This window comes from Lathyrus oleraceus, chromosome 2 (assembly GCF_024323335.1).
Source record: "Lathyrus oleraceus cultivar Zhongwan6 chromosome 2, CAAS_Psat_ZW6_1.0, whole genome shotgun sequence".
Taxonomy (NCBI): domain Eukaryota; kingdom Viridiplantae; phylum Streptophyta; class Magnoliopsida; order Fabales; family Fabaceae; genus Lathyrus; species Lathyrus oleraceus.
In genome coordinates, this window is record NC_066580.1 from 389,964,017 (window position 1) to 390,031,663 (window position 67,647).

General features: G+C 35.7%; 1 protein-coding gene across 1 annotated transcript; it reads left to right on the top strand.

Annotated features, from left to right (window-relative positions):
* The first annotated feature begins 39,340 nt into the window (after positions 1-39,340).
* LOC127119684 (cytochrome P450 78A5) lies at positions 39,341-41,413 on the top strand. The gene is made up of 2 exons (XM_051049981.1): positions 39,341-40,406; positions 40,514-41,413. Exons 1-2 carry the CDS (start codon positions 39,453-39,455, stop codon positions 41,114-41,116), a joined length of 1,557 nt encoding a protein of 518 aa, XP_050905938.1. The 5' UTR covers positions 39,341-39,452; the 3' UTR covers positions 41,117-41,413.
* Positions 41,414-67,647: the final 26,234 nt, after the last annotated feature.

Below are 67,647 nucleotides of genomic sequence, written 5' to 3' on the forward strand. Positions count from 1 at the left end.
AAACGTACACTTGTTCGGATTCAGCCTCAGCTTGAACTTTCTCAACCGGTCAAACAGCTTCTGCAAATTAACCAGGTGCTCCTCTTCTGTCTGCGACTTCGCAATCATATCATCTATGTACACTTCGATTTCTTTGTGCATCATGTCGTGAAAGAGAGTCGTCATTGCCCTCTGATAGGTAGCACCAGCATTCTTCAGCCCAAATGGCATCACCTTATAGCAAAACGTGCCCCAAGGTGTAATGAATGTCGTCTTTTCCATGTCCTCTGGCGCCATCTTGATCTGATTATACCCAGAAAAACCATCCATGAAAGAGAATACCGAGGATTGAGCCGTATTATCAACCAATACATCAATGTGAGGTAATGGGAAATCATCTTTCGGACTCGCTCTATTCAAATCCCGGTAATCGACACACATTCTAACTTTACCATCCTTCTTCGGCACAGGAACGATGTTGGCCACCCACGGTGGATAACTGGTAACAGCCAGAAAACCTGCATCCCACTGCTTCTGAACCTCTTCTTTGATCTTAGTTGCCATGTCAGGACTCGTTCTACGAAGCTTCTGCTTGACCGAAGGACATCCTTCCCTAAGAGGTAATCGATGCATCACAATGTCTGTATCTAAACCAGGCATATCTTGATACGACCAGGCGAACACTTCCACATATTCTCTCAGCATCTCAATCAGCCTCCTCTTGACAGAGTCCTCTAAAGCAGCCCCAATCTTGATTTCTCTTTTGGCGTCCTCAGTACCCAAATTAATAGTTTCCAACTCCTCCTGATGAGGTTGGATGACCCTTTCCTCCTGCTTCAGCAATCTGGCCAATTCTGCAGGGAGTTCACAGTCTTCCTCACTCTCCTCTTCAGCTTGGTAGATGGGATTATCGAAATCATACTGAGCCATAACAGAACTGTTCATAGTGAATGCCATGAGATCGCTTCTGCATGTTTAATGCTTTGTTTTTAGAAAAAGAGTTCAAGAAGTCACAAAAATAAAAAAACATTGCCATTTTTATTGTTTTGAAAAAAAGTGAAAACAGAAAACATAGAAAAACAGGGATCACAAAATTTGTTCAAAAAATGTCCTTCATTAATGATAATCATTAAAACATGATGAGGCCCTACAAAATGAATCACTACGCCTTGGGCAGAACGTAGGATTTTCATGCAAAATGACAAAACAAAAGAAAATTATTCTGTCAGAAGAGTAACTTGAACCACTTCTTCAGCCGTCCAGTTGTTGATAGACCCCCCTGGTGCACACGGGCGAACCCAGTTGTCCAAATCACAATTGCTGTCACAGTCTTCACTACTGGTTGCGGAGACGTCACCATGATTCATCAGCCCAGCGCTGGTAAAGGTACTCGGACCCGCTTGACCATTCTGCTCTGCTCGGAGAGGCTCATAACCAACGCCAAATTTGTCTTCTTTAATCGGCAAATCCACCATCTTGCCCCAGCCTTCAGTTTTGCCAGAATCAACGACCTCCTTAGCCTGCTTGTAAGAAGTAATTGAAACACCCGGCTTCCTCTGCTCAGCGTACGCCACTTTCTCAAGAGCCACAGTCTCAAACGCCTGGCATAAGGTTTCGTGGATCTCGCCATCCACCTCAACATATTTGAACGAGGATAGATGACTCACCAGAATCTCTTCTTCACCGCACACAGTCACAATCTGACCGTTCCAGACATACTTGAGCTTTTGATGGAGAGTCGACGAGACTGCCCCTGCTGCATGAATCCATGGACGCCCCAACAAACAACTATAGGCAGGCTGGATGTCCATAACATAGAAGATGATATCGAATACCTCAGGACCTATCTTCACAGGCAAGGTAACTTCTCCACACACAGAACGTTTGGAACCGTCGAAAGCACGAACGATCAGGTCACTGGGATTAAGCACAAACCCTTCCGCATCAATCTTCCTCAGAATCTGCTTAGGCAACACATTCAGCGACGACCCGGTGTCTACCAATACGTGAGACAACGCTGCCCCCTTGCACTCCATGGTGATGTGCAAGGCTTTGTTATGGTTTCGCCCTTCAAGCGGTAAGTCCAGGTTGGTGAAACCCACACCATGTCTGGTGCTCACATTGGCCATCACACCCTCCAGTTGATTGACAGAAATCTCCTGAGGCACGTAAGCCAGATTCAACATCTTCAGCAAGGCATTACGGTGTGCCTCAGAGCACATCAACAGTGAAAGTATAGAAATCTTGGACGGAGTTTGATTCAACTGATCTACAATCTTGTAGTCACTCTTCTTGATTATCTTCATAAACTCCTCCACGTCCTTCTCGAATGTCCCCTCGGGCGCTTCTTTCTGGACAAGCTCTTCCTCAACCACAGCTTGCTTACCCTTTGCTTTGGCGAGAGCTTCAGCATTATTGTCCCTCAAAGGCTGCGGTGCGAACAGACGACCGCTTCTGGTAAAACCTCCTGGACCCCCTACATTATCCACAGCCGGACCAACAGTTGCAGGAACTCTATTCGGTAAACCAATTGTCACTGGAGTTTGATTCACTGGTTTTGTCTGACTTTCAGCCCTTCTGTAACTGCGGTGAGCATTATCATACTTCCACGGCACGGCTTTACTATTCTCAACAGCCCTTCTTCCAGATGCAGCGGTAGTAGTTGGAACACTGATGGTTACAGGCACGGGAATGGTAACTGGGGTACCATTTGCTGCAGATGCACTGACGACCCTTTGTCCACGTTCTTCAGACGGTTTAAAGTAAATGGTGATAGTTGACGCTGTTCCACGATCTTTTACAGCCCTACTGAATTGCAAACAACCTTCATCCATCATACCCTGGATACCGGTCCTCAACTGGTCGCAACCATTCTCAGATTCTGCACAGCCCAAACAATCTTCATCACAGCCCGGGTAGACACCCCCATTCAGCAGACGACCCTTCACAACTAGCAGAGAAGTCTGAACATCATCAACATTAACAACCAGATCTTCAGCTTCTTTCCCCTCAATGTTGTTCACTCTATGCCCACCATGCTGAGGCATAGGGTTGTTTACGACGTTAGGCACTGGTGCGAAGTTGATTGCCTTGGCATCGATCAAATCTTGAACCTTGTGCTGGAGAGCTCGACACTTCTCAGTATGGTGGCCTGGTGCCCCAGAGTGAAAGTCACATCTAACATTAGCATCATAGCCAGGAGGCAGCACTGTTGGAGTAGCCATCGTACGCAGCTCTACAAACCCTAACCGGAGTAGTTCGGGTAGTAACTCTGCGTAGGACATGGGCAGAGGATCAAATCTTCTATCAGCCTGTAACTTCTGCCTAGGCTGGAAAGGACGCTGCTGTTGTTGTTGTTGTGGTTGTTGAACTCTTTGTTGTTGTTGCTGACGAGGTTGAGGTGCCGGAATGGTTACTGCAGCAGCTTGACGGTATTCAATTCTGTTCTGATCTCTGTGGTGTTGAACAGCATTAGTTTCACCCTCTCTTCGACGAGGTACCCCAGCAAACGGCTTCTTAGAAGAAGAGGAACCAGCATCTTGAATCTTCCCAGTTTTGATCAAACTCTCAGTCCTCTCTCCACAAATGACAACATCAGAAAAACTACCGAATGGGCAGCTCCCCATCCGGTCCATAAACACACCTTGAAGAGTACCGATGAACATATCTGTCAACTCCCTCTCCAGCATAGGGGGTTGAACTCTAGCAGCCAGTTCACGCCACCTCTGAGCATACTCCTTGAAGCTCTCTCCGGATTTCTGACATAGACTCTGCAGCTGAGTCCGGCTAGGCGCCATGTCCATGTTATGCTTATATTGCCTCAAGAAAGCTTCACCCAGATCTCTCCAGCAGCGGATCGAATCTCTCTTCAATTCCATGTACCAGTCCAAAGAAGCCCCAGATAGACTATCTTGGAAAAAATACATCCACATCTTTTCATCATCAGTATACGCAGAGATCTTTCGATAATAAGCCTGCACATGGGTGCGAGGGCAAGAAGTACCGTTGTATTTGTCGAAGGACGGTGCTTTGAACTTGTGAGGAATTCTCAAACCTTCAACCAATCCCATATTAGTAACATCAAAACCGAGAGAATTTTGACTTTCCATAGCACGGATTTTTTCAGCAAGAGCCTCAACTTTACGGTCCCTCTCATTAACCCTTCCCAGAACGTCTTCGTCTTCACTGAGCAGAGAGAACATATCCTCTTGTCTGTCAACAATCGGAACAGGATTACGGGCCGGAGCACGGACTACTCTGGCATTAGCGGCATCTGGAACAATAGGTTGACCGTTGATTCGAATACCCCCCAACTCATCACCTACAGCATAGTTGTTGACGGGTACAGCAGCAGCGACATTGTTATCATTGACCGGACCTCCCTCTGGCGGAGCATGGTTGACCGGTGGATTTGCAGCCTCTTGTCTCTGAACCATAGCTCGAAGTTCTTCTTGACCTTGCGCAACCCCTTGCATCATATTCATAAATTGGGCCATGCTTGCCTTCATCTCAGCCAACTCAGCTTGAAATTGATCCATACTTCTCTGTTGATTCAGTCTTGTTGAGTAGCGGTGCGGACGTTGATCAGCTATCCTGCCTGAACAGGAACCAAGAGTGAGAAGTCACGATCAAGAACACCTGTTATGCAAAATGATATGAGTATGATGCTAATGATGCGTATGATGCACATGATATGCTCATTTCTCAGGCATTCAAAGAGCCTGACCCATCCTGAAAAGATGGCAACCTGCAGCAACAAGAGAACAAACAGATACAAGGAAATGCTGACATCCTTATATATACATAAGGGTAAAAAGGCATACAACCAATGTCAACAGAATATCTGAATAAACAACGTACAAAGAAAAAGAATCCCATCCAACAAGCCTGGAGGTGATTCTTAACAAAAGATCCAAGAGATGGCTTACACGCAAATGAATCCCATCCAACAAGCCTGGAGGTGATTCTCAACAAAATACAAACAGAGATACAAACTAAGACAGACGGTCTTCAGGAATGAGGGTCTTCAGGTAATGACACTGGTCGATCAACAGTGAGCATTCTGCACAATCTGGTAGAGGGGTAATCTTCTCTTTCAACTGTCTTCTCAGCTCCAAGACTTCTCCTCCAAGGTGGTCCTCTGATTTCTGTCTCAACTCCATCTCTTTCTTCAACTGAGCATCTTTGTCTCTGAGTTGCCTCTCCAAGTCTCTGATCTTCTTCTGATAACTGGCCTCAGCCCTCTGCAGCCTCAAGCGCTCCCGGTGTTCTGCATCTAACATACTCTCCATCTCCTCGTAGGATCTCTTCTTGCTTCTCAGTCTGCTAGTATCTTCTCCTTGCACTTCCCTGAGTTGATGGGCCAAGTGCAACCTATCAGCTTTAGCTTTGTACAACTCCATATGGGTGTCTTGCTCCTTCTCCCTCAACCGACGACTCTCCATCAGAGCTTGCTTATAGTGCTCAGCAGGCACACTATCAGCAAGAATCAAGGGTGGTTGCTCTTGCAACGGTTCCATCCTATCGTAGGGTAGCAACAAAGTTTCTACTCTCTTCTTGACCCAATCAGTGTAATCGGGCATAGCAATGGCAAACTTCTTCCCCAAGACGGATCCATCTCTGACGCCAATGGACTTCCAAGCTCTCCCAATCTGCTCCAACCTAACAGGGTCATCCTTCTTCTCAAAGTACACACTCTCAGCTATCTCAGCTTCACGTGGTCTTCTACTCATAACAAAACCTAACTGGCGAAGAGAAAGAACTGGATTATAATTTATACAACCCTTGGTCCCCACGAGTGGCACATTCCGGAATTCTCCACAGCTCATAATAACATTCTTCACATTCATCCGGTAAGATTGCCACCTGATGTCATAAGATGTGAGCGACATGATCCTCTGAGTCCACTTCAGAGTGCTCTGGGTATCCACAAACGGTCCACTGGCTAGCAGAAGAGACATGAACCATTTGAATAGGAGAGGTAGACAGCACCTGATGGCTCCACCCCTACCATGCCTACTGTGGATGGCATAGTAAGTATCAGCTAGAAGAGTAGGGATTGGATTCCCTCTGATGAAAATGCTGATAGCAGTGAAGTCAATGAAATTTGGCATACTGGGAAATAGGATGATCCCATAGATCATGGCAGCTAACTGTGCGTGAAAAACTTCCCAATTCCCCTTTTCTGCTTCAACTCTGGCTACTCTCAACAGGAACTTCAATGGCAGACCTACAACTTCCCCACAGGGTTTCCAATTCTTACCGACCTCCTCAACACTCAACCGGAGAGCTCTGGCAATCAATCTGAAGTCGACCTCCTTTGGAACGTCCAAGAAGGGAGTCTGATGCTGAATAGGGATACTCAACAGGATAGAATACTCCTCGAGAGTAGGTGCTAACTGGTAATCTTGGAAAGTGAAGCATCTGAGCTCTGGGTCATAAAACTGAAGTAGTGTCTGCAGAGGCACCGGGTCAACTACTGTCTTCAACACTGTCAGGATATCCCCATACTGGTTCACGAACCCCCCTAGACGATCACTGGTCACAAGACTGCCCAACTCAATCAGAGGCGTTAAAGGCTCCCGGTGAAAAACGTAGATACAAGTCTTCCGCTTCAACTCTGGGACTGTTGCCATCTCTATCAGTGAACAAGCTCTGGAATGTACCTGAGAAATGATATGCATGCAGGGATTAGTTTTTTTCTTTTTTTTCTTTTTTTTTTCTTTTTTTTTTTTGCGTTTCTTTTTGAAAATAAATATGCTATGATGCACATGATGCAGACACAACTGGCTGGCGGTGCATCTCTGATCACAAAGTCGAAGCTTCGGTCTAAACTCAGAACCCAAATCCAACTTGAAAACCCAAGGTCAACTGAATATACTGTTGTCTGAACCCAAAGTCACCAACAGAACCATAAGTCACCAACAGTACCTGTAATGAATAACCCTTCCCCACTCACGGGTGTAGTCTAGGCCAAGGTAAGGTCAAGAGAAACGCAGGATAAACAACCCTTTCAAGAATATCATCCTGTGCACACCCGATGTATGCACCGATAATACCCCATCAGAGTCTGAACTGCTCGTGATATCAATGTTCCGCTAAGTGGCGTACACCACCCGCTTCCCATGAATCACTCTATTCCTAGGTTTCCTAGATTTCACTCATAGCCTGGGTATTGGGCCTTTTACCTCATAGAACTCCCACCCCAACAGAGAGAAACAGACAACCAGCCAGGTGAACAGATGAATATGAATGCAAACATAATTACAAACATAAATGCAAACAACAGACAATGAATGCAAACAGTAAAAAATGAATGCAATAAATAAACACAGCACAAAGCAACCAAACCCTAACCTAGAGAACGCTAGGAGAGACTCGCTCAGGGAAGATGGACCAGCATAGGTCAACTTCTCTACATCTCCCCAGCAGAGTCGCCAGCTGTCGCATCGCGCGAAAAACCGGCGGGAAAACAAGAACAACAGAGCCGCCACCGTGCGTTATTTATCCCAAAAGAGGGAAAGGAAACGCTCAGAGTAAACCTAGGAAAGAACATGGTCTCGCGACCAAAGAGAATGGGTTCGGGAGTCGGTTATGCGAAGGGAAGGTATTAGCACCCCTACGCATCCGTAGTACTCTACGGGATCCACGCACAAAAGGAAGGATAAATTGGTTGCTAAACACTGCTCAAGCACACGCACACTGGCTGAAAAGAGACAAAAGAAACTGACTGAAACTGACTCGGCAGGATGTCGTATCCTGGGCCTACTTAGTCTATCAGGCATAGACATCAGAGTCGAAGTAGTTCGGACTGGGGAAACGACACATGCTCGCTAGGATATCGCATCCTATGCATACGTATCTTCTCGGACGAGAGAAGAATCAGAGCATTCGTAGCTCGGCTGACGCGCACACAAACAAACACAAATAGGCAAACGTGGAGCCCGACTGCCAATCACTGGACTTATGTCAGCATCCGAACCTAAACACACACAAGAAGGCAAACATGGAGCCTGAATGCCAATTGCTGGACTTACATTGACATCCGAACCTAAACACACACAACAGACAAATAGGGAGTCTGGGACTCAGCCTATAACTGTCAGACAACACACACCAAAAAAAGAAAAGGGCGCCCGGAGAGATCAGCTCAATCTCCTGCCTACATACTTCATCTGGTATGAAGATCAGGGCGATGTAGTTCCCCTACGCAGGGACAAAGGATCTAGCCTAACCAGATAACAGAGGGAGACACAACACTAGGGAGACTACGACTCGAGCCTAGATGTTGTCATGCAAAGTCAACCCTAAGTTAAGGTTTCTAGCTAACTGGCACAAGGAGCCAACCTATCCTAACCAAGACTTGCACAGGAAGCAAGGGTCTCGATTGCAACTAGGGCAAGAGAAAGGGGAGGTCTCAATCGCAACGAGGGCGAGAGAAAAGAATTAGTGTTAGTTGTTAGTCAAACTCGGCAAGACATCGCGTCTCGTGCCTACGTATCTCACCTGAACATGAGAATCAGAGTTGCCGTAGTTCGGCCAAACAGCTCTAAACATGGCTCACACAGGGAGCAAGCCACACAGACTTGACTTTGCACAAGGGCAAGTCAAGCACAACCTAACTTGCACAGGAAGCAAGTCTAAACTAATCCTATCTTGCACAGGAAGCAAGTCAAACAATCCTATCTTGCACCGATAGCAAGTCAAACAATCCTATCTTGCACAGGAAGCAAGTCAAACAATCCTATCTTGCACAGGAAGCAAGTCAAACAATCCTACAAGCACCGATAGCACACGCTATACACAAACAAGTGGCTCAAACAAGGGTTAGGTTTTAGTCAAGGGGTCATATCAACCTCGACAAACAAACCTCTGGAATGGGGTGAGGATGCTCTTAACCTTGCCATTGAGAGACTAAGGTGAAGCAGATGAAAGGTGAGTGAAGATAAGACTTCACAGCTCTTATCCCTGACCTGGGAGAGCTCAAGACAAGAATGTGTGGGTTCAGAAAGTGGGAACCCTTCTACACATCAAAACTGACTCAACTGTGCAATTGCACAAGATCTTGGGTTTGTATCTGCAATGCATCAACACAGTGGTGTGAGCAAAGCAGATGACACACTGAATAGTGGGGGATAGATTGCATATCCCTACCTTCCACCAATTGCCTCTTCGCTTAGGAGGTCTTTGACTCTATGCAAGGACAAAGTTAAACATCCACAAACATTGCCTCTTAAGGAGGGCTTCAGACAGTTGCCTGGCCAAGTAACGGGCCAGGTCTTCCAGACTACATGAAGATAAAGAGACATACCTCAATGCAAATTGCTTATACAAGCAAAGCAAAGCAAAAAGTTCACAAGGAACTAAGCAACTAAAGCACCTGAAACAGTCAAGCAGATGTTAGTAGGCAACTTCAAACAACATAAACAGAAACAGACACCAACAGTCAATTAGAGGCACATGGATGTGCAAGGCACAAGGCTATGTGAGCCAAGCCACCTACAAAACAAGGAGGTTAGACAACAATATTCAAGCAAGCTCAGTCAAAAGAATTGGTCTCAATGGCCATTTGATGGTCAACCTGAAAACACAAACTCAAAGGTGAGTAACAGGACCACTAGGGCAAGCCTAGGGTCAAAAGTGAATAAGAATGTCCAAACAGCAAGGGGTAAGTATCCAAAATCATGTTCAAACCACTAGGAAACACAAACAATTGGATTCACACTCATATCAATCATCATCATCATTTCATGAACCATTTAGGTCAAAGCATGGCAAACAGAAGCTCACAGAAGTCAACAGCAAGACTTGCATCAAAAGCAATCTAAACATTTTCCAAAAATCATCAAATAAATCATGATCAAACCTAACACATAGCATGGTAAGCATGTCAAATTTCATCCCATTTGGACAAGTGGAAGGCAGTCAATGAAAATCGGAAAGTCAAAGCAAATTTGAACATGCTCAATGAAGTCAACCAATCATGCATCAACTTAGAAAAATCATAAGTCAAGAGTGGTGTATGATAAATGAATGGGATCAAAACCATGGCAAAGATGAGGATGTCTAGTTATCTCATGCAAAATTTCATGTCCATCTAATAAAGTATGAGAATTTCACAAATGAAATGGGAGCAAGTGTCACACAAGGTCAACATTTGACTAGGCAGGGAAGAAAAATCTCAAACAAATGGAAAATAGTTCAATTAAATCCAAGAAAATTCACAAGTCAACTAGACATACAAGAGTAGGCTCATGCAAAATTTCAATCCATTTGGAGGTCAAGAAGCATAGCAATGAAAATCATGAAGTTGGTCATCAATGGTGTGACACAAATTGTCACACCCTAATTCAAAAAATCATAACTATCAAACCACAAATGATAAATTCACAAACTTTATACCAAAATCACCATGAGTGTGTCTAGTTTAAGCACAAAAAATTTGGGAGCCATTGGATACATTCTCATCATTTCACAATTGGTTTGGCAAAGTGTACAAAATTTGGTCACATGTCACAAACCCTAAGGCCATTTAAAAACCACTCATCCAAAAATTCTGGAAAAATAATGATAAAAAAGTAGAGATCATGATGAACACAACACAAAAAATCCCATTCAATTTGGGTCAAAAATGAGCAAGTTATGAATTTTGGAAGATTGATGAAATAATTGAAGAAATAAATTGGAATAAAATTGAAAGAATGGCATTTTTGTAAATAACCCTGTCACTTATCAAAACGACCGTGTTTTGGTCCAGAAAATGAAATATTTTCATTGGCTCGTGGGGGGATGGTACAGTAACAGCATACAAAACACGTTCAAATGCAGAAAATCTGGGCTTCTAGGGTTTGTGAACAGTGCTTCATCCCTCCCAAAATCGAATTTCCCAATTTCCCCCAAAAATGTCAATTGATTACACCATTGTAAACATTAAACAACACACAACAACATCCTAACATTGGTTTTCATTAATTTGAACTACACAACAAGAAATCGATGGAAACATTTTCAAGTATCAAGCTTCATTTCATCACATCTTCATAATAACTCAACCATTTTCAAAAAGGAAAGCATCATGACACTCAGCATCGAAAGACCTTTCCAAAGTATATGTCAATTTGAGAAAATGGGAGGGTCGAATCCATACCTTTTTTGAAGGGCAGTTTGTGTTCTTGATGTTGTTTGATATTATTGAAGTGCAACAGTTGCTCCTTAGGGTCCTAGATGATGAATGATGAAAGTTGTTTGACTTGTGTAGATTGAAATGGTCTCAAACTTGGATTGCCATGGAAGTCACTTCTTTAAAACAATGCAAGAACCAATGCTTCCAAGTGTGAAAAATGTGATTGCAATGGTTCACAATGTTGCCTTGATGATGAACCAACAAAAACAAGGTCAAGGTGTTTGGAGTTTGTGGACTGACAAATGAAAAAAGTGTCAAGGTGTGGTTCTGAGAGCACAATGTTTTTAGGCTATGTTGGATGATGCTATCATGGTTCCAAAGTGTGAAATGGTGGTGAAAATGGCCAGGTCTAGGTTTTGGAAGCTTGACTGATTGTTTGAAGAGGCAAGCAAAGTGAGGTTTTGAGTGAATGATGGCCAAGACTTTTGTTATGGTGTGGCTAGGTCGTGTTATGTTGGTTACTAGCAGGTCTCAGGTTTGGTTCTATTGCAGTTGCTGCAGTTGGACAGAAAATGTGTTTGGTCATTGTCACCAACCAGGCCAGGTTCATAGAGACTTTTGGTCAGGAAATTGGGAAGTGCAAAAGCAAAGTGTAATCTTGGAATGAGTGAACCAATGCAATGTTGGTTGGATGATGTTAGTGTGTTTGTCTATGACAGGAAATGCATTTGATGCTTGTCACAAGCCAGGCCAAGTTATTGTGTTTGGACAGAAGAATGCAAAATGGCCAAGGTGAATCAAGATTTTCTGCTGCAGAGTTATGTTGGTCTTTTTGGGGTTATTGAGTTTTGACAGCTTTTTTCACATCTGCCAATAGCAAGGTCAATGAAAGATTGGTTGGCTTTAGTCCTGGGCATGGTTTTGTTCTTATGAGTTGTGACAGAATTTTTGAAATGCCAAAGCCAGAATCAAAATTGAGTGAAGGTAGTTTTCTTTGCTGGTTTGGATGTTGGCTGCCAGGCTTGCTTTGATGAATAGATGGTCAAAGCAATGCAAGGCTAGGTTTAGTTCATTGTGAGTTTTTTGTTTTGACAGCAAGTGATAAATGCCAATGAATGAGTTTTGGAAGAGGGATGAAGTTGGTTTTCCATGTGGCTGCAATTCTGAGTTTGCTCATGACAGAAAAGAAAGGCTTTACCCTGTTGTCATGTGGTGCTGTTTAGTGAGGTTTGGCCATGACAGGAAAATGAGGGAGGGTATGCTGTTTTATGTTGCTTGTGGTTTAGAACTGAATTTGCAATTTTGTCCAAAATGTCAAATGAGGGAAAGTGAGGATTTTAGCATGGGTTAATCCTGTATTGCAATGTCTTTTTTGATGCTTTTGTGTTTTTGGACAGACCAAAACAAATGCAAATAGCAGGGTCCCCTTTTTTAGGATGTGAGCAACATGAATTTCAATATGCCAATCTCTTTTTGATGGATGCTAGTTGGTCATGTGTTTGTTGGTTTGTTGGCAGAAAGATAGCAAAGGGGGGCCAGGTTGGTTCCATGATTTTCTGCTGCAATATGTTACTCATGACAGGAAAAAAAAGAGATGGAAAGCCATGCTGTTACTGTTTGGTTTTGACAGAAAATCATGGGCAAAAAATCTGCAATGTGATGTGGTACAAGTATGGTTCATGAATTGGATTTGTTGTAAACATGTCCTTTTGCCAATGTTCAAGTAAACTAGTAAGGCCATATGTACTTGTTGGTTATTTGGCTGCATAATGAGGCTCACCATGACAGAAAAATTGCTGCATAATTGTTGTCCTTTTGAGGTGCAAGGCAAGGCATGGTGGAAGCATAGACAAGTATGGTGAAATTGTACCTTTCTTACAATTCAAGCAACCAAGCAATGGCCTTATGTACTGCATATTTTGACTTTGCAAACACATTCTAAATGACATTTATGAGCTGTCCCAATTGGCCAAATGTTGAAAAAATGTTTAAATCAAAAAGTCAACTCTTGGTCAAACTTACATTTAAATGAAAAAGGTCAAAATATGCCATTTTGATTGGTGAAGTTTTGGCACATGAAATTTATATTTTTGGAAAGAGGGGATCAAATGTGACTTGTAGGAAAAAACCCCACCAAAATTGGCCAAACGGTTTGGGAGATATGGCCCTTTGAAGTTCAAGATTTTCTGAAATCGATTCGATCATAACTTGCCAACCACACATGGGAATTGAGAGTTCTAGGACTTTTTGGAAATGGGAGAACAAGATCTTCAACTTTCATGTTGGGCAAAAATTCATTTGAGGCTTGTATCAAAATGTAGGTTTGAGGATCAAGACTTTCCATTTATGGCAGGTTTCAGTTACAGGCCCAGTTTCCATTTTGGGAAATTCATGATCTGGCTTCAAATTCCTCCATGATGGTGTTTGGCATGATATATGATGACTATTTGGACATGAATGAACTCTCACAAACCAATTCCAATCATCCAATCACTGATTAAACAGACAGTTGACCAACAGTTGACTTTTAGGGTTTCTGACTGATTATGCATTGACTGATGAATTCCAAACCCTAATTCCTCGAGAACTTGACTTCGAATGATGTCCCAAGACATATGAACTCTTGATTATTGATCATGGTGCCCAAATTCCACAAGAATGACCACCATTCACTGCTTTGACTGACAGTTGACTTTCTAGGGTTTTTGACTGTCTGTGTATGAACTGATGATCTCCAAGTCTTCAACCCTTGACCAAAATACTTCAAATAGACCTCCAAGCCATGTGAACTTGTTGGGCAAACCCCAAGGCCTTGGTCCAGTGAGAAATTCCTTTGCTTGCTTGACTGACTGATCTCCTGATCAGTTTGACCCAATTCCTTGATTGGCTTGCACTTGAGGCAAATGAAGCAATGCAAATGTTATGCAATGGAACATGATATGCTATGACCTAATATGAAAATGTATGTATAATGGTAGGTGCAAATTTGAGGTGCTACACACTCATCATCCGAAAGGAGGGCTGATAAAAGCGAACTCGATTACAGGATGGACATTCGATCCCATAAGGAAACACGAATCTTACTCTATTGGGGAAGAAAAAAGGCTTCGACTGAAGAGCGCATGAGATATATTATCTATTACCATCAGAACATAGATAATATACTCTCATGGAAGATTATCCACAATCGATTATTGGGTTAATAAAGGATAAATCGACCGAAAAGAAAGGACATCGGGATACCGGCTACTGGATATAAAATGATGACCAATCAAGGGGAGAAACAATCATTACCAAACAAGGGTAAATGAAATATGACTCGCCGGGGATAAATTGCTTAATTAGAGCAATTATCCAAGAGATATATCACTGGTTACTGGGTGGTATACTCAAAACTGAAGGAGTATTAATACCTAATACTGGATGAAGATAACCAACAAAAAGGGGATTACATCTACCGGTTACTGGGTAGAAAACCACATAAGAGAGTACCCGTCATCGGTTAGGATGAATAACAATCAAGGTTTAACTCTGCACGGGGACAAAATGGGGTTTACAACTACCGGTTACTGGGTAGTAAACCATAGAAATAGGACTTACAACTACCGGTTACTGGGTAGAAGGCCACAGAAAAAGGACTTACAACTACCGGCTACTGGGTAGAGGGCCACAGAAACTCACTAGGGAGAGAATGAACAATTACTATTTACGGAGTAATTGATCACCTGAACCACAGGGAACTGCAGGGGAAATAACAAGAGAGGAGTCAATCTAGGGACAAACTAGAGAGACACAATGAAACAAGACTAGACCCAATGAGGATATAACTCAGGGGAGTAATTCCATCCCAATACATGTTTTGGGAGGAAACTGAAATAATAATCATCCACGAGGACATAACTCAGTGGGGATGTGAAGGAAAGATAGACACTTTCTGCCTACAGGGCTGACTCTATATTGAGAGATCAGACACAAACATCTGCTTGGGGAAATATGTATCACCAAATAGCAGGAGATAACAAACAAAGATACATGGCAAAGAATGCGACATGAATATCTGAATGTTATGATTATGCATGTATATGCATGGTTTATGTATGATTATTGCTGACAAATAGACATATCTAACACAAACAGGTCCAAGGATCAATGGGCAGACATCCGGTACAACATCTCAAAAGAGAAAGCCAAGTCCACAAGAGAAATCCAATCTGGTAGGGGGGCAACAAATACCAGGAAACCAATCACCGTTGATGCCCAAGCGAAGTCGCTGCCAAGGACAAAGACCACTGCTAGGGGAACAAGCAGGATCACCGGGGATCAGAGACCGCTGTTGAGAATAAGCAAAGGGTCACAACCACCAAAGTTGGGGATTTTCCAATAGTACGCAGGGACATAGATAAGATCGGTCATAGAAGAACTCTACTGGGGATCTTATCAGGGGGTGATGTGGAATTTTGTGGGGAACAACCACCAAACAGAAGCATATCAAATCAAACATTCACTTCTACCCATGGAGGAAAACATCTCTGCTACGGAGAAGGAGAACCAGTCACTCCACTAGGAAAGGAATTAACACATCTTCCTTGAAGTTCCAAAGCCAAACTAGGATCGGGTAAAGCCTTAGTTGGGGAAGCTACCCAGCCACCACCAGGGGGCTTAACACAGATAAGATCCACCATAGAAGTAACTCTACTGGGGGAAAAACCAAGGAAAGATATGAAACTCTGTGGGGAATTGTAGCGGGGTATTCGTTACCATTAGAGATATTGACTAAATCCAAGGTAAATCATACAAGTCGAGTCGCCACCGCACTTCTATTTATCCAAAGGAATGGTTAGAAAGCGAACAAAAACCTAAAAGTTTTATCGAATCAAAAACTAGTAAAAGAGAGTCAGAGATCTGGGTAAGAGGGTTGGTTATGCAATGGGAAGGTGTTAGGCACCAAAAACATCCTAGGTACTCCTAGGGAGCCCTTTTCACACTTGTTGTAAGGTTGTTGTTTTTGTGAAAAAATTGTTTGTGCAAACATGATTGAAGAGATGAGAAGAGAATATACAAGTTTATTTACATTTTGTGTTTGGATGGATAATCCCATTGCCTACGTACCATCTTCAAAAAGATTAGGATCAAAACCTCGTAGTTCGGGATAACAATCTCAAAAATGAGTTGGTGAATTGATTGGTCCAAAAGCCTTAAGGTCTTTTGTTATCAAAGGGAGAAAACTCAACCTAAAACCACAAATCCACCATGTGAGGATAGCTTCAACATGCTAGTGAGGGGTTAACCCTATAATAAGCATGGAAGACTCATTGTCCATCACTAAGGATATAGGTGAGTATTACATCTACCACCAAGATAACTCAAACCTAACAGCTAAAGGTTATGAAAAATTTGATTAAGGAAGTGGCCATTGGAACCACAAAAAGACATTTGAATGGGTTATGTTTACCAATTAGAAGTATATACAAAATGGTCAAAGTGGACTTAAAGATTCAATTCAAAATAAGTATTATGAAAAGAAGGTTTGAAAATCAAAAGCATAAGGCTTAGGTTTCTAATGTTGAAAACAAATGTTAAGTGTCTGCACAAAAGTTTGGCTTGGGTTAGAGTGGAGAGAAGAAGAAGAAGGGCTAAAGTCCTAAGCATGCAAGAGGTAAGGAATAAGAAACAAAACCACAATGGAGTTCCTCTCTTGAGATCATATTGATGATCCAAGTAGCTCCCATCCTTTGGAATATGCAATCACATAAACATAAACCCAAGCAATCATCAATCAAATGAACTCTTGGAAGGCTCTTCAAGGCATCTTGTAATTCTTTCTCTTAGAAGATCATGGCAATAGTTCCTCAAGTTTGAATCAAGATGGAGTCCCTAGCACAAGAACACACACATCAAAGAGTTTTATGAAGCCAATCAAGAATGGACAAGAGTGAGTTTAGAGGCTTGTCCTTCAAATCCATCTTCATCATTAAGGTCCTTTTACTCCAATTTTTGCATAGGGAATGTCCTAGAAACTAAGTCCATTTGTACATTTTTGCATTTGGTTCTCAACAATCAAAACAAAACACAAGCACAATAGTATATACACAATTATGTGCTCAAGTGAGCAAAAGGCAAATGGCATTAACATAAACATGTGCTCAAGTGAGCAAAGGGAAAAGCAAATGGATAATATGTGCAAGAATAGTAAATTGCATAAAAGTAAAGAGCAAAAAGTTAATGTTAATGGTTAGTGTTAGTAGTTAGTGTGCCATAAGGCAAATTTAGCGCTATGTTAAGCAATCGTAATTGGACTTATGTAGAAGTCACAACTATCTGAGGCCGGTCAATAATAATGTAGGCAACAACACAAGTTAGAAGTCTTGATTAGTGAACCAAGTTCCAACAACTTACCATGCCAAAAAGAAAAAGAGAATTGATCTTGTATTGGTTTAAGCCTTTTGCATGATTTAGGAAACAACCTATCCTTAATGCAAAGCCATTCATTTGATCAATTGATCAAGATGAATTAGATTTGAATCAAGGAAGATTAAGCCTCCCTAATCAATGCTAACTTATCAACCTTTAACTCATTGATCAAAAAGAAAGAAGAAGAAGAAGAAGATGAATAATGGATTATGAAACGGAAAGATTAAAATGCATAAGGTAAAATAAAAAATGTACCAATCCATATTTATTGACCAAATGACATTGAAAGTCAAAGTCAAACAATGAGAAATCAGAAATGGGATGAAGATTGAAGGTCAAACAATAATCAAAATATTTTTGGCATTTTTAATATTAAAATAAACTTGAATTAAAAAATAAAATAAAAGGTCAAACTTCAAAATCACTTCAAATCAACCTTGAAAGGTCCAAGTGATTTATCCCAAGTTCAACAAGGTCAAACAATGTTTGACAAAAAATTTCAACATTTTTAAAAGCCAGAAACTATTTTTAATCAATTAAAAATGAATAAAAAATAACCTAATTGAACTAAAATCTTAAATCAATTAAAAATTGATGAGAATATTTTTCATAGATCCATCATCATTCAAATAGGTTAGGAAAGTATTTTTGTATTTTTTGAATATCAAAAACTATTTAAAATGAATTAAAAATAACCAGAAAAGAGAAAATTCACAAAAAATATCAAATGGTGAAATAAAAAATATAAAAAATCAAAATCAGAAACTAGAAATTATTTGGAGAAGAATGCAATTGGTCCCATATTTTTTGGATTTAAAATGAAGAAGATATGAATTTTTGAAAATAATGGAAATAAAAGAAATAAAATCAGAAAATAAGAAATTCAAAAAAACAAGGAGCGTCTGATCAAGCCTCATTAATTGACGTGGCTGATCAAACGCTCCAGAAGCGCGCGCTCATGGTAGGCTTCAGTCCACGCGTAACACCAACAATTATTAAAAGTCATAAGAAGCGACGACCAGGATTGGATCTGGAAATAAGAATGGACGGCCACTATTGGATCTGGAGACCAGACGGTGGCCCGCGCCACCGTCTTCTCCGGCTAGCTCCGGTGAGAGCTCAAATTTGCAGAAGAGCAAATGTGCGCCAAAACACGCGATCCAGGCATCAATCGAAAGAGGAAGTGATGTACATCACTCCTATACCACTCGCTTCCACTCTAGATTTCTATAAATGGGGAAATCAGAGATGGAAGCATGATGGTGTTCATCATGAACTTGATTAATTTCAAAAATTAAATGCACAGTAATGATGCCTCTATTGAGAGGACTTCAGCCAACACAAAATCCAAGCAAATAGATCAATAAATGGTGAGTTTCGAAGAGAAAACCAGTTGAAGAACAACCTTGAGTTCTGGAGATTTGAGCTTGCTTCCTTGCTTCCTTGCTTCCTTTGGCCGAACAGAAGATCAATGGAGTATGAGAGAGAGGTCTAGGAACTTTAGATCTAGAAATTCAACCTAATTTAGTTGAATTTCAGATCTGAGAAATTGAAGAAAATTGGAATAGCTCCTTTAGGTTGGCTCGGTTTTGATTTCTGCAGCACTTCAGGTTGATTCATGGATGAAATTTGAATGGAGTGAGGCTCTTATTTATAGATGGAATGGCAGGGTAAGTGTGATCAAAGCCGTGTGTATGGAATTGGATATTCATTGGATGAGCTTGCATGATCATTCAAAAGGCCCAAATCCAATGCCAAATGCACTCTGAAGCATAATTGAGCTGAAATGGTCGTGGAATTGGCAATGCACAAGCTTGTATAATGAGTTCCAACATGTTATGCAAAATCATGCCTAAAACTTCTCCTCTTCGAAAATGCCATTTGCCAAATCCAAACATGAGCATGTGAGTAATGGTTGGAAAGGTTTTGATGTAAGGAACAATTGTTATGTTGGGCAAAAACCATTTGAAGTGTGGAAATTGGTGAAATTTGAGTTTAAAGTGCAAGCTGCAAAACATGTAAAGGCAAAGTTTCTAAATTTGGCCAATGTTCAAGCCCTTCTGTTTTGATGATGCAAGCCCCAAATGAAAAAACCTCCAACATCAAAGTTGTATATCTCTTCAAGAATATAAAACTGAACTTAAATTTTGCATCATTTGGATTTTTGATGAAAGAGTTATGGGCACTTGAAGTTGGACTTTTTTGCCTTTCAATGCATTTGGTCCAAAGTGACCTATAATGTTTTGCATTATCACATGTATTTCTTTTGAGATTTTGAAATTTTGTTCAACATAACATTTTAAGTAGACATCTTAAGATTTCCAATGCATTTGATACCACCTCAAAATCATAAAAAATGAATTAGTTATGTCCTTGGGAAGTTGACCCGAAATTAGGGTTTCAGTCAAAGTGACCTATAATGTCTTGGAATGGGAGATGACCTTCTAAGATTTCAAATCAATTTTTGATGAACATGAAAGTTGTTCATATTGTCCTTAAGAACATTTTTGCTTTTGGGATCATCTCCATTTGACCAACACATAAAACGTTAGGTCTCAGTGCATTTCAAAATAGTTAGATGAATTGACTGATCAATTTCCCAAGTCCACAACTCATATCCTGATGAATTGATGATTGAGGATACTCAAATAAGTTCAAATATGCATGAAATGATGAATTAAAGAACTTCCCTTGATTTTATTTGATCATGGGCTGAGGTTGCTTCAAGAGCAAGGCATTGTGGTGCACAGATGAATTAGGGTTTCTTTGGGGAACAAACCTCAAGCCCTTTGACTTGCTTTGATCAAAATGATGAATTGAGATGCTAGGGAGGCACATTTGATGGATGAGAGCTTTGGGAACCATTACCATTCTTGCTATCATCTTCACTTGGCCATATTTCTGCACAAAGGATCTCCTTGAAGCTCTTGACCTTGTGATTGCTCAAGCTACAAACAAAAGATGTTAGTGACATATTTTTTGTGCTTTTGGTTAGTAAAAAAAATAAGAAAAGCAATAATATACAATTCAAGCATGCTTGGTGATCTTCAAACCACTCACAAGAGGTCCCACCCAAAGGCAAAGGGAACCAAGATGCTTATGATCCTTGAGGCTTTGCAAATGCAATGTTATGATGCCATGAGGGATCTTAGGGCCAAAATTGGGGTCTTATAGGAATAACCACCAAACAGAAGTTCCAATAACCATCACATTTCCTTATACTACTGGAGAAACAATCTCTACCGAGGAGAAGAGAAACACCGCTCTGCTGGCGATAGAAAATAAACATTTTCATCACCCGCTCTGCTAGGAGGAAACTATCTGAGAAGGAGGAAGTAACAACAATCAGGCTTCGATCAGGCAACTCCACTAGAAAAAAATCGTTGATGACTGAACCGGGGATAACCTGTAGGCGATCAGCTGGAGATAACCTACTGGTGACCAAACTGGGGGAGTCTAATGTGAGCAACCCTACTGAGGATGAACGGTAGGAAAATCTGCGGGAGATCAATGTATGCGAATCCGTTGGGGATAAGCTACAAACCAACTTGTTGCAAATTCCCCTCATGCTGGGATTTCCTGCTCACTTTGCGGGAGATTTCCAATCTTAATGAGGGAAGACCAACTTCCTCGAAAAAGAAAGCATGTAAATTTATCAATCTATAAGGGATTTTAGGTCAATCCACACATGGGATGACAACCATATAATTGATAAAACACCGATGCTAGATCCAGACTCACTAGGGAGCTAGAAGACTGAGACCAAACTCCAGACTCTCTGGGGACTTTGGTGGTGTATTACCTTTCTGCGCTCATTGATGAGACAACCTGAAAGATGATGAAGAGGTCACAAATATCCTAGGAATATGAATCAATGCCTTACCCTTTTGGAAATCGTACTATCCTTGGGAGAGCACTAAAGACATCCCATTTATCCTTTCAGTCATTGTGAATGTTCACTTTGTTTAAAACAATTTATAAAACTTTATTTGTTTAAAACAATGATATTTATCAATTAAAACATGCAAAAACTTGTTGAACAGAAACAAATAAGAGTACAAGGGATTGGATAAAGGCTCAAATTTATTTGATGGAATGGTAGTCTGCAAATGGCAAGACTCCATGGATCTTTACAAATTTGAAATTGGTGATATATATTGGAAAAGGGCTACATTGAACATAATGACCATTTCTCCACCAACTCTGAATCCAATGTATTTGAAGCTTCAGTTGACGATGACTGAGCGAGAATCTTTGACAAAAGACGGTTGAAAAACAAAGTCTTGTCAGGATGCAGTTACTTGCCAAATCCCTAATTTTTGCCTAGATTGCCCCAGGGTGAGGTATTCAATCTAGCGGGATAAATATTCATTTTTTTATGTCTCTAACTTTTGCCTAGATCGCCCTTTTGGGTTTTCAATCCACTGAGACGCTCATTTTTGCCTAAGCCGCCCTTTCGGGTTTTCAACTTAGCGAGCTATTCTGTTTTTTATTCTAGGCAAAGTATTTCTTGACTGCATCTGAATTCACATGAAGAGTGAAATCCTCCCCATCCATAGTTGTAAGTATCAAAGCACCGCTTGAAAATGCTCTCTTAAAAACATATGAACCTTCATAGTTTGGAGTCCACTTGCCCCTGAAATCGGGTGCGAAAGACAAGACTTTCTTGAGCACAAGGTCACCTTCTCGGAACACACGAGGCTTGACCTTCTTATCAAAGGCTTTCTTCATCCTTTGCTGATACAACTGACCAAGGCACATGGCAGTTAATCTCTTCTCTTCAATCAAATTCAGCTGGTCATAACGACTCTGAACCCATTCAGCCTTAGTCAACTTGGCTTCCATCAAGACTGTCATTGATGGGATCTCAACCTCCACGGGGAGCACAACCTCCATGCCATAAACAAGAGAGAAAGGGGTTGCCCCTGTTGAAGTGCGGATAGATGTACGATAACCATGCAAAGCAAATGGCAACATCTCATGCCAATCTTTGTAGGTAACAACCATCTTTTGGATAATCTTCTTGATGTTCTTGTTAGCAGCTTCAACAACTCCATTCATCTTGGGTCTATAAGGAGAAGAATTATGATGTGCAATCTTGAACTCGCTACATAGCTCTTTCATCATCTTGTTGTTCAAGTTAGATCCATTATCAGTAATGATCTTGTCTGGCACACCATAACGGCATATGAATTGATTCTTGATAAACTTCACAACCACCTGCCTGGTCACATTTGCATATGATGCCGCTTCAACCCACTTGGTGAAGTAATCAATTTCTACGAGAATAAATCTGTGACCATTGGATGCTTTTGGCTCTACCATGCTAATCATGTCAATTCCCCACATAGAGAAAGGCCATGGTGATGAAATCACATTTAGAAATGTCGCGGGAATATGAATTTTATCCGCATAAATTTGACACTTATGGCACTTCTTCACATATTTGCAGCAGACAGATTCCATTGTCAGCCAATAGTAATCTGCTCTCAACATCTTCTTTGCCATGGCATGTCCATTGGAATGAGTACCAAATGAACCCTCATGGACTTCAGTCATTAACAGGTTTGCTTCGTGTCTATCCACGCATCTGAGCAGAACCATGTCAAAATTCCTCTTATAAAGCACATCGCCATTGAGGTAGAAACTGCCAGATAATCTCCTCAAAGTCTTCTTATCTTTAACAGATGCCCCAGGCGGGTAAATTCGTCTCTGAAGAAAACACTTGATATCAAAATACCATGGATTATCATCTTTCACTTCTTCAACTGCAAATATATGAGTTGGTCTATCCAAGCGCATCACAGTAATATTGGGGACTTCATTCTAGAATTTCACCATAATCATAGAAGCGAGTGTAGCAAGAGTATCTGCCATTCGATTCTCATCTCGAGGAATATGATGAAAGTTAACCTCAGTAAAGAATGTTGAAATCATCCTCGCATAATCTATGTATGGGATGAGGCTAGGCTGATTCGTCTCCCATTCACCCTTGATCTGATTAACAACAAGGGCCGAATCACCATAAACATCAATATGCTTGATCCTAAGATCAATACATTCTTCCAAACCCATAATACAGGCCTCATACTCCACCATATTATTCGTGCATTTGAAAGTTAGCCTTGTTGTAAAAGGAAAATATGTGCCCTAAGGAGTAATAATCACTGCCCCAATACCATTTCCATATTGATTTACAGCACCATCAAACACCATGCCTCATCGAGGACCAGGCTCTGGCCCTTCATCGAGCGTAGGCTCATCGCAATCTTTCATCTTCAAATACAGAATCTCCTCATCAGGAAAGTCGTACTGAACAGAATGATAATCCTCAATTGGTTGATGTGCCAAGTGGTCAGCCAAGATACTACCTTTAATAGCTTTCTGAGCTCGATACTCAATATCATACTCAGACAACAGCATCTCCCAACGGGCAATCCTCCCAGTTAAAGCAGGCTTCTCAAAGATATACTTGATTGGATCCATTTTGGATATCAACCAAGTCGTATGATTCAACATGGTGGGTTGTAGTTTAGGTTGAGTTTTCTCCCTTTGATAAAAAAAGACCTTAAGGCTTTTGACCAATCAATTCACCAACTTATTTTGAGATTTTTACCCCGAACTACAAGGTTTTGATCCTACCTTTGTGATGGTACGTAGACAATGGGTTTATCCATTCAAACACAAAAATTGTAAATAATTTGTATATTCTTTTCTCATCTCCCCAATCATGTTTGCACAAATATTTTCACAAATACCAACCTACCATACAACATTTTCAAAAAGGGCTCCCTTAGAGTACTAAGGATGTTTTGGGTGCTTAAAACCTTCCCATTGCATAACCAACCCCCTTACCCAGATCTCTGACATTTTTATTAGTTTTTGATTTGATAAAACTTCTCGGTTTTTGTTCGCTTTCTAACATTTCCTTTGGATAAATAGAAGTGTGGTGGCGACTCGAATTGTATGATTTACTTTTGATTTAGTCAATAAATCTAAAGGTAACGAATACCCCACTACACAAAGTACTTAAAGAATAAATGGGTATACAAACATATGTTCAACTGTGCAGGATCATAAGCATAGAATTAATCCTGATTGAAAGCATATGTGGAGAAGCAATATAAGTCTTGTTCTGATTGACCAGAATCTGATGACTCTGAACGTGTTCATCAGCCTATGAAGAATAAGAGTTTGGTCATATGCTCTTGCATCTGGTGACAACTCAGACTTTGATTGTTTGAATAGCCTCTGATCGATACATTGTACCAAAGCAGACTAATCTTGTCAAAGCCCCAGATTTCTAGACAAGGTCAACAAGGGTTTCATTTTGCAAGGCTCAAGGAAGGGTGATGCGACATCTTTAGTTTGTTCTTCCTTTTGTTAGATACAGAGTACTTCAAAAGATGATGTGAACAATACCATTATTCAATGGACAATGCTTTTATCCAGATACATTTTCTAACGTCTCTCTTGGCATGCTTCTTCACTAAGTTTAATCTTATGTTCAAACCCTCCCATGAATCTTTCTCTACCTCTATAAAAGGAAGCTGAAGATTTGAAGGAAGGTATATGTAAGACCCTAATTTTTACCATAAGATCCCTCATGGCATCATATCATTGCTCATTGCATTTCCTCAAGGATCATAGCATGTGTGGCTCCTTAACCCTTGGGTTGGGACTTGTGTGAGTTGGTTTGAGACCACCAAGCATGCTTGAATTGTATATTATTGCTTTTCTTATTTTGTTTACTAACCAAAAGAACAAAAATATGTCACTAACTCTTTTTATTTTGAAGCTCAAGTAATCATGTGCGCCCTTGCTCCTAGGAGGCTCCTAAGCTCAATGAAGTGGCTAGGTGAGGATGGAATCAAGCATGACAATGGTCTACAAATATCTCAATTATCATATATGTCTCCCAAATATCTCAATTTGAAAATTTGATCAAGATAAACCAAAGGGCTTGAGGATTGTTTCCCAAGGAAACCCAAATTCAACTGTGCATTGACTATGCCTTGCTCATGAAGCAACCTCAACCTATGATCAAATTCAATCAAGGTAAGTTATTTCATTCATTATTTTATACATATATGAGCCTATTTGAGTATCCTCAATCATTCATTCATCAAGATTTAAAGTTTGGCCTTGAGAAATTGACCAGTCAAGTCATCTAACTAAACTGAGGATCCCTGACACCTAACTTTTGATGTGTTTGTCAAATGAAGATGACCCCAAGATAAAAATTGTTCTTAATAACCATATGAACAACGTTAATGTTCATAAAAAATCTATTTGAAACTTGGAAGGTCATCATTCATTTCAAAACATTATAGGTCATTTTGACTGAAACCCTAATTTTGGGTCAACTTCCCAAGGATCTAACTTTCTTAATTTTTATGATTTTGATTTGAGACTAATTGCATTGGAAATATTAAGATGTCTAATTCAAATGTTATGTTGGACAAAATTTCATAATCCTAAAAGAAACACATTTTATAATACAAAACATTATAGGTCACTTTGGACCAAAACCATTAAATTTGAAAAATGTCCAACTTCAAGTGCCCATAACTTTCTCATCCAAAATCCAAACAATGCAAACTTTAAGTCCAAATTGATCATATTGAAAATATATACAACTTTGATGTTGGAGGTTTCTCCGTTTGAGGCTTGCATCATAGAAACAGAAAGGCTTGAAGTTGGTCACTTTTGGGGAAAAGTTTCAAAGGAAACCTAGACATGTTTTGTACCTCAAACTTCAAGGCCAGTTTTCATAAATTTCCAAACTGCAAATGGATTTTTGCCCAACATAGCTTTTGTTCCTTATGTCAAGACCTTTCCAATCATTACTCACACCACTATGTTTGGATTTTCTATGTGTGATTTTCGAAGAGGTGAATGTTTATGACCAAATATGCAATTCACTTTATAACTTGATGCATAAGCTAACAGCAGGCCTTTTGCACGTCCAAACCATCTTCAAATGATATCATCTTGCAATGTCGTCAACTTTTGGGCCTCACATGCGCCTGTACAGGCCCATGCAGGGAGGACCCAATTCTCATGCACACGAGTTTTCACTTGCTTGCATCCATCTCAGCTATAAATACATTGCCATGCTCATTCAAAATTCAACCTCATGGTGATCTGAAACTCTGCTGGAATCAAAACCTAACCTCACTCAAAGGAGTTTCACTTTTTCATTTCTCAATTTCAAGCTTGAATTTCAACACAATCAGTTGATCTTCAAGTCTTATTCCATAGCCTTGCATTCATATTACATCTCAAGATCAAATTGGAAGCAAAAGCTTGAAGGAATCGTGTTGTTCAAAGTTGCTCTTCAAAGGTATAACACCAAACTGTTTTGATCTAAAGCTTGATATACAATGTGAATTGCTTGTGTTTAAACTGTTTTCTGAACTCCTCGAGCAAGAGGCAGGCCAGTGATGGTCTTGATTTCATGATTGGAAGCATTTTAGTTTGCATACCTGAATTTTCAAGCTCAGATTTCTCACTTAATAGCAACATTGAGCACAATCCAAGGTAACAGGGGTGATGTACATCACCCCAACTTCATTTTGGTACCATGTTTGCTTATTTTCATTAACTTGCAAAAACCTGCGTGTAGTGGTCGGAAGTTGTTTGCTGGCCGGAGAAGATGGTGGTTTCCACCACCATCCCCACGTGGATGAACCTGTGCCTTTGGATCTCACTCAAATGATCTAATCGTGGCCATGCTTTCTATTGACTTATTTTAATTCACTTTGTTTCGCGCTTGACTCATGACCATGGTACTCCAGCGCCTCTGAGCCATTGGATAACGCCATGTCATCTAATGAAGTCAATCCAGCGCTCCTGGTTTTTTTGCTATTTTCTATTTTCTGTTTTTTTTTAATTCCTTTTATTTCAAAAATTCATAACTATTTTATTTGAAGTCACAAAAATATGAGACCAATGGCAAAAAAATTCTTGAAAAATCTAGTTTCATAATCTGATTTTTAATTATTTTTGTGACTTCATTTAGTATTTTTTGTGAATTATTTTGTTTTTAATAGTTTTTTAATTCATTTTAACTACTTTTTGATATCTGAAAATTCCAAAAATATTTTCTTAACACATATGGATCATGATAAGTCTATGAAAAATATTCTCATCAATTTCTTAATTGAGTTGAGATTTATTTGAGATTTTAACTCATTTGTGTTATATTTTATTTTTTTTAATTGATTTTAAATAGTTTCTGTTTTCAAAAATTGTTGAGGAAATTTGTCAAACCTTGTTTGACCATGTTAGACCTATGATAATTCAATTGGACTTGTTAAAGTTGATTTGAATTGAATTTGAGGTTTGACCATATTTTGTCCATTTTAATTTTGCATTTATTTTAATTCCAAAAATACCAAAAAAATATATTTGACTTGTTGACTTCTAATCTTCATTTCTCTTCTGTTTTACATTGGTTGATGATGATTTGATTCACATTTGATCATTGCGTTTTGATTATGTCATTTGAATTCTCATTTTGTTCATTTCATCTTCATCTCACTTCTTCTTCTTTTCTTTTGGCCAATGAGTTAATGTCTTATGGTTAGTCTTGACATATGAGAGGCTTAACCTTCTTTGATCCAAATCAAACTCAACTTGATCAAAGATCAAGTGAGTTGCTTTGTGTCTAAGATAGGTTGCTTCTTGGTCAAGCAAAAAGCCTAAAGTCCATACAAGGCCTTTCTTCTTTTCTTTTGGTATGACAAGTTGTAGGAGCTTGGCTTACTAGTCATGATCTCTAACTTGTGTTTATTTGCCTATAGTTTTATTGACCAGCCTCAGATAGGTGTGACTACTATATTAGTCCACTTACGATTGCTTAACATAGCACTAAATTGTCTTATGACACACTAACATTAACTACTAACTACTAACTTTAATTCAAGCCTTTAATTTCTTGCAATTTACTTTAATGCAATTTACTTTCTTGCTCATTAATTTATATTGCTTTTCCCTTTCCTCACTTGAGCACATATTTTATGTTTATGTCATTTTCCCTTTGCTCATTTGAGCTCATTATTGTATATAAATATATTGTTGCTTTGTGATTGTTTTGTCTTTGTTTGTGTGAACCCAATGCAAAAAGGAGAAAGGACTTAGAATTAGGACCTTACCTATGCTTAAAGGAGTTCAAGAGCAACTAGGCCTCATACCTTTAGAATGCTAAATTTGTTGAAGAGCAACTAGGCCTCATGCCTTTAGAATGCTAAATCCCAAAGTTGACTTCAAAGGACTTCTTTTCAAAAACTCATTCTTTGTCCATTCCTCTTATTGTGTTGTGAACTTTTTGATGTTTGCTCTTGTGTGATAGGGATTCCATCTTGAGGTAGTAAGGAGGACCATTGTCATGAGTAGCCAAGTTAAGAGAGACAAGCCAAATGGAAATCCTAGGAGCTTGAATGTATATTTGTTTTGATTGCTTGTTGCTTGCTAAGTCCAAAGGAAAGGGGCATCTTGAATCATCTTTATGATCTCAAGAAAAGGAACTCCAAGGGTTTTATCTCTTCTCTTATCTTTGCATGTTTAGGACTAGCCCTTCTCTTCTTCTCTCCACCCTAACCCAAGTCAAACTCATTTATGTGCAAATTTTGACTTTGTTTCAAATTAGAAACCTAGGCCTTATGCCTTTGATTTTCCAAAATCTTTTCATTAATACTCATTGTGAATGAATCTTAACTCAACTTTGACTTCACTTTGTAAATAATCTAACTTGTAAATACAACTCACTTCAAGTTGATTTTGTGGTTCCAATGGCCACCTTTGTTAAAACCTTTTTTTTAAAAAAACATTAGCCATAGGTTTGAGTTATCATAGTGGTTGATGTAAACCTCACCTTATCCTTAGTGATTGGACTATAAGTCTTCCATACTTATTATAGGGTGGATCCCTCATTAGTATGTTGAAGCTCTCCTCACATGGTGGATTGTTGGTTTAGATTGAGTTTTCTCCCTTTGATAGCAAAAGACCTTAAGGCTTTTGATTAAATCAATTCACTAATCTTTTAAGATTTTTTACCCCGAACTACGAGGTTTTGATCCTACCTTTGTGATGGTACGTAGGCGATGGGTTCATCCATTCAAACAAAAAAATTGTAAATATAATGTACATTCTTCTCTCATCCCTCCAATCTTGTTTGCACATATTTTCACAAATACCAACCTACAATACACACTTGCAAAAAGGGCTCCCTTAGAGTACTAAGGATGTTTTGGGTGCTTAAAACCTTCCCATTTCATAACCAACCCCCTTACCCAGATCTCTGACATTTTTATTAGTTTTTTATTTGATAAAACTTCTTACTTGGTTTTTGTTCGCTTTTTAACCTTTCCTTTGGACAAATAAAAGTGCGGTGGCGACTCGAATTGTATGCTTACTTTTGATTTAGTCAATAAATCTAAAGGTAACGAATACCCCGCTACAGTATACAACAATGCAATACAATACCTTGAGCATAACTCTGAGCTTTTATTTATAACTATTATTGCATAAGATCTTAAGATTTCTTATCTTTATATATCTTAGAAATCTTAAGAGCTTAAGAATCTTTGTGGTTGTTTCACAACTGGTATACTTATAATTGTGTATCTAAGTATAGTGGTTACTATGTATACTAAACTATTTGTTTAAAGTAGAGGAAGTATCTTGTCTATGTACTTGAGCAAGGAAGTCTCTTTCTAGGTTAATTGAGAATAAGTCTCTTGCAAGATTGCTAGAGCAGAAGTCTCTTTCTAGGTTGATTGAGAATTAAAGTCTTCTGTAAGTGTACTTAAGAAATTTGTAACTTGTTTGGTTATAGGAAAAATATCTTATTGAGGAAAGGGGATTGGACTACTCTCAGTTGAGGAGAGAAACCAGGATAATCTTTGTGTGTTGCTTGCATTTACTTCTAATCACTTTATTTCCGCAGTTGTTACTTGTTCTGATATCAGACTCTGAACTCTGTTCAGAATTTGGAGTTGCTAATCAAAAGTGAAATGATTTTTTTGGCATACACAATTCTACCCCCTTTCTTGTGTATTCTCACCTTCAAACACACAAAATCTCCAACCAACTATATATAAGGTCGTTAATCCTAGGAAGAGGATACTTGTTTTTAATAATTTCCTTATTCAACTTCCAATAATCCATACATAACCTCGTGCTCCAATCTATCTTCTTAACCAACAACGCTGGCACTCCCCACGGTGACACACTAGATATGAAAAAACTTCTTCTCCAGTAGATCTTCTAACTCTTTCTTCAGGCCACTCAACTCTGACGTGAACATTTTATACGGTGCCATAGTACCAGGTACTAAATCTATGGAGAACTCCATTTCACCCTCTGGCGGTAAATCACTAATATCCTCAAGAAAAACATCAAGGAACTCACACACAACATGCATGTCAACACCCATCGCTTTTCTCTGGACTCTCAAGGAAGCGATCATGAGCACTTGATCATTCTACTTCAAGCACATCTCTACTTGATTGGCGGATATGAATCTCGAATTCATACTCTCTTCGGGTTTGGGAAACAACATGCTCTTATAAAAACAATTTATATGAACATGGTTGAACTCCAACCAATTCATCCCCATAATAACATCAAGTTGACTCAGAAGCAAACATATCAAGTCAACTCCAAAGTCTTTACCATAAATGGTTAAAGGATAATTCAAACAAACCAACGATGTAGTCACCGAACTACTGGTCGGGGTATCAATGACCATACTTCCCTTCATATGAGACACTACATAATTCAACTGTACCATACAATCATGTGATATGAACAAATGTGTCACACTCATGTAATTGATATCAACCATAGAGACGTCATTAATAAAACACGTACCTCAAATCAAATTATCTAATCTCGAGACCTCCACACCACCAAGAGAAAACACCTTCCCACTAGTGCCCAGCATCTGACGCTTTCCTCGACTTTTGACACTAGCTACTAATATGACATGGTTCTCCATAATTGAAACAAGCCAAAACTGCACTTTTGCAATCAGCAACACAATGTCCCTGTTTCCCATACTTGAAACATGCCATGCATGTGCTCTTGCACTCAACAACACAATGACCTAACTCTCTGCACTTGAAGCATCTCAGAAAAGCAAAAACTCATCTCCAACTTGTTCCACTTCCACCTGCAGTCTTTTGTTGGAACTTCTTATTCCCCTTAGAAACCAGAGTGGCTTACCAAGATTCTGACTCCCACTCTTCTTCTAACTCACACTCTTGTAGTGAGCAGATCTGGCTCTACTATCCTCATCATAAATCATGCATTTGTTCACCAACACTAAGAAACAACTGATCTCCTGATAGCCTATGAACTACTTGATCTCAGGACGTAAGCCGCTCTAAATTTTCACGCACTTTGAACCCTCAACTTCCACACCATTAGCTGCATAATCATCCACAATCATATACCCTTGCTTCAGTTTCAAGAACTCTATCTCTTTGTGGCTACGAACATCAGTTCGAAAATGCTTGTCTAGAAACTCATTCTTGAAATTATCCCAAGTAATTTCTGCATTAGCAGCTTCCATCCTCTAACGGGTATTCTCCCACCAATACTCAACTTCCTCATACACAATATGCATTTCGAACAACACCTTTATGTGTATCAATGCACACCATGACTCTGAGAATCTTCTCAATCTCCTTAAGACAATCCTGAGCACCTTCAGGATTGTACCTTCCCCTGAAAGTCGATATGTAATTCTTCTAGAACTTTCCCAACCCACGAAACTCATCAGCCTTACCATTCTGATTTTGATTAGCATGCAACACTTCATTTGCTTGCGCTATCACATGAGCCATCGCCTTAAGAGAATCAGGAATCGTATGATTGTTTGTGTCACCCATTTCTTTCTGCACAAGCAAATAACTATTATAGAAACCAACAACGCCAATTATGTTTGATGCACAAGGTCATAAACAAGTTCACAAAACCTAGGCCAAATGAATCGACCAGACTCTGATACCAACAATATAACACCTTAAACCCCAAAACACTTATTTTATAAAAACATACGGATATAATTAACTCAGAAATAGGGTGTCACATTTTCTCAGCATAAACAACCTTCTCAACTATCATATTATAACAGCGGAATAAATAATAACAACCCAAATTTAATTGTATCATCAAATAAAATTGACTTCATTTCAAGCCATAAAAGAAATACTTCAATAACTTTACAAAAAAAAGAAAGATAACCCATCCCAGTGTTACACTATCATAGTGACATGCGAAAACTAAAATAAACTCAAAAGTGATAATTGAGAAAGAAGGGTGTTACACCATCCTCCAAATACAACAACAGCTAAGGCTCATCAACCCGAGTATATGCACCACATACGTAAAGACAACACAAATAAAAAAATAGGGTTGATACATTCACATATGTTAGTGGTGCATAAAATAACAAGGATGGTGTAAATAATATCACTCATCAATCACACAAATCATCCACAATAATAAGCAATCACAAATGCAGTTATGTATGCAATGTCTCTCATTTCCTTTACTCCAATGCATATGGTACCAATATTTTTGGATATCACAGGTATCTTACTGATAGATCCACTCGTCACTAGTTCCTCTCTAAACCTGGTTCCATCTCTTAACTATTAGACTCGTTATTGGTTCCTCTTTGAACCTGGTTCCATATTTGAACTAACAAACTCGTCATAGGTTCCTATCTGAATCTAAGACCCGTCACTAGTGTAGCGGTAAATTCATGATCATCAAGCTATGGATAAACAAGACATCAAATAACAAGAGTCGCCACTGCGCTTTTATTGTTTCCAAGGGAAAAGGGAAAAGTACGAAGGAAACCCAGAAGTAAGAAGTTTTCAAATCAAAACTAATAAAATGTTAGAGATTACAAGTAAGGGGGTTGGTTACACAGAGGGAAGGTGTTAGCACCCAAAGTGTCATAGGTACTCCTAGGGAGCCCTTTTTTGTGTGCATATGTATTTTGTACAAAATGATGTTTACAAACAAATAGAATGGGGGGATGAGAAAAGAATTCATTAATTATATTTTTGTGTTTGACAAGACCTTCGGACTTGTGCCTACGTACCAACATAAAAATGAGGGATCAAAATCTCGTAGTTCGTGATACAAATTTCAAAGTGGATGTATTGCTTTTAACAAAAATTAAGTTTGAAAGGCACAAGGGCCTAAAAATGGTTTGAATGAGTTAGTTCTTTTTGGCTTTTTTAAAGTTTAGGTCAAGTATAATTAAGTCTATTTACAAGTTTAATTAAGAAAAGAAGTTTGAAAATGCAATGGCATAAGGCCAAGTTTTCTAGTTTGCAAAGTGGTCAAAGTTTAGAACAGAACTAGTTTAAGCAAAGAAGAATTTTTAAAATGAGGGAGAGATTTTAAAATTAAAGAAATGGGGAGGAGATGAAGAGACTAATCCTATGCACAAAATTAAAAGTTAAGAGTTGAAAAGATCTGACCAATGAGTAGTAATCCAATAGACAAGGGTGTCTTATAGAACCCCCAAACTCCCTTGGATATTAGAATCAAGCCACAAACAAATGCATACAATATTATCTTGAAGATCAAGGCATCAAATAAAGATAGTCCCATCCAAGATTTAGCCACTCCATGATCTTCTTCAAATTAGCCCATGTAGCAGATGAATTTCACAAGTCACAGGTTCAAAATAACAGCTTCACAGTGATCATGTTGTAGATGAACTCAAAGGGATCTTCAATGATGTATCAGATGAAGTTTCAAATTGCAAGCACTTGGTTTCACAAAAGGTGGCATTGGCCAAGTCCTTTAGCATATGAATGTTGCCTAAATTCTAAGTTCAATTGTCCAAGATCAAGCCAACATTCCACACATAAGTTTTTTAGGGATTTTTAGTTGTTATTATGTACATTAATGGTCAAAGACCACACAAACAAACAAAATATACACAAGCAAGATATATCACAAACATGGTTCAAATGGACAAAGGGAAAATGGCATTAACATAAAAAATTAGAATGGTATGAATAATGACAAATGAATATAGACTTGAAATTGAATGGCATTAAAGTAAATGGCTAGGAATTAAATGTTAGTTGTTAATGAGTTAGAAGTTAGTATTGTTTTGCTTTTGCTTTTTGTTTTAAGTCATTCTTCGGAGAACACTCAACCCACTTATCATAAGCATGGATCCTTGAGCCAAGACATCTTCCAAAGGAAGGGAAAAAAGGCCAAGTTTCCACACAATACCATGAAAGAGGGGAGACTTACAATCTCACTAACTAGAATGTTATGCCTTTTGTGTCAAAATTTTAGCGTTATGTTAAGTAATCGTAATTGGACTTATGTAGAAGTCACAACTATTTGAGGTCGGGCAATAGAATTTTGGTTCTAATGCATGTTAGAGACATAGTATAATGGACTATACTCATGAAACATACCACACACAAAAAGAATATGCAAAAGAGGTGGCCTAATCTCATCCATACTTATGTTGATTTTGCAATCAACTAGCCTTAGGATTTAGAGACATCATAAGCCAAATGAATTAAATGCATTAAGAAGGGAAATTAGATGAAGAGGGAGGCGAATGGATCAAAATTCAAATTGGTCAAAGGAGGACTTTTACCAAGTTAATATCATTCATTCATTTTGGGAGATGGAATGTGCATTCCATCAATCCCTTAAATCCAATGATATTAACCTGACGAGGTCAAATCAACCTTGACCAAGGCCCAACAACACAAGTCAAACTTACACAAACCATCACAAGAGGTCAACACAATTATTCGGCATTTATTCAATTTAAAAAAATACTAAAATAAAGCATTTAAATTAAATACGGTTTGTCAAATTCCTAAAACCTCATCAAAAACACCAAAGAAATGGCCATGAGATTTATCATAGGTCAAATAAGGTCAAAGGACCTTGGAGAACTTTTTTTAGAATTTTTAAAGACTTAAAAGTATTTTTAAACAATTAAAAATTATCACAAAATCAATTAAATCATGAAAAATATTAATAATGATCCAAAAAATAATTTTAATTCAGAATATGAAAGAGGAATTTATTTAAAAAAATTGGTGAAACTCTCATATTTTTTGGATCAATATTAAAATTAATATAAATTAATGAAACTCAAATGAATTAAAACAAAAATCAAAAAATCAAAAAAAACGTGAGCCACTTGATCTCCCTCATTAATTGAGGTGGCAAATCAAGTGGATGGAAACACGCGTTCCATGGTGGAACTTAGTCAGCGTGCCACACGCATGGTAATAAAAAACAACGCCTAAGATTAAAACGTTTCAAATGGATCCTGTGGTCTGGAGACGTGCCAACACATCGCAGGAGCCAGAGCTCCAGTCTTCTTCTCCGATGGACCTCACCAGACTGGTCCACCCTCAACTATCACCAAAATAAAAAAAGAGGACATGATCTGAAAGAAAAAATGGTATAGAGCACGAATCTGACCTCAATTTCAACTAACTCCAAATATATAAAAATATATGAGGAGTTGAATTTTGAGGTATGACAACTGAGTTACTTCGATTTGACCTCAAAGCAACTCAATCTTCTTGCCTACATTGTAGGACTTCAGACAACCAAAGATTCAAGAGAATTGATGAGAATTTAGTGAGAATCAAAGAGATGAAGTTTTTTGAAATTTACCTTTAATGTTGTGCAGAAATGGATCTTGCTTGCTTCAACCTTGATCTGATCACACTTGAGAAGCTTGCAGGAGAGGTTTGGTAATGGTACAAAGCTTTGGATCCTGGAGTTTCTGAATCTCCAAACAGTGAGATTCAAACTCTATTTTCAAGTTGAAAATTCTTAGGTTTTCCTTTGAATGGTGAGGGTTTCAATTGGGGGGCAAAGCTGGCGCGCAAGGTCTATCGAAATTGAGCTTCAAGGGCCTATATTTATAGTAATTGGGACTGATATTTGCACATTTGAAAAATTGCTAAATTTGGATATTTCATGCACAAGCTTGCATGGGCGTGTACAGGCCCATGAAGCAATCCAATTTGATCCATGTACAATCCTTCTGAAGTTCAAATGAGGCTTGGATATCAAGGCAATGTGAAATGTGATTTTAGGCATTTGATTTCTTCCAATCATGCAGACCTGTTAAAGCCATGCGCAGCCCTATAAATCCTTATCCAAAATGCATGAACTTGGGTTCTTTGGAAAGCTTAGATCAAGGTGAACAACTTTTATGTTGGACACTTTTTCATTTGGAACTTGGATCATGGTTAATTTTAAGGTGGAAGTTTGGAAATTTCAACATGTTGAAAATGTTTCTAAGTGTCAAGCCATATATCTCAATATTCCACCTTGCTTAACTTTTTATGTGAGCTTCAAATTAGAAACGTGTCTTCATCAAAGTTGTAGCTATTTCAATGACCTTCAAAATTGTCACCAATTTCATGTCATTTGGATTTATAATGATAGCGTTATGTATTTTTGAAGTTGAGGAAAATCACTTGTTCAATGGTATAGGTCAAAATTGACCTATAATGTATCCTCATATCACATGCTCATAAAAGTTGAATTATCTCTCACTCCAAACAAAAAAGTTGAAGTATACATCTTGAATTGGATTGTGAAACTTAGAAATCTTTCATCTCATAAAAATTGAGTAAGTTATGGTCTTGGGAAGTTGACTTTGAAATTAGGGTTTAGACAAAATGATCTATAATGTTTCAACATAGAAAATGATTTTCTAAGCAAAACTAGCTCTAGGTATCAACATGAAAGTTATTTGGAATGTCATTTAGAGTAATGTTGCTCTTGGAATAATTTTCATATGGTGAAAATTGTAGGAGATAGGGTCTAGGGAGACCCAGTTTTGATCAAATGAATTCATCTGACCAACCACCATCAACCAACTTGCTAACCTTCAATTATTTTGACTTTTTAGGCTCATGGTAGATCATATATGCATAAGATGATGAATTTTTGAAGTGTCCTTTGAGAAATTTGATCAATTGGTGAGATAACTTGTTGGAGACGTTACTTAAGATACCCAGTCAAACTAGGGTTTCCAAGGCAAATCACTTCCAAACTCTTGAAGTAAACTTGACCAATATAACATGTAGAAATCATTGGGACTCATATATGATGTTTAAATCCATTGTGGATCAATCCTTGGTTGTGCTTTTAGCCATGAGGGTCTCAAACCCTAGGTGTGAACTTAATGAATTTTGATGATCATGCCCTGCCTACAAAAGATTTAGGCAAATACAAAGACATATTTTTGGTATTTTAGTTAGTAAAATGATAAAATATAAGTATGATACAATCACATGGTGCTTTGTGAAGCAAAAATGAATCTTGAATTTCCAAAGAAACACATTGCATTTTTCCTAAACATGAGCCATTTGAGTATGGGAAAACATATTGCCTATTGATGAATGGCAACACATTATTAGGCTGATGCACACCCTTGAATGAGCATGACACTGGATGACTCCAAACACTATTTTGAATCAAAATTCTTCAATTTACCTAGATGTTTCTCCTTAGCTATCCATGACTTTGTCGAATAATAAAAAATATTGAATAAAACTACCAATTTCTCGGATCAATCACAATTGATATAGAATTTGCATGAAATTTATTTATAAATAGTAATAGATTAAAAAGACATAAAAATATCTAATAATTTTCTTTATAAAGTATAACTAAAAATATACTAAATCATTTAGTAAAAGTGAAGCCAAGCCATAAAAGTAAATGATTTAATGTTTAAAAAAAAATCTAAACTATTTATTTATGATCATCAAGAGTTGATTGACACACAAGAACTAAAAAAATCCAACATCATCACACATTAGCGCACAATATTAATGAACATATGCCCACCACAACACTATAAACTCAACCTAACTATAACATGCCAATGATCCATAACACGAGCCACTAGATCACTCACATGCCTACTCTAGACCATGTTTTCTCAACAACCAATGGCCACCATAACATGGAGCCACCATAATATGGTTGTCCATCGTTCTCATCAAATGACAATGAACTTCTTTAAAATATATTCCATGCAAATTGCTATACCCTTAAATCATCTCATTCATATAATATTTCACTACATATAAGCCAAATGTAACATGTAAATTTCCCCCCATATAAAAGTAGTTATTATCAAGCACCATCCGCTATACCTACTCAAAACCCTCCCATAACGCCATCCTCTATACTACTAAGATCAAGTTGTCATGCAAAACGTCTTGCTAACAGCTGTTCCATTGTATTTTGAATCTATTATTAATTTTTTTTAATCTATTTCAGTTTTGTATAAAGAAAAAAGAATATAACTCTAGAAGAGTTTATCACATATTGTTAAGCTATGCCAATTCATTGGACTATGTTCCACTATTTAAGCTATAACATAGAGGAAGAGTTATTATTTTTCTAAAACCGAAAAATTCATTACCCAACGGTAAAAAAAAATAAATCATACAAAAAATAGGCGAGTTTGTGGGAAGTAAAGCCGAAATCTTGGAAAAGGTTAATGATACATACTGCTACACTCCAATTCGGAATGTGATGTCTTTCATTTCATGCCTCGAGCTTCCATTGTAATAAAAGCCTGTCACATTTTCATGCCTTTTCATATTTCCATTTTTATTATTTTTTATAAAGTTTTCTACCTTTCTTTCTTCCACTTCCACGTTACTTTTACTTGTATAGTATAGGTACTATGTTCCTTTAACCATGGTTAACTTAAAATTAACCACACCACTCACACCTCGTTTCTATATAACAGTAACTAACTCGCCAACACTCTTCGTCTCTTGCGTATCACTCGCATAGCTTCTCAAACTTCTATATATTTCAACTACCTAGTGTTAGTTCTAATTTGTCTTTGAGAAAAGAAAGAAACATTCTCGTAAAAATGTCTCCCGAGTTTCATCTTCTTCTTTTTCCTGACCTTGTTTACATTCACCCTCTCACTCTCAGTTTTCAAACTGCTATATGTTTTGGTTGGTTTGTTTTGTTTTTCCTGTTCTGGTTAACTCCGGGTGGGTTTGCTTGGGTTTTGTATAATAAGGCTTCGGGTTCGGTCCGGTCTGTTATTCCTGGTCCGTCTTTTTCCGGTTTGTTTGGGCTTTTGTCAGGAGAAACTCCTCACCGTGTTTTAGCCAAGGTCGCTCGGAGTCACCGAGCTGAGTCGTTGATGGCTTTTTCTGTTGGTCTGACTCGGTTTGTTATTTCGAGTGAACCGGAAACTGCGAAAGAGATTCTTTGCAGTTCTGCTTTTGGTGATAGGCCGGTTAAGGAATCGGCTTACGAGCTGTTGTTTCATAGGGCAATGGGTTTTGCACCGTACGGTGAGTACTGGAGGAATCTGAGAAGGATTTCTTCCACCCATTTGTTTTGTCCTAGAAGGATAAACGGGTTTGAAGGTTTTAGGAGTGATGTAGGATTAAAAATGGTGAAAAGAATAGAGTTTTTGATGGGTGAAATGGGTAGTGTTGAGGTGAAGAAAGTTCTTCATTTTGGGTCGCTTAACAACGTAATGATGACTGTGTTTGGGAAGTGTTATGAGTTTTTTGATGGAGATGGTTCTGAGCTTGAGGAAATGGTGAGTGAAGGTTACGAGTTGTTGGGTGTTTTTAACTGGAGTGATCATTATCCTGTTTTGGGTTGGTTGGATTTGCAGGGTGTTAGGAAAAGGTGTAGGGTTTTGGTAACTAAGGTTAATGCATATGTTGGAAAAATCATAGAGGAGCATAGAATGAGGAGAATGTCTGAAGGAAAATCTTTAGTGGGTGATTTTGTTGACGTTTTGCTTGATTTGGAAGAAAAAGACAAGCTCAGTGATTCAGATATGATTGCAGTACTTTGGGTATGGTATCGTATCTGTACTTTTCGATTCTTTAGTATTATATGTTTTTATGTTTTTTTTCTGTCTGTTATATTTTGATGATTATTTTTGTTTGATGTGTTTTTTAGGAGATGATTTTCAGAGGAACTGACACGGTTGCGATTTTGCTGGAATGGATTCTGGCTAGGATGGTCCTTCATCCAGAGATACAAGCAAAAGTACATGAAGAAATCGATCGTGTAGTTGGAAATTCCAAGGTTATTACTGATGTTGATGTTCAAGACATGCGTTATCTGCAGTGCATTGTGAAAGAAACTTTAAGGGTTCATCCACCAGGACCACTTTTATCATGGGCACGTTTATCAGTGCACGATGTTATGGTAGGTGACAAGTTCATTCCGAAAGGAACAACTGCCATGGTGAATATGTGGGCTATAACACATGATGAGAAAGTCTGGAATGATCCTGAGGTGTTTAGTCCCGAGAGGTTTATGGCTGAAGATGTTAGCGTTTTGGGTTCTGATTTGAGGTTGGCTCCGTTCGGAGCTGGGAGAAGAGTTTGTCCTGGAAAAGCCATGGGTTTAGCTTCTGTCCATCTATGGTTAGCTCAGTTGCTTCAGAGGTTTAAATGGGTTCCATCTGATGATTCTCCTGTTGATTTGGATGAATGTCTTAAGCTTTCCATGGAGATGAAATCACCACTTGTGTGCAAGGTTGTTCCTAGGATCTAACCTAGGGCTAGTCTGAATTTAGTATTTTTATATTACTTGACTGTGTTTTGGGAAGGATAAAGTTGGTCATGGTTCTTGTGATGTTTGGTTTCTTTTGCCTTGTTTGGTGAAAGAGTATTATTAGTGGGGTTATGATATCTTAGGCATTTTCTATTTTGAATCTAGTTTCAATGCAATTTGTGTTTTGTTTGTGACCGATTAGGTTAAGAAGTCATGGGTTCAATGTGAAACTGTTTGTAGTTAAGAAGATGTTTTGTTCATTTATGGGTTTTATCTATCTATGCTGTTTTCTAGTGATGTTCATGCTATCTTTCCTTTTTCTCTACAAGTAATATTTGTTGTTGTCTTCGTTAGTGTGTTAAATGTGTTGATATTGTTATGCGAATGAAATGAATGCACCCTACAAAACATTGAACCGTTGGAACTGACTTTCTAGAATTCCACTTAGCTTAAAATGAGTACATGTTTTATTGATCTTAGTAATTCTTAAGCATGAAGCAAATCATATTTTTAGTGATTTTCTGTAACTGATACTGATGTTATTTAAAATCTATCTGTTATCATCATAATTGCTAATGTGTAAACATTTAAATGTAATGTTCATGTCTAAATATTAATCTGATTAGGTTAAGAAGTCATGGGTTCAATGTTAAACCGTTTGTAGTTAAGAAGATGTTTTGTTCATTTATGGGTTTTATCTATCTATGCTGTTTTCTAATGATGTTCATGCTATCTTTCCTTTTTATCTACAAGTAGTATTTATTGTTGTTTTTGTTGGTGTGTTGATATTGTCATGCGAATGAAATGAATGCATCCTATAAAAATATGAATCGTTGGATACGTTTTATTGATCTTAGTAATTCTTAAGCATGAATCAAATTATATTTTTAGTGATTTTATAGTAACTGATACTAATGTTATTTTAAATCTATTTGTTGGTCATAACTTTATCAGTTATCATCACAATTGCTTATGGATAAACGTTTAAATGTAACGTTGATGTCTAAATATTAATCTGATTAGGTTAAGAAGTCATGGGTTCAATGTTAAACCGTTTGTAGTTAAGAAGATGTTTTGTTCATTTATGGATTTTATCTATCTATGCTGTTTTCTAATGATGTTCATGCTATCTTTCCTTTTTATCTACAAGTAGTATTTATTGTTGTTTTTGTTGGTGTGTTAAATGTGTTGATATTGTCATGCGAATGAAATGAATGCACCCTATAAAAAATTGAACCGTTGGAATTAACTTTCTAGCATTCCACTTAGCTTAAAACGAGTACACGATACGTTTTATTGATCTTAGTAATTCTTAAGCATGAATCAAATCATATTTTTAGTAATTTTATAGTAACTGATACTAATGTTATTTCAAATCTATCTGTTGGCCATAACTTTATCAGTTATCATCACAATTGCTTACGGGTAAAACGTTTAAATGTAACATTGATGTCTAAATATTAATCTGATTAGGTTAAGAAGTCATGGGTTCAATGTTAAACCATTTGTAGTTAAGAAAATGTTTTGTTCATTTATGGATTTTATCTATCTATGCTGTTTTCTAATGATGTTCATGATATCTTTCCTTTTTATCTACAAGTAGTATTTATTGTTGTTTTTGTTGGTGTGTTAAATGTGTTGATATTGTCATGCGAATGAAATGAATGCACCCTACAAAACATTGAACCGTTGGAACTAACTTTCTAGAATTCCACTTAGCTTAAAACGAGTACACGGTACGTTTTATTGATCTTAGTAATTCTTAAGCATGAATCAAATCATGTTTTTAGTGATTTTATAGTAATTGATACTAATGTTATTTCAAATCTATCTGTTGGCCATAACTTTATCAATTATCATCACAATTGCTTATGGGTAAAACGTTTAAATGTAACGTTGATGTCTAAATATTAATCTGATTAATTTTAAATCTATGGAACTTATAACTTGTTAACAAATTTTATTAATGATGAGTGGCTTTTTTTTACTACTCTATTAGTACCTAATTTAATTATGTGTGATTTTCGTTTACTACTTTATTTTCAACTTTGATTAAGTTTTTTAGGTGTCTTAGAGTGTTTTGGGGATAATCGTTTGTTTAATGAATGTGTTCTTTTTTAAAATAAAATATGACCATATTTTATTTTTATTTAAATTGTTTTTAGTTATTTGTTACAGAATGAGAAAAATTTATGAAAGAATTCTTATTTTTTAAAACATAATAAAATTTATTAGCTATCTTAATATATTATTCTATTTTCTATAGTTAAATGAAATAAATAATAAGTTCAGCTAAACCAATTCCAAGTTTTTGGTTCTACATATCTGAATATAGATTACTTTTTCTGCATTTCATTTCCTGTATTTAAAGTAAAAGTACTGTACAAATAACAAAAATAAGTTTAAATGCTATTAAAATTATGAAAGAGTTTAAAGGGAAAAGAAAGAATATGCTTAGAATGTGTGTTTTGTTGTTGTCTTGCTTCACTGTCGAAGACTGTTCGAATATATACTTAACATGGAGAGATATTATTCTTTAATTTATCAATGCATTGTATATTATTGAGATTATATTCCATTCTTTAAGTATGCACTTTATATAGAATAAAATGCATACATATAAAATCAGATAGCAAAATAATTATGAGTATATTCATATAATTTTATGATGTGCATCACATATGATTATTGATTAGGAAGAAGAAGCAAAAGAAAGATTGGATAAGATGTTTTGATTCTCTTCTAATTGAAGCATTGATGTTGAGACAATTTATAAAATTTCCATTTTATATACCGGAGTAGAGCATAAAATCTAGTAATACTTTTTGCAAATGTATAGTATAATTAAATGGATGTGTTTAAAACAAACACTTGTAAATATTTTTTAATATTTTTCAAAATAACACTAAACAATATTATAATAGTTAGTTGCCAAACCATTCTTTCTTTCACTAACTCTCCATTTAAATAAGTTTACATTTTTTTTTTCTTTTCGTAATCTTTGAATCGATAGTATTTTCATCTTTTTCTCTTTAACACGACAATGTATTTTTAAAAATAAAATCTTTATGGAATCTCCTTTTTCGTGTAAGATAATATCACTTTTTTTTACTTACAATTTAATTTCAAAAGTCTTCTTCTATGAATGGACCCACTTATAATTTTTCTTAAACTATGTATGATTGACATTTAGTGAACTCAAAAACACCTTTATAATGACCTTCGTTCTTCTTGAGATAAATGTCTTACTTTACTTGTTCCCTCTCAATTTTGAGGCTGCACATGATACTCATATCACCCATTAGTTTTTAATTTTCTAGAGATATTCCAATTATACCATTTCTTGAAGCATAACATTGAGACCAATGAGACTATTACAGATGCGCAACATTATTCGTTCATGTTTTCAAGTTTAGTAAATTCTTCGCTTGTATTGATTTTGTAGGAATCGTTCAGGAGTTACAAATATGTTTCCTTGTTACACTCTAACCGAAACATGGCTCAAGGGTCTTTACTTCGGTCTTTCCATTATCATTCATTAAACATCTTCTTATCTGCCTCCTTCATCATGATTCGGCTATCGTCATTAAATCACTCATCCGATTGAATTTTGATCTTGTCGAAAGAATATGGATCCACTTGGATGTTTAACACATGAAAATATTACATCCCCCCTCAATCCTGCGCAGATGTTAATGAGAACTAGTCAAGGACTTTAAGGGGGAAATGAGTCTTTCTTCGTCATCTTCATGTCATGAGTCGAAACAACAAGACTCCATTATAATATTATAATCCCCATCACATTTTCCAACTGTCTGTCTTGTTTTATCACATCCATCTTGACCACAACTATGTAGCTCCAAGGGTGTCTCAAAATAGACTTGATCCATTTAAATTGGAAAAAGTCAATAGACCAAACACGTAAAAGATCCATTCTTTCTCGATGACTCATTTTCCTCGCCTTCGTTGAGAAATCATTTTTTTCCAGTTGGTGGCTTATTCCCAAACGAAAGCTTTTAAGGATACCTTTTTTAATAAGATAATAATTTTTTCCTATTCCGTGAAGAGTACGATCACAATTTGCCATAGGTTATTCTCCCCATCAACGTAGTCATTCGTGATATTGAAAAGCTAGATGATACTAACATATGCTCACATTAGGATTCTTCATCAAGGGTATACATATGTTGATAACTAGTTATAGGTTTTGGTTGTGGGAGACTCTAATCAAGTGATCTCTCAAATTTTGTGGGAACTACCTCATGTGTTGTTTACATATTTTAGTTTTCCTATTGAGAAACGGAGGACATGGATTTAATGTAAAAACAAGCATTTCGTTGGGTTTAGGCAAGGGAAATTCCTTGTCGAACGACTCTAAGATATTAGGCGATAATATCTTTTTATTGTCCTGATCCCCGACCTTAACAATGATATGCAAAACATGTTTCATTTTTGTAAAGATCGACTCCTATCAATCCCACTCTTTTAGGTTCTAGTGAGATTAGCCATGTGAGATACTTCAAACTTGACTTTCTTATTCACCACTAATTTCTCTCTAGTTGTGTTGGTAGAGTGTTTGGTCATCATATGACTTGTCAACTCACCATAGTTTTATGTGAGAATCTTCAAAAAGAGTATTCGTCCTCCATAATAACCTTGGATATCCTCATATTTCCATTGGGCGAAGTTCTTATTCAATCTTAGGTTACTTCAATTGTCTTATCTTTCAATTGGCTCTTGACCTTGCCCTCTAGTTTGATGCAAATGTCTATATTAAATATTAGCCTAATTGTAGGTATCAACTGCCACTTGGTGTCCCCGTCAGGGTTAGCTGTGACAAAATAATTAGGTTGGGAAATAACAAAAGGGGAAATGTACTTGTTGTATATGACTTGACCGTACCTTGGAATGTCCTAGCTTCATATAGATAAACTGGATTTGTTGAAAACCTGACTAACTTGGGATTCCTTGTCTTTCTTGCATGGTTTAAGAGACAAATCTACCACATGAATTATCTCGCTTAGCATCTAACTCCTTGTCTTGTTGAACCTATTTATGTACCATAACTTGTAGAATATCAGCAAGTTGTTGAGAGACCTGGTACGTGATGTCATGTTTCCCCAATTCTAATTGTTGTTTAATGAAAACATATTTATAACCACTTATTCCTTAGATGGAACAATCGTTTCTTAAGAAATAACAGGGAATGCACATTCGTTTCCATACCCATTAATTATGGTGATTTATCCAATTGTTCTTGGTCCAAACTCATGTTAGATGACAATGATGGTTAATCAATATTTCTAAGATTCTTTATAGACCATAGTTGCATACGCATAGCATAGTCGTGACCTGATGATTATAAATTTATAGTAGTATTGATTGTAATGTTCCATCGTCCGTGCCAAATTTGTAGATTTCTCACTAGTTGATATACTAACTTAAGTGATGCATAAAAAACACAAATAAATATAAAGGCGATAATGTATATAAATTGCTTGATTGATTGGATGCATGTTAAAATTTACAAAAGCATGATATTTATAGTGGAAACTACCCTAGTGACCATAACATCAGTGCATCCGAAAAGATGTCTCATTCGGCTATTTAACGAGTAACTTATGGTTCTTCTCCACATGTGTGGGATATATGGCATCCTATATTTTAGTGATGATTCATATTCCTCGACATATTTTATTGATATTTTTCACACAAAAAAAAGTGTCCAACTTCTTCAACCCGTGGCTCCATCATTCTTGTTTTCTTCTATTAAAGGCACTAGAAAATAGAGAATGTGATCATAAAACTCAACTATATAGTCCTAATGTGCTTTTGACTTAGTCTAGAGTTTTGAAGAGCAAACTAGACCTCAATAGACTTACAAAATATTATATTGACTCTCGTCCGACTGCGTTTGAGTTTCTTGATTCTACCTTAATCGGGGATCAAAAATTCTCTTGTTTGCCGATCTCATATTATATTTTATTTATGTTTAAATGTAAAAATATGAATGCATATTGTTATTCAATTAATTTAAAAATATAGATTATTTAATTCTTTATTTTTTTATCTTATTTTAATATACGTAGAATCTAATTCTTTAAGATTTATCTAATCTATTTAATGTCTATTTATAAAAAAAATTAAATACAAATAATATATTACTAGTGAAATCTATTGTAATAAGTGAATTTTGTTAATAAATTGCAATCATATATCTGTTATAATAATCTATCACTTGTATTTTTTTTCTTTTCTTATAAATAAAAAAATTATATATATATATATATATATATATATATATATATATATATATATATATATATATATATATATATATATATATATATATATATATATATATATATAGTAGTGAAAGTTTGAGTTTTAAAAATATACTTCTAAATTTCAGATTTAAATCTCATAAAAGCAAATAATTTATATATTAGCTATGTTAATACAGAGTTTTGTTTTTACTAATAGAATTTACTCTTTTTTAAATTAATCGATTGCAAGATGACTAGATTCTCAGATTTAAAAAATATTAGTGTCTCCATCATAAAATACTTTTCCTCATTATCCATTAAAAGCCACCTTACATCTTGTCATTTTAAGATGCATGAAGACAATATGTAAACTCTTTCAATTGTTTTGGTAAAATAATTTAAGATTAAATTGACGACTATTTCTTCTTAATTTAAAAGAATAAATATTTTTCAACAATGTAATATTAAGAGAATACAACGATAAGATTGCTTATTTAAGAGTTTTGCAAATTAAAAATTAAAGATGAAGTGTCAAATCAGAAAAATCTCCCTAGTGTGAGGAACTTTGACAAAACACCAGCTACATCTCTCCAAAAGCATGTGAGCCTTGAAAGATAGGACTTGAAACGTGACACCACCTCCCACCAATCATCGCTTCATCTTCTATACGAAGTAAAATTTGAAATTTAATATCCAACGGTTTCAAAGTATGATTATTAATGAATATAACGAAAATTAGTGTATTATTTTCAATTAATCTGTAAATTATTAGTAAGATTGATTGAAAATATATATGTTGAAGAAATCTCACATCGTTTAATTTTGTATAGAAATAAAGAGTCTATAATTATATAAAGAATTTAAGATCTTTATTATAAAATCATCCGTCAAAAGCATTTTAAACTTATATTTGGTATTTTTTTAAAAATATTTTTTCTTATACTCTTGTTAGAGTGTTGTAAAGGATAGTTAAATATTTATTTTAAAGAGTGTGAGTGTATCGAAACCTTGGATGGTATAGGTTAGTCTATATGTTGTAACATTTTTCACATAATATAATTCTCTGCTTGTCATTTGAAAATAACTATGATTTTTTCCTCCAATTTCGAAGTTTCTGTTAGAAAATTAATTTAAATCAAATAGATATAAGCTAGAGTCGTAAATGGATCACTTTTCTTATAAATATTTCAAGCACTCTCAAATATCTTAGAGTTAAAACGCAGAAATACACAAGATAAGTCAACATATACTCGAGTTTGCATAAAACTGATGAAAATTTGAATGTATGGAAGATGAAATAATGAATTTTGTGTGAAGAGGATAGGTTTTTGTGTTATACTTTTGAAGTATTTATAGGTCATTTTGATGTTGTTTAACAAGGTTGCGACGCTCGGTGAAACAACTTCTTTTTACCAAGAGTTACAAGCTTTTAGCAAAAAGTTACGTGCTTTTTACCAAAAGTTACATTGTTTCGCCCACAACAACATTCTTCAAGAATTGCGTACTTTCATTCTGCAACACTTTATGAAGTGTTGCCTATTTCCGAATTCAAACTTACTGCAACACTTCACAAGTGTTGCCTATTTCTGAATTCAAACCTACTGCAACACTTCACAAGTGTTGCACATTTCTAAATTAAAAAAATTAATCTTCGCTTGCATATTTTCTTGTCATTTTGGAACACACTCAAGATTATTAATTCTTAATAATTTACAACAATCCCCCACTTGTTCTAATAATGACAATACCAATTCCAGAAAAAGAGAGGAAAAGAATATTAATATAGTTAAACATCTTTCGATTAGATCTTAACCTTAGTAAGGATAATGCGAAGTTTAATCAGAATGTTAGGTAGCTATGCTTTGAACCGTTATCCCTTGTGATTATACTGGCGTTATCTTACACATATTTTTTAATGGTTCTTTGCCTACATCTCTCGTCTAACACTATTATAGTCACATGCTTTTCCTGTTTTTGTGAATTTTTCATGAGAGAAACTGCAACTATCACTTTGAGATGTCACCATCTTAAAATTCATATAGGTGAAGTTCATTTTGTATCTATTTCTTGAGATACATATCCTCGATATAGAACTTCGTTTAGAGTTTGAAAAAACTCAACCCTCAGTATGTAATATTTAACATTGTCACGGAATGTTGCACAAACATCAAAATTAATGACTTATTGTTACCCATCGAATCTTTGGTTAAGGTTGTTAACTTCATATTGGGTTGCTACCGTTGTCGGAATCCTTATTCAAGGAGTTTTAATCACATAACTCTCGAGGCAGTCTTTAATAAATTTTTGGCCAGTGGTTCAGTAAATGGATCAAGCAACTCATAGCTCGATCGTATGTATGTGAAATGAAATGATTACATCCTTAATTAATTTTCTCACGAAAGAATGTCTAAGTCCTACTTGCCTGGATTTTTTGTTATACACTTTTGTATGCTCTAGGTAAAGTGGCTTGACTACCGCAATGTATAAACACCTTTGAAACACTGTCTTTAACCAATGGAACTTCCAACAAAAGGTCCCTCAACCATTCAGCTTCTTCACTAGTGGAAGCAAGAGCCTCGAACTCTGATTCTATGGTTGAGAGATTGGTCCATATTTGTTCTCACTCTTCCAAGAAACTGCATCCCCGACTAGTATAAATATTCACCCAAATGCAAATTTATGATATTCAATACTCAATATCCAACTCGCATCGGTATATCCTTCAAATATGGCAAGAAATATACCATAAGAAAAACCAAGATTTTTGGTTTTCATAAGATAGCCAAAAATCCTAATGATGACCTTATAGTGCTTACCATTTGGATTGCTAGTAAAATCTACTCATTTTACTAATTGCATATGCTATGTCGGGTCTAGTACATTGCATACACTTGCATATTCCAATTGAGCCACAACTCTTCCATCATTCTTTTGAAGTTTGACACTATGATCAAATTGAGTGGTCACTTCCTTAAAGCGTAAGTGTTTGAACTTATCAAGCATTTTATCAATATAGTGTGTTTGACTAAGTTCATAATCCCCACTATTTCTCTTTAGTTTGATCTCCAAAAGTGTGTAAACTAGTCCAAGATCATTCATCTTGAATGTAGAAGTTAGAAACCTCTTCGTTTCTAAAATTTGATTCATCTCGTTGCTAATGATCAATCATATAATCAATATGGAGACAAATTAATATCACAATATTCTCACACAAATTTGTGTACAAACACTTGTAATAAGAATTAGATGAAGAAGGTTTTTAGATAATCATGCATGATGATGCAAAAACATTTTTAGATGGAATGGGAGATGAAATTTAAAGCAATTTAAAGTAGTATAATATGAATTGTAATGAGCACCTTAGTTATATTCACTAGTTTCAAATCTTCACTTGAATTTCTGTGCTAAACCTTCATCATTGATGTGCAGGACACTTTTGAACATTTTTCTTCTTTGATAATCTTTATCTTCATAAAAAATGAACTAGATATAAGGTGTATTTTTCATAATCTCTCATTTTTTACGGTGACAAACTCTTTGAGAGATTATGAAGAATACATCTTATATCTAGTTATTAAAATAACCACACATATCATAATATATATACGGTAATGCAAGTTAATTCATTGATACAATATTATCTCAAAGAAAAACTTTTGAATTTATGTGAATTTTTTAACACAAATAATTACGTATATACATACATGTTCATGTATTATATAACTCCGCAAAAATGGAAAATCAATTACAACATCCGAACAATTTTTGTTATTTAATTACTTACTTTTTAAAATCTATTGCATCAATTTGATATGGATATTGTACCACATAAGGAACAATATATATTTTATATGGATACAATATTCTGTAAATTATATATATCATGATTGTATTGCTAAACCATACATATATTACCAAACAATACATATATTGACACAATGCTTCGTTTCAATTACATATATATCTTTTTAAAATTTCCGCAATACAATTCAAAAATATCAAATTATGATATACACACAATTGAATTAAATTAAATCAATAGTCTCTCAAAGTACCAATTTACATATATCTACCACAGTAATATATACACCATAATTCATGAAGAGCTTATTGTTCATCCTTTTGCTTAGTTTGAATTATCACGTGCGACTATCAAAATATTACGCACTACGTAAACTTTTAAAAAGAACTGTATATACATGATTTTTTCAAGGTTGTTATCTAATATACATAAATATATACCGTTTCAAGGTTGTTATCTAATATACATAAATATATACCAATAATAGTTTAAATTATAGGTCAGTTTGTTTTGGTTTTAAGAAAATGGATTTTTTTTTTTTTTTTGAAAATAGATTCTATAAAAATATTTTTCAAAACTATAAATTTTTTTAAATTTGTTTTTTATAAATTAAAAGATTGAATTGTTCATTCTATAATATAAATATACATTATTGAAGATCAAAATATAGTCAAAATCACAATTTTTTAAAAAAGTTGTATCTTAAAAATGATTTTTATGAAAAGCTATTTGAAATAGCTTCAAAATTAAGTGATTTTTTGAAAATTTGATATTCAAAAAAAATTTCGATAAAATGATGAAATACCTAAAATAACATTTTAAGAATAACTATTCAAACCAAATTTTCATTTGAAGCTTTTATGAAGAGTTTCTTTGTAAAAAAATTTTACACTAAAATATGTAACATTATAAAAATAATTTTAAAAAAAAGTCAAAACAAACGGATTTTATATATTATCATATATCAATTTAGTATATCAATTTAGTCTTCCAGAAGAACTCGTTTGCAATGAAAATCCAAGGCCGTTCGTAATCAACTTTCATATATACATAAGAAATTATTTCTAATTCAATTTCAAAACATTTGATATTAATTAATACCAAAAAATTATAATATATATAATTATTTCCTCGATATCAATTACTAGAAAAGATTCTTATTTAGAATGTTGATATTATGATTTTCACATTGTTCTAATTTTTATGAAAAACAATAAAACGTATCCGGATTCATAATAACAATTATTCTTGTATTCAGAATGTGTCAACGATATATCAGTTCATCATTTGATGCTTGAAACGGAAGTCTCAATTGCCATTATTTAAAATACTTATAAGATTGTTAGAAAAGTAATTTAAATCAAATGGATTGAGGCTAGAATCATGAACAAATCACTTTCCTTATAAGTATTTCAAGCACTCTCAAATATCTTAGAGTTGGAATGCATGAATACTCTGAATAATTCAGCCTATACTCGAGTTTACACAAGACCGCTGAAAACTCGAATGTAAGGAAGATGAAATTTGGAATTTTGTGTGAAGAGGAAAGGGTTTTGTGTTATATTTTCTGAATCCAAAATGAAGTATTTATAGGTCATAGTGGTGTTATTTCACAAGATTGCGACCCTTGGTGAAACAACTTCTTTTTACCAAGAGTTACAGGCTTTTAGCAAAACGTTACGTACTTTTTACCAAACATTACATGCTTTTTTTTTTACCAAAATTTACATTGTTCCGCCCACAACAACGTTCTTTAAGAGTTGCATATTTTCATTCTGCAACACTTCACGAAGTGTTGCCTATTTATGAATTCAAACTTACTGCAACACTTTACAAGTGTTACCTATTTCTGAATTCAAACCTACTACAATACTTCACAAGTGTTGCCTATTTTTAAATTCAAAAATTAATCTTCACTTGCATATTTTTTTGTCATTTTAGAACACATTCAAGATTATTAATTCTTAATAATTTACAATAACATTAAATTCTTGTATTGTTATTGTTAAATGTAATGTAATCCAGATTCAAGTTAGTTTGTATTTCATTTAACATTTGAGTTTGCATTTGTATTTCAGTTGCATTTGAGTTTGGGTTATAATATAAAACCCAAAGTTAGTTGGAGATTGTAAAGGATTTCTGAATTTGAGAAAGTTTGAAAGTTAGTTACAAAATTCTCTCTCTCTCTCTCTCTCTCTCTCTCTCTCTCTCTCTACAATTTTTTCATCATCTTCATCTTCTTCAATTCTTGTGCGACAATGGAGTTTCAATGTTAATTCCAATAATTGATATCTCGAGCTCTAATTCTGATTCAGGGAAAAATACGAGTCTAGTGAGGTGTGTGATTGATTTCATTCCTAAAATTCGCGTTGAATTGAAGTTTGAAATAAAAGAGAATCACATATCTTGATTCTCAGGGTTTGGTAAACACAAGTGTTTGTGAGAACTGAGTTATTTTCACAAGAATAAAGATAAATGAAAAAATGGTAGCTTGAGTATAAAGCTTATGGTATTCGACATAAAGAATTGGAATCAGTGGTTGATTTAGATGCATGTGTTATTTGGAGCTCAAGATATTATTGATCTTGTCAATGACAGTTACACACCGATTCCAGAAAATGTAATTGAAGCGCAAAGAAATATGCAACATGAAACAAGGAAGAAAGATCATGAGGAATTATTCTATATCCATTAGTGTGTGGATACAAAGGTGTTTGAGAATATTGTTGATTTGACGATGATGAAGGCAAAGTGAGATACACTTGTTTGGTGTCATGGTGGTGACACATTAGTGAAGAAGGTAAAGTTGCAGTCCTTATGCAAGAAATATGAGAATCTCAACATGAAAAACAATTAGAAGGTGCATGATTACATCTCCAGAGTGATTATGATCATGAATGAGATGAAGTCTTGTGGAGAAATGCTCTCTGAACAAGTAATCATTGAAAAGATACTAAGATCACTTATTTCTTAGTTTGATTACATAGTTGTAGCTATAGGATATTCTAAAGATACCATCTCCATGAGAATTGAAGAGCTTCAGAGTAGTTTAGAGGCACAAGAGTTATGTCTGACTGAAAGAAACTCTGAAAGGGAAACAGAATAAACTCTGAAAGCTTATTTTGTCAAGAAGAACCAGAAGAAAGCATGGCTAGAGAACAAGAAAAGGTATGATGGTGGTTCTCGTAAGTCAGAACTCTCCAATTCGGATGAGAAGTAACATAAATATGTTCAAAAAGGGAAAGGAGAAGTTTGACAAGAGAAAGTTTCAGTGCTAAAGTTGCAAAAAGTTTGGCCATTTTGTTGGTGATTGTTGGTCAAACAAGGTTAGCAAGGGTGAAGGAGCCAACATAGCCAGAGGAGATTCTGATGATGAACCTGTGTTATTGATGGCATCTGAGAATGCAAGTGAAAAATTAGTAGATTGGTGGTATATGGACACTGGCTTCTCAAATCACTTAACATGAAATAAGAAATTGCTAGTTGATTTTGACTCTGCTAGAAAGACCAAGATCAGATGTGCTAATGATGATTATCTGATGAAGGTGAAGGAAACACAAGAAATGAGGTTTGAATTGGGTTTCAAGTATGACAACTTTTTCTTTCCTAAAACAAATTCAAGAATAGCAACAACAATAATAAGAAAAATGATAAAAATACACAAGTATTTTATCCTGGTTCACTGTTAACTAGCCTACATCCAGTCCACCCACCTGGGCGATTTATCCTTAGACACAAACTTAATATAATAATCAGTCTAATTACAAAGCAATGACAATTTGTTAGTGATTTCTTAAGAACTTTGACCTACCTGGTCCCCTAAGAAATATGATGGTCATTGACTTCTTAAGATCCTGACCTACTCGGTCACTTAAGGAAATTTATCCTCTTTGACTACATGTCAAAGTCTTCTCAAGAACCTGACCAATACGGATGACAATTTGACTCATCCTTAGTGAGTACCCACAAAAATACCCATAACGGGTAGGGTAAAAACCTACAAAAATGGGTACAAACACAAGTTCGGGTAATTACCCACTTAAATAAGCGGGGATGAGCACCTTAGTACCTACCCCGCACAATATATATTTATATATTTTAATTTATATTATTATATTAAAATAAATGTCTATCACCTTTTAAAAATACATCAATTTTAAACTACTACATATTTAATATAAGTGATCATTTATTTTATAATTCAATAGTAAAAAATTTTAAAAACTTTTTAATGTTGTTAAAAACTTAAAATAATATGATATTTTATACTTGATATATTTATTTTTATTAGAAATGTGGGTAACGGGTACGGGTACAGACACTTATATACCCATATGGTATCAATACGAGTGCCAATATTGGTACCCAAACGGGTATAGGCTCGGGTACGCGAATTTTTTCCAAGTGTGGATATGGGGACGAGTACTATAGTACCCTACCCAAACCCTGACCATTGTCATCCCTACTGACCAACATGGTTGCTTGAGGAAGATAACCAACTTGGTTATAACAAATTTTTATTTACAAAGTTTGCTTCTTGATAAGCTAATAACACAAGATGAAGATCAAATAAATACACTTAAAAGATATGTAATGAAATTTCTAAGTGTTTCTCTCTTTGTTGTGTTGTGGTGTTGTAGCTTCTGCGTCTGCTAAGACACACGCATCCATACACACGCCTGCATCCATACACATGCCTGCATCCACACTCCCTATTTTCCATATTATTCTTCCTCAAAATATGTAGCAAATGAATATATCCGTTGGAGGAAGGGTCTATTGGAGGGTATAATAAGAATTTACCTTAAAGTATATGTTGTATGAAGTTCACTTCATTTGCAACAGTTGAGCGACGCTTGCAGCAGAGAGTTGTTTGATGATGGGACATGAGAAGCTTCTTTACTTTTAAAGTTGATTTTCTTTTATACTTATGTCACATCAAACAATATTGATCTTTAATTTAAATCTTCTAGTCATATGCTTCTTATGCAAGTGGATTGAAGCTTAAGTAGAGACCAAAGTTTATCTTCTTAAGGAAATATTTTTTTGGTTGTACTTTCCTTGGGTATAATTCTCATCATAATCAGAGGCTTCATATAAAGTATGAAGTGAAGCTTGGTCAGAGTCCATAGCCTAGATGATGTAGACTAAAAAGTCTATTTAGAGTAAGGCTTAAAAGTACCATAGTCCAAAGTAAATCTGACCAAGAAATGTAGAAGCATTTACTAGTTTGTTCAGATATTTTAACTTTTCAAGAAGACCATTTCCTTTTGCTTAATAACTCCTAATTGGAGGATTCTAATATAATTTGGTGAAGCTTGAGTAGATTTCAAAGGTTGTCTTCAGAACTTGGAGAGACTTCAGAGTCTTTGGAGTACTGGGTTCTGAGACTAACACAAACTTGTAATCAGAGCTTATATAAGAGATTGTCGGGATCACTTCTAATCTGAAACATTGACTTGATAATCTTGAAGCTTGACTTTATTATACAAATGCTTTTTATTACTTCCTTTTGTTTGGAGTGTGTATTCCCTTTAGAATCTGCTTTCATCTTTCTTCAGACTTAGTCTGCGTTCAGATTGACTTCTTTAATGGTATAAATTTCTTTAGAGTCTGGATTTTATGATTGATGTTGTTCAGACTTTGCTTCATACTTTGCTTTTATTTGAAGTTTGTTTTCCATTAGACTTTGCTTTCTTCTAAGTTGACTATCATAATTGACTTCTTCAAATTCTTCAACTATCAGAGTTGACTTCAGACTTTGCATTATAAGTTTCTTGATCAGAACCCGCTTCACTCAACATTTTCTCTCTTGATTTAGATTTTGTTCTAGCCTTTGAGTTTATGCCCACTTAACAAAACAGTTAGTGCATAAAATTTTTCTTCTAGACTTTGTTTACATCAAAACTTAAAGGTATATAGATGTAGAACCAAACTTGTTATTACAATCTCCCCATTTTTTATGATGACAAACAATTGTATTTTGATGAATAATTTTTACTTGGATAATCATGTTTATAAAATTTCAGAATTAGGTTTTATAAACTCCTCCTGAATTTTATACTTTCAAAATTGTTTCTTCAACTCAACTTTACAGAGTGAGGTTTGGAAGCTCCCATTGAGTTCAAGATTCAAAATAATTTTGGTTCAATAAAATATTAACTAAAATAAATATTAATTTAATTTGGATAATCATATTTATAAAACTTCAGAGATAGGTTTGTAAGCTCCCTCTAAGTTTTATACTCTCAAAATTATTTCTTCAACTTAAATCTACAGAGTGAGGTTTGCAAGCTCTCCCTGAGTTTAAGATTCAAAATAATCTTGGTTTCAATGAAGGTTCAAATAAGATAAATATGCCAAAATTCAAATTAAGGTTTGCAAGCTTCCTCTGAGTATTTTAGACTATCAAAATTCCACATCTTAAGTATCGAGTGAGGTTTGCAAGCTCCCTCTGAGTATAATACTTAGAATAATTTTGATTTCATGAAACTCTTTCGTAAAAGAACTTTTTCTTTAGAGTTGTTAGATTAAATTCTTCAAAGATATTATTCTTGACCTCTTCAGAATGTTAATTTTAACACACTTTTTGGATCGTTTAACTTCTCCCCCTTGCTAATGTTTGTGATATTATCAACTGAATAAAAATGATCAAAATCATTACTCTTCTCTCCCCTTGTCATTATAAAAAAGAATCATAAAACGATCAAAGATATTAAATAAAGACAGAGGAAATGAAAATATTCATTCAATTGAAAAAGATACAAAATAGTTGAAGGGAATACGGGGAGAAACAACAGACAAGCATATGGACAAAAAAAATCTAGAGAATTATTGCCTAAGGTCCACGCTTCCTCTTCCTCTAAGTCTCCATGTCCGTAACACCTACAAGCTTCTTTCCCCAAAAGGTCTCAAGCAATTCAATTTGACCTGTCATATGTACTTCCTTAACTATCCCTTTTTGAACAAACAGTTTAGAGAGAACTCTCCCAAAAGGAATGAAGAAAACTTACCCTCACGAGACGTCAAGATTTTCTCTTTCAGATAGTTGAAGATAATAAGAGGTAGATTAACTTTTACCCTTGAAATGAGGAAATAGAGTATGTGTTTGTCATTCATAGACAAGAAGGGAGAGTTTTGTTCCCTTGGTAAAAAGTTTGTGATAATAAACTAATACAAAAAATTTGTCTCAGGAGTTAGATCAGAAGCTTTGGAAGGGTTTCCATAAATTTTGGTGATGGAGAGAATGTTTTTGTGAAATGTGAGGTTGGTTTTGTACCACTCAATATTGGCACTATCTTCTTCACACTTAATATATCAGCAATAATTGAAAAAGTGGTGGTAATATGAGTGTTTAAGACAACATACCAGATTTCCTCAACATTTTCATCATTAAAAATAAATTGAAGCATTTACCCAAAATCTTTTGATAAGACTGGGAAAGATTGGACCATGGAGCATTTCAAATTAGTTTCCCCAATGATGAGAACCAACAAGATTATGAATTTTGGAGCATATGGTTTTTATCTCTTCAAAGTTAACACCTTGTTCCAGAATAGTAACAAGTTTGCTTTTATCACCATTTAATGTTTTACAAGAAGCCATTAAAGATATATGTTCTAAAAAGAGATGAGAATGAATGAAAAGAAGGACTGAGATGATAAGAAAACAAAACAAGACATGGTTTATATAGAGTGGACGAGTAAAAGAATGAGAGTTTTTGAAAAAGACTCGAGAGGGAACACAAACATCACTATGAAAACTGAAAAGAAATGAATCAACATGAAACGTCTGAAAAATAATCATTCTAATTAATTAATTACATAGGGGGTGACAAAGCATGATTTCATTTTATCCAGGAAAATAATAATTACCCAGAGGTACTACAAGCGTTTTTGACGGCATAAAAGATAGTAGAACAACTTGTCACATATCTTAGCCACAACAAAAATACTTGAGAATACCAAAGATATTTAGAGATAAAAAGATAGAAAATTTCCAAAAAGGTTATGACTTCGAATCTTCTGACCATGGCAACCTTCTCACTAAGAAAGTTGGTTGGTTCAGAGGCAAATAACTTAGAATCAGATTTTACTATTCTGATGCTACACATACTAGGATTTCATCATTCATCTAAGACAAAATTTTCTTTTAATTTCTTCTAAATGAGAAGATTCTTATATTCAACAAGGGATTTTAGATAATATACCAGCCCATTGAAAGTCGGTATTAGTTAATATCCTTCTGAACATTGTTTTGATAAAATGTTGTTTATCTTAGTATGGTAGCACTTCAAATGCAAAATATGATTTTTAGATAAACACAAAGAAAAAGAGTTATCAAGGGAAAATGAATGTTACTTTTATTAACTTGATAACCTTCTAGTTCAGAGAATCTGGGAGTCTGAGTATTTCACCTAAACATTGATTTCTTTCATCTTTCATTTCTAGATTATTGTTCTAGTTTTAAATTCGGAGTCCATATAACATGAATTCCCATAGGGATTCTGGCTTAGATAACATTTTTACTCTGCTCAAGTATCCTTATTATTACTTGAAGGATGTCAGCATCAGATTCTGAATACTTTTTCATTCAGTATTTTTTAGAGTCTCTTTCTTCAGATTCTTTGCCTTCATAGTCTGAGAAGTTATCCTCAAAATATGCAGTCTTTTCAACTAGCTTTGAATTTTCAGAGCCAAACTTATCATCAAACTTAACATGAATTAATTTCACAACAATTCTTGTATCAATGTTAGGTGCTCTATGACAATCAGAGTATTCTAACGTGATACATTTTGTGCCTTGGAATCAAACTTGTTTAAGTTTTGTTAGTACAAAATAAGACAAATATATTGTAGGTAGAGTGAGGGAATAGTTACCAATAAGTCTTATATTGTTTGTCTTATGACCTCCTTCATAACCTTTAGAGTCGTGAGGCTTAAGTTCTAGATCTTGAAGTAGATGCCTTCTTCTCTTGAATGTTGAGAGCTTCATGCATCAGGTTTCAGGATTGATGTTCCAACCTTGCTCCCCATGATATCTCGTTTGAGCCATATATTATTTAGGATGGAGATTCTGATCCTGGTTTAGAGACAATTGCTTTTGTGCTCTTTGAGCTTCTTCTTCTGAGGAGTCAAATACTTTAGTGCTTGTCATCAGATTCATGTTGGCTTTTCCTTTAAGAAGAATCTTCTCTAGAGTTGCCCTTTGTATCCATCAGAGATTTCTTCTTGACCTAGATACACTCCATTTGTAATGACATGACTCCTTGTGTGTAAGGTGGAATACCTTATGTTAGAACAAGATTTGTTCAATATCCTAAAAGGTTTTGATGATAACAAAGTATTTAAAGAACAACAAGGTTTACTAATGGTTATTCTAGTGCGCAGAATCAAAAGATATTAATCAAGTTAATCACTTAGAAGAACCATTAAAGGGAAGTAAAGTTGTTTTGAATATGAAGTATCAGAACCAAGCTTTAAGACTCTGATGAGTCTATCGAAGTCTTCTAGATGTTGAACCTGAGCTTATCATGGAATCCAAATATCAACAAACTCTGAAGATCGGAATCTTTTGAAGCAAGTAGTCATTGTCAAAAGGAATGACCCCTCAACTTATGATCATGCTTTACCAACACTTCTGAAGGATCTTGTTCAAAGGAATTTGTCTACATAAAGTCATCAACTCTACAAATGTTTATCCATACTAGTTTTAATCAAGACTCTAATGAAGACAAGCTCAGAACCCAAGAACTACTAGACTCTGAAGTCTCACTCCAACCAGGTTTTAAATATATACTTCAACTTCAGATCATGCTTTAACTAATTATATAAATGGCCTATAAATCAAGAAGTTAAGTATAAGGATAATAGATAATCTAAACAAGCTTCAAAAAATATCTACAAGAAGATTTCAAGTGTGAAGTTATGCATAGAAGATCATGTGACAACGGTATAATACTTTATGTTTAATCATCATAAAGATATGTTGTCAGGATCTTATCTCTCCAACTGCTTTGAACTCTACTCTCTTCTCCCAATGTCTTTATGCTAGCTAAGTTTTGAATCATTCTATTGCCCAACAGCTAAAGACCTTCAATAGCTACTTGTATCATGGTAGTTTCAACGACTATCTGTACTATGGTAGTTTTAATCTTCAACGAATTTATTCCAGAATCTATTTATAGATGAAGATTGAAAAAATTTAAAGAAGTTATGAACTTGTGAAGTTCATGGAACAATCTCTCTGAGCTGAACCTCTATCTCTCACGAGAATGAATGTGAGTTGAAGATTTCGTGTCTGTGTTCACATGGATGTGATACCAGTTCAGTGAAATGAGTTGAAAGAAACACACTTCAATATATATATATATATATATATATATATATATATATATATATATATATATATATATATATATGTATGTATGTATGTATGTATGTATGTATGTATGTATAACCATAAGGGTTAAGTTTGTGAGAGCAGGGACGAAACGTATTTTCACATACATTCTGAAGATAGAATATGTGAATATGTTCATCAGAAAATAAAGGCACAACAAGAGAAAATATATGCAAGGAGATAAGAAGAATGAACACTTCATTCTTTCACACTCAGGAGCAATCAACTCACATATGTTTAAGAGTGTAAGACTTTGTGTATCTACTTATCCAATAAGCAATCACATGAACACAAGGTTATGCCAGATTCTTATGGTTAAGAGAATATGAAGACTTTAGCCGCTATGCTCAGAGTAAGTCTCTTTATTTATGCTTGAGCATTAAAGTCCTAATATGATTAGTTAGGCAAACAAGTCTCTTTCTATGTGATTCAGAAAAACTCCTTAACCCGAGCTTAAGGTGGAAGGTCCTGAACATAGTGTTTAGGTAAGGAAGTCTCGAGCTGGGTGCTTGAGCATTAAAATATCATGCTTGCAGGCATATCAGAAAGTCCTTGACATGAGCTTAAGACAAGGAAGTCCTGAACGAAGAGTTTAGGCAAGAAAGTCCTTAACATGAGCTTAAGGCAAGAAGGCCTCAAACTTGAAAAAAAGTCAACACCTTAGTTTGTTGTACTTGCTAATCTCTTTTATGAGCCATTCTCAAAGATTCAAATGAAGACTTAGCAGAGCTTCCATTTGCAATCTTTTCAGATTCATTATAAGAAACAGATTCAAGGAGACAATTTTAAATGCAAGATGGTTCTAGTTGTATTTCTTCTTTGTTCATTCATCTTGTTCTAGTTCAACATAATCAACATCTGTAGGATGTGTGCATGTGACAGATTATTGATCTTTTATCATTGTTGCTTGCGTTGACTTAATGTTTTTCAAAAGATGGATATTTTTCTTACACGATTAAGTGTTTTACATTGTAGCGGTAAATTCATGACCACTGAGCTATTGGTTAACTCAACGTCAATAAAACAAGAGTCACCACCACGCTTTTATTGTTTCCAAAGGAAAAGGGAAGAAGTACGAACAAAACCCAAAGATAAGAAGCTTTCAAATCAAAACTAATAAAATGTCAGAGATTACAGGTAAGGGGGTTGGTTACATAGATGAATGGTATTAACACCCAAAGTGTACTAGGTACTCCTAGGGAGCCCTTTTTGTGTGTAAGTGTTTTGGTTGAAAAATGCTTGCTAAAAAATAGAATGAGGGGATGAGAAAAGAATTCATTATTTACAATTTTTGTGTTTGACAAGACCTTTGGTCTTATGCCTACGTACCAACATAAAAACGAGGGATCAAAACCTCATAGTTTGTGGTAAAAATTTTAAAGATGAGTGGATTAATTTTAACAAAAGCTTAAAGATCTTTTGTTATCAATGGGAGAATACTCAACCAAACATCCATCGATAATGAGGGCTTTACAACATTTAAGAGGGAGGGCTCCAACTTGGATTTAATCAAAAAGTATGCCACTAACCCCTAATAAATGGAAAGCCTTACAATCAATATATCATGGAATGGGAGAATTATATCTCAACCAAAGATAACTTAAATCTAATTGCTCTCTTTTGAAAAACCTAAAAGGAAAAGGCAATAAGTGGCCAAAAAGATTAGATGAGGTTGTTAGTTTTTTTTGTCTTTTTTTGAAAATAAGGTCAATATGATTAAGTTCATTTACAAAATAAAGCATTTACATCCAAAGACATGAAGGCGAGACACATTAGGTTTTCTACCTCTAAGTAATTCATAAGGTTTTTTTGTTTAGAATGGGACGTATCAAAATCCTATTCAAAACATAACATGTCGTGCTAATAGCATCGCCATAGAAGTACTTTGGTAAATTACCTTCATTAAGCATCATCCTCGCTAACTCCTCTAAAACTCGGTTTTTACGCTCCACAACCCCATTTTATTGTGGAGTTCTAGGAGTCGAGAAGTTATGCTCAATACCATGTTTTTCACAATACTTTTCAAAGAGTGGATTTTCAAACTCTCCCCTATGATCACTTCGGATGGAAACAATTTTTAAGTTCATTTTATTTTGGAACAATCTATCAAATTATTTGAAAGTCGAGTAGGTCTCATTCTTACTAGACTAAAACATAACCCATCAAAATCTAGAATAATCATCAACTATAACAAAGCCATAATAGTTTCCACTTAAGCTTTTGGTTCTAGAAGGACCAAAAAGGTCCATATGAAGAAGTTCAAGAGGTCTAGATGTTGAAACTATATTTTTCGATTTAAAAGAGACATTTGTTTGCTTCCCCATTTGACATGCTTCACATAAGTGGTCTTTTGTGAACTTCATTTTAGGAAGAACAATTACTAGATCCTTTGAGGTTACTTTGTTTGGTAAGTCAAAGTTAATATGAGCTAAGCGTTTATGCCACAACGAAGAGTTTTCACTCGTGGTAGCAAGGCACTTAGTATCAACTAAGAACACATCATCTAAATTTAGCATATAAGTATTATTGACTCTCAACCCCGAACAATCATTCTTCTCATTATGCTTACATAAACAACAAGTATTAGTGAAAATGGCTTTAAAACCCTTGTCATAAATTTGGCTAATGCTAAGAAGGTTGTGTTTAAGACCATCAACAAGTATTACATCGGAGATTGTAGTAGATGAGGGATTACCTACACTACCTTTTCCAAGAATAAATCCTTTGTTGTTATCTCCATAAGTGACAAACCTCTTTTTCTTTGGCACAAAGTCAATGAAAAGCGATATGTCACCCGCCATATGCCTTGAACATCCGCTATCAAGATACCACATCTTTTAGGTAGATTCAATACATTCAACCTGTAGATTTAAACAAATGAAATAGGTAACCAATTTTCATTGGGTCCTTGGAAGTAAGTGAAATCAAGGTTGCATTTAGGAAACCATTTAGAGGCTCCTTTAGGAACTATCATCTTCCTAAATTTACACTTTTCAATGGTATGACCCTTTTTACAACAATAATGACAAGATAGATTACAATGAGATATGCTTTTACCATTCAAATCCTTTTTGAGATTTTTATGCTTTTTGTATGGATGATTCAAAGAGATTTCATACTTAGAAGGATGAAATAGTAAATATGCACTCTTAGGTTGTAAGGTATTGTCTAATTTGACTCGAGGAGAATTTATTTCTTCTTGCCAATAATGACAAGATTCACAACCTATTATAGAAGACTTTTCATCCTCAATCTTGTCCTTTTGAACATCTAGCATGGATAACTTAATTGCTTCCAACTTTCTTTCAAACTTTAAGACCTTAGCCTCCAATTGAAAAAATATATTTTCATGTGAAGCTAATTTCTTAAGAGCATTTAATTCTTCTCTATGAAGATTATCAAAAGCGTCTTGTAACTTAGAATAAGATAAATCACTAGTAAGCTCAATTTTAGAAGGACTTACTTGTTTCTTCTTTCTTCCACTAGCCATAAGACAAATTCGGATCGATTCTACACTTGAAGTGGAGCTTTCATAGCTTGAGGAATCACTTGCACTCTCACAAGCTACATAAGCTCTTCTAGATTTACTAGACTTCCCTCTTTCTTTGTCTTTCTTAATCATGGGACATTCCAGTCTATAGTGACCAATTTCACCATAGTTATAACAAGAGCTTCTAAATTTATCTTTTCTATTTTCACCATCTTTTGAGGACTTGGTCTCCCTTCTAAATCTGGCTAAGTTTCCTTCGGAGTGTTTGACTTTACTCTTCCGAATATACCTTTGGTATCTCTTGACAAATAGCCCAACATTATCATCATTGGAGTTCTTGTCATCCATTTCTTCACACTCACTAGGCTCATTCTTTGAGGAATTGAAACTAGAAGTCTTTAGAGCAACAAAATTTTTCACTTCTTCCTTGTATTTACCTTTCTCTTTCTTCATCTTCTTTTCATATTCTTTTTCACGTTTCTCCAAGCAAGTGAGTTCTTGCTCATGTTCTTTCAATTTTCCAAACAAGGTAGTGAAATCAAGTGCTTTAAGATTATTCGCCTCTTTAATCGCGGCGAACTTGGGTTGCCATTCCCTATTAATACATCTTAAAACCTTGTTAGTAGAAATAACATTGGAGATAGGATTATCAAGAGCATTCAATCTATTAATAAGATATGTGAATCTCTTTTGCAGAACGCCAATGGTTTCACCATGCTTCAATGAAAGAGTTCAAACTCTTGGTTTAATGTATTGGTTCTATCCTGTTTGACCTCATTAGTTCCCTCATAGGAAACTTCTAATGCGTCCCACATAACTTTCACGGTACCATAATAAGAAACACGATAATACTCACCAACCTAAAACGGATATGAGAATAGTTCGTGCTATCCAATCATGTGACCACAACCTCTTATCATTATCATTCCATTGACTTTCCGGTTCTGGTATGGTGACACCTTCATCATTAGTCATTGTAATTTCATTTGGACCATTGATGATTGCATCCCATATACCCTTGTCAACAGAGTTGACATGGATATGCATATGAGCTTTCCAATAGCCATAATTGTTTCCGTTATCTAATAAGAAAACATTAAGACTGAAAACAACCAGAGCTCGTGATATTACTTGTTAGACTATAAGCCTAGATATAGAGGGGGGGGGGGGGGGGGGGGTAATAGATCCCAAGTTAAAAATTTATCCGAAAATTTGACTTAGAAAAATTTATGACGTGGAAGCAAGTTTTAAATATTTCCTGGATCAAAAATCGTCTAATCGAGCTTACTATTGAATAACCCGAATATGCGTAAATGTGTCAATGTTATGATAATAATCCACAAGTCAATCAACAATAATTAAGAATAACTAATTTAATACCCTACAATAGTAAAAGTCTATCTCCAATGATATCCACACACAAAAAAACTAAGCCAAACAATTTGTTGAACACTTGGTGTGAGAAAAACAAAGTTTGGAATTTTATATGGTGTTTGTTGTTCTAATAAATCCAATCACAACCAATTGGTTAGTGACCAATACAACAAACATAAGATTCAAAATGCAATCAAAATTATGATCCAAACTATGTTGATTTGGTAATCAAAGCAATCAAAAATTTGCGAAACACAAAATAAAAGAGATAGAGAGTACACAAGGATTTCTTTAGGAAGTTCCCCAATCGACCTCGCTATGGGTATGGCCTCAATTCGAATTCAAATTGAGATATTATTAAAATAAATCTTCCTTTGAAAATGTATGTATACAAGATATGAAAGATCAAATATCACAAACCTTAAGTTTTTTCTTGACTCTAGCACCTCTAAAAACCTTGATCAAAGATTGACCAAGACACCAACAATGCTGCTTCAATTCACCTGTTATTGCTACTTCCTTGCACGACCTCCTTGTCTTAAGGCTTTCACCCGAGTGAATTAATCTCAAGCACACACTTGTTGAACCCAAGATTTTTCAACATGATACACCGTTTCACGCAACTCCCTTGCACGACACACCTAGTCCCAAGGCTTTCACTCGATCGGATCCGAATTCCACAATCTTGTACAAAACCTTAAAACATTAAAGATCTTGAAGGAAAACGCCACCTTGATTTTCTAATTTGAATCCCTCAAAGATCTCAACCCAATATTCTCGGTACAACAAACTTAATTGGATGTTATCAATCCTAATCTAGATGATACCAAATCAAAAACTGATTATGTGTAGTTTGATTGTGTGTATGAATAGATTGAATTGAAGATGATGAGGTACTTTGAAATCCTAGATTCATGTAGGTTTTACTCACTCTAGAAACCTTGCTAGAGAATTATGCATGTATGAAGTATATATATATATATATATATATATATATATATATATATATATATATATATATATATATATATATATATATATATATATATATATATATATATATATATATATATATATATATATATATATATATATATATATATATATATATATATATATATATATATATATATATATACACATATGTATGAAGTATATATATATATATATATATATATATATATATATATATATATAT

Coding starts and splice junctions, on each gene's coding strand:
- LOC127119684 (XM_051049981.1), top strand. CDS start 39,453: ATGTCTCCCGAGTTTCATCTTCTTCTTTTTCCTGACCTTGTTTACATT. Junction 40,407..40,513: donor ATATGATTGCAGTACTTTGG/GTATGGTATCGT, acceptor TGTGTTTTTTAG/GAGATGATTTTCAGAGGAAC.